Source organism: Neomonachus schauinslandi, chromosome X (assembly GCF_002201575.2).
Source record: "Neomonachus schauinslandi chromosome X, ASM220157v2, whole genome shotgun sequence".
In the NCBI taxonomy this organism is placed as follows: Eukaryota; Metazoa; Chordata; class Mammalia; order Carnivora; family Phocidae; genus Neomonachus; species Neomonachus schauinslandi.
In genome coordinates this window covers 58,702,730-58,774,818 of record NC_058419.1, presented here as the reverse complement: position 1 = coordinate 58,774,818, position 72,089 = coordinate 58,702,730, and the positions used below count along the sequence as shown (strand labels likewise).

At 35.9% G+C, this 72,089-nt stretch overlaps 1 protein-coding gene across 1 annotated transcript; it reads left to right on the top strand.

The window, feature by feature from the left end:
- Positions 1-22,083: 22,083 nt before the first annotated feature.
- CYLC1 (cylicin 1) lies at positions 22,084-43,753 on the top strand. The gene is made up of 7 exons (XM_021683094.1): positions 22,084-22,223; positions 35,448-35,488; positions 36,958-37,076; positions 38,669-39,964; positions 40,058-40,486; positions 41,625-41,674; positions 43,666-43,753. Exons 1-7 carry the CDS (start codon positions 22,084-22,086, stop codon positions 43,751-43,753), a joined length of 2,163 nt encoding a protein of 720 aa, XP_021538769.1.
- Positions 43,754-72,089: the final 28,336 nt, after the last annotated feature.

The following is a 72,089-nucleotide window of genomic DNA, read 5'->3' as shown; positions in this document are numbered from 1 at the left end:
ATTGGTGTTTGTTGTGATTGCTACTTGTTCATTCATGATTTTATTAATTTGGGTTCTTTCTCTATTCTTTTTGATAGGTCTTGCCAGGGGTTTATCAATGTTATTAATTCTTTTAAAAAACCAGCTCTTACTTTTGTTGATCTGTTCTACTGTTCTTCTGGTTTCTATTCCATTGATTTTTTTCTCGAATCTTTATTAATTCTCTTCTACTGCTACGTTTAGGCTTTATTTGCTGTTCTTTCTCTAGCTCTTTTAGGTGTAAGGTTAGCTTCTGTTGTTGAGACCTTTCTTGTTTCTTGAGAAAGGCTTATATTGCTATATACTTTCCTTCCTTCTTAGGATCACCTATGCTGCATCCCAAAGGTTTTGAACAGTTGTGTTTTCATTTTCATTTGCTTCCATTAGGTTTTTTTTTTTTTTTAGTTCTTCTTTAATTTCCTGGTTGACCCATTCATTCTTTAGTAGGATGTCCTTTAACCTCCACGTCTTTAAGTTCTTTCCAAATTTCCTCTTGTGATTAAGTTCACGTTTCAAATCATTGCTGCCTGAAAATATGTGGGGAATAATCCCAATCTTTTGGTATCAGTTGAGACTTGCTTTGTGACCCAGTATGTGATCTATTCTGGGGAATGTTCCATATGCACTTTAGAAGAATGTGCATTCTGTTGCATTAGGGTGAAATGCTCTGAATATATCTGTGAAGTCCATCTGGTCCAGTGTGTCATTCAAAGCCCTTGTTGCCTTGTTGATTTGTCCATTGCAGTGAGTGGGGTGTTAAAGTTCCCTACTATCTTTGCATTATCAGTGTGTTTCTTTAATTTTTTTTATTAATTGGTTTATACAACTGGCTGCTCCCCAGTTAGGGGCATAAATATTTATAATTGTTAGATCATCTTGTTGGATAGGCTCTTTAATTATGATATAGTGTCCATTCTCACCTCTCTGCAGTCTGTGGTTTAATGTCTAATTTGTCTGATATAAGGATTGCTATCCCAGTTTTCTTTTGATAAAAGTCCATTAGCTTGGGGCGCCTGGGTGGCTCAGTCGTTAAGCGTCTGCCTTCGGCTCAGGTCATGATCCCAGGGTCCTGGGATCGAGTCCCACATCGGGTTCCCTGCTCGGCGGGAAGCCTGCTTCTCCCTCTCCCACTCCCCCTGCTGTGTTCCTGCTCTGCTATCTCTCTCTCTGTCAAATAAATAAATAAAATCTTAAAAAAAAAAAGTCCATTAGCTTGATAAATGATTCTCCACCCCCCCCCCACTTTCAATCAGGCGGTATCTTTGTGTCTAAAGTTAGTCTTTTGCAGACAGCATACAATAGGTCTTCCTTTTTTTTTCCCCCCCAATCTGATACCCTGTGTCCTTTGTTTGGGGCATTTAGCCCATTTTCATTCAGAGTAACTATTGAAAATTATGAATTTAGTGTCATTGTATTTCCTGTAAAGTCACTGTTTCTGTATATTTTCTCTGTTCCTTTCCAGTCTGTTGCTTTTGAGCTCTCTCTTCATTTACAGGATCCCTTTTAATATTTCTTACAGGGCTGGTTTAGTGATCACAAATTCTTTTAGTTTCTGTTTTCCCTGGAAGCTTTGTATCTCTCCTTCTTTATTGAATGACAACCTTGCTGGATAAAAGATTCTTGGCTGCATATTTTTCTCATTTAACTCCCTGATTATATCATGCCAGTTCTTTCTGCCTGTCAGGTCTCTGTCATAGGTCTGCTGCCAGTCTAATATTTTTCCCCTTATAGGTTAGGGACCTCGTGCCCCAAGCTTCTTTCAGGATTTTCTCTCTGTCTCTGAGATTTGCAAGCTTCCCTGTTTTATGTCGAGGTGTTGACCTATTTTCATTGATATTTAGAGGGGTTCTCTGAGCCTCCTGAACTTGAATGCCTGTTTTTTTCCCCAGATTAGGGAAGTTCTCAGCTATAATTTCCTCAAATATATATTCTGCCCCCCTCTCTCTTTCCTCTTCCGGGATCCCAATTATTCTAATATTGTTTTGCTTGATAGTATTGCTTATCTCTTAAATTTTCTCCTCGTGATGCAGTAATTGTTTATCTCTCTTTTCCTCAGCTTCTTTATTCTCCCTCATTTTGTGTTCTATATCACTAATTCTCTCTTCTGCCTCATTTATGCTAGCAGTTAGACCCTCATTTTTGTTTGCATGTCATTAATAGCCTTTCTTACTTCAACTTGATTAGATTTTAGTTCTTTTATTTCTCCAGAAAGGGATTTTCTAGTGGTTTCTATGCTTTTTTTCATATCCAGCTAGTGTGTTTATAATCGTTATTCTGTACTATGGTTCTGACATTTTACTTATATCCATAGTGATTAAGTCCTTGGCAGTCAGTACTGCTTCTTGTTCTCTTTTTTGAGACGAGTTTTTCTGTCTTTTTCTTCTGTCCAGAGAATAAATGAATGAGAGAACAAAACACTAAAATGACATCAACAGTCCCAGAGAAATATACACTAAAGAAATCAGAAGAGACCCAAAACTGAAAAAAAAAAAAAAAAACGGAGAATATAATCAGACAGGTGAATGGAACAGAGCAATACAGTGGATCCCATGTGTATTTTGGTTGTTTGTTAGAAAACTTGATTCCAAAATTCTAAAGAATGGAAAACTTATATATGTACATAAATAAAATTAAATACAATGAGAGATAGAATGTAACTGTAAAAATGAAAATTAAAAAATACTTTAAAAAGACTTGATTAAATAAGAAATTGGTTGTAGTGTAAAGAAAAAAGAACTAAAATTGAAAGATTAAAGAATCATGAGAAAAAATTCTATTCTATATACTATTTTCCCCTAGTGCCGCAATTTTGCTGTTCTTTGTGATTGGTAAATTGGTCTTAGCTGGATTATCTTGCTGATTTTCTGGGGGAGGGTCCTGTTGTGCTGATTCTCAGGTGTGTTTGCCTCAGGCGGAACTGCACCACCCTTGACTGGTGGCCAGGCTAAGTAAATATTTTAAGATTGCTCTATGCACCTTTTTATTCCCTGAAGGCCTTCCCTGTCACTTTCGAGGGTGAGGATGAAAATGGTGACCTCCCAATCTTCAGCCCCGGACCCAAAAGCTTGCGCCCCCCCCACTCCTCAGTCACCCTCAGGGAAAAGCAGTCAATCACTCCTGTCTCCCTGGTCTCCAGCCACACTCTGTGATCACCCAACCTGTGACCAAGTGTTCCTATCTCAGGCACGTGACCCCACTTTGAGTCTTTAAACCCTGCAGACTCCTGCGGCATGCACCCACTCCTCTCCTCCTGGGGGAGGGAGGGAGGTTTCGCCACAGTTCTGCCACTTGTTAGGCCTCTGCTCCGAGAGTGGTCGCTTGACTGTGCTGCAGTTTTGTGGTTTATGGCAACACTGAGCTCAAAGCCCACTCCTGGCCTCACTGATTGCAGCCGGCTTCCCTGCTCTGATGCCTGGGAACTCTGCCACACTCAGGCACCCCCATTCTTTCTGTGACCTTAGGAATCTTGAGACCACACTCTCCCATCTAGGATTCCTCCCTGCTTCACCACCTGAGTGCTTTTCAGGCAGGGACGTCCCTCACCAGGGCAGTCTTCTAAAAGTTCTGATTTTGCGCTCCACTGCTGTATCACTTTGCAGTAGCCAGCTTATGGAGATTCCCTCCCCTTGTGATTTATCTTCCAATATATTGCCTCAGATTCACTTCTTTGTACCTCCTACCTTGCAGAAAGTGGTCACTTTTCTATTTGTAGAATTGCAGCAATTCTTTTCTTAGCTCTCCAGTTGAGTTTGCAGGTGTTCAGAATGATTTGATAGCTATCTAATTGAATTCCTAGCACCAGAAAAAACTAAGGTCTCCTACTCCTCCACCATCTTGGGAAGTCCTCAAACTCCAAATTTTAGTGACTCCTGTGGCAGAGGCCCATGCTGTTCCTCGCAGGGGAAGGAGGGGCTCTTACCATGCTTCTGTTCTGCTGGACCCCTCCCAAGAAAGCAATCACATGACCATACAGTGGTTCACAGTTTGTGGCAACATAGAACAAAAAGCCAGGCCCTAGACTCACTGTTCTCAGCTTGCTTCCCTGCTCCTATACCTGGGAACTCTGCCACACTCAGGCACCCCCATTCTTCTTGTTACCTCAGGGATTCTGAGACCAAGCTGTCACACCTGGGATTCTGTCCCACTTAGCCACCTGAGCACCTTCAAGCCAGGGAGGTACCCCACTGTAGCAGACTTCTAAAAGTTCTGATTTTGCACTTCACTGCTTATAATATTTTGTGGTATCTTCCTTAAGCAGGCTCCCTCCCGTCTGCCTTATCCTCAGATATCCACCCCAGATTCAAGTCTCCACACCTCCTATCTTCCAGAATGTGGTTGCTTTTCTACTTGTAGAATTGTAGCATTTATTTTCTCAGATCTCAAGATGATTTCTCAGGTGTTCAGAATGATCTGATAACTATCTAGCTGTATTCAAAGGACCAGACAAACTTAGTGTTCCCTACTCCTCTGCTATCTTCACTCCTCCAATATGTAATTATTTTATTTTTGTTGTTTTATATTTGTTTTTGTATTTTTTCTCTGTTCTTTTCCCTTGTTTGGTGGTTTTCTATAGTAACATGTTTAGATTATTTTCTATTTTTTATATATCTATACAGTTTTTTAATTTGTGATTACTGTTAGCTCATATATAATTTCTCATGCAAATAACCACCTTTATTAAATTGTTGGTCACCTAAGTTGAACCCATTCTAAAAACATTAAATTTTTACTTCCCCCACCCACATTTTATGTATATAATATCATAATTTACATCCTTTTATTTTGTGAATCCCTTGACTGTTTTTTATATATGTAATTGTTTTTATTGGTTTTTCACTTTAACCTCCTTACTGGTTTTATAAGTGATTAATTTACTACTGTTATTATGTTTGTATTTATCTGTGAAATCTTTCCTTTTATAATTTTCTTACTTCTGATTATGGCCTTTTCTTTCCAGTCAAAAAATTCCCTTTAGGGGCACTTGGGTGGCTCAGTTGGTTAAGCATCTGCCTTCAGCTCAGGTCATTCTGGGATCAAGCCTTGCATCAAGCTCCCTGATCTGTGGGGAGTCTGCTTCTCCCTCTGCCTCTCCCCGTGCTTGTATTCTCTCTCTGTCAAATAAATAAACAAAATCTTTTTTAAAAATCCCTTTAAACCTTATTAGTAGTGATGAACTCCATTAACTTGTGTTTGTCAGGGAAACTTTATCTGTCCTTTTATTCTGAATAATAACTTTACTGGATAAAATATTCTTGGTTGCAGGCCCCCCCCCTTAAGTGCTTTGAATTTTTCATGCCCTTCTCTCCTTACAAATTATCTGCTGAAAAATCAGATGTTTCCCTTGTATGTAACTGTTTCCTTTTCTCTTGCTGCTTTTAAAATTCTCTATCATTACTTTTTGCCACTTTAATTATTATATGTCTTGGTGTGGGCATCCATGGGTTGATTTTTTAGGGGACTTTCTGGGCCTTCTGGACATGCATGTCTCTTTCCTTACCCAGATTAGGAAATTTTTCAGTTATTATTTCTTCAAGTACATTTTCTGCCCCCCTTTATCTCTCTTCTCCCTCTGAGATCGCTATAATATAAATATTATTACACTTGATGTTGTCACTGAATTCCTTTAACCTATTCTCAGATTTTCTTTATTATTATTTTTTTCTTTTTGTTATTCAGCTTTGTTGCTTTCCATTACCTTGTCTTCCAGCTCACCAATCCATTCATCTGCCTCTTCTAATCTAGCAATGATCCCTTTAGTGTATTCTTAATTTCAGTAACTGAGTTGTTCATCTTTAACTGTTTCTTTTCTATATTTTTTATCTCTTTGTTGAAGGCCTTACTGAGATTTTCCACTCTTAAATCAAGTTCAGTGAGTATCTTTATGTCCATAACATTACTTTGAACTTTTTATCAAGCATATTATTTATTTCCATTTTATTTAGTTCTCTTGCTATGGTATAGTCCTGGTCTTTCATTTGGGATATATTATTCTGTCTCCTAATTTTGTCAAAATCTCTGTGTTTATTTCTATGTATTAGGAAAGTCAGTTACATCTTCTGATTTTGAAAGTAGTGGCCTTATGAAGAATTCTTATGGTGCTCTGTACTGCAATGTCCCCTGTTCATCACATCCAGGCCCTTTGGGCATGTGTCTTATGTGGGTTTTGTGCACCTTACTGTTGTGTGTGAGCCTCATTTGCCCTTAGTCCACACAGCTGTAATAGCCTGCTTTTCCTGTTGTAGTTTGGGTTTGGTCCCTGTGCTATTATGGAACAAGTTTGTGGCTGCTGTAGGGCTGTAGTTGGGCAGTGTCAATACTCAGACCATATGCCTGCCCTCAGCCCATTTGTCAGTGATAGAACATTCTCCCTGCATTGTCCCCTTAGATTTTGTTGGTGAGTGGGACCTGCAGAGAAACCAAATATCTTCTCTCAGTCCACCTTTTGGGGCTGCTATAGCACACCTATAGGATGCTCAGTCTGCATTGTCCCCTGAGAATCTTGTTGGGTGGGGCTGGCAGTCAGACCAGATGCCTGCCTCCAGTCCATCTGCCTAGACTGCAGTGACCCTGAACAACAGAGCGCTCTTCCTGTGGTGCCCCTGAGAGGAATTAGTTGGTGGGAAGGTTCAGCAGTCATATTAGATGCCTGACCCCGGTCCATTTGCTGAAGCTCCAGATGAACTGACCCACAGGGCACTTTCTCTGCACTACCATTTATAAGGTTTGGCTGCTCGGCTGCAGTCAAACTGGTGTGTATTGTTATCTTCCCCTCTCACCAAGGCCAAAGTCAGTTTGTAGTTGCTCTGGTCCCTGCAGGACCTGGGTGCAGAATGAGATGTGTCAAGAGCTGCTTTGGAGGGACACCTGCTGAGTGGGGTGGTTTGGATGGGGTGGATCCTCAGAAGAACATGGGGCAGTGTGTGTGGTGTTAATAAGTTAGGTTGGGAGTGTTCATGCTGGTTCCCACAAGAGTCCAGCTATCTAGGCTGGGGTAAGGTAGAGAGATGGTCAATACACTGGCTCTTTTTTTTTTTTTTGAAAAGTCTCCTAAAGATTACTGCCCCCCCAAGGCAGGTTCTGAGATTACTAAATAAATCTCCTTCCCTTATACTCCAGGCCTGCTATTTTTGGCCTGCTATTTTTTAAATTATCCAGAGTTAAACCCTACTGGTTGTACAAACTGATGAAGGTATATCCCACTGGCTTTCAAAACCAAATGTTGTGGGCACCTGGGTGGCTCAGTTGGTTAAGCGACTGCCTTCGGCTCAGGTCATGATCCTGGAGTCCCAGGATCAAATCCCGCATCGGGCTCCCTGCTGAGCGGGGAGTCTGCTTCTCCCTCTGACACTCCCCCCTCTCATGCTCTCTCTCTCTATCTCATTCTCTCTGTCTCAAATAAATAAATAAAATCTTAAAAAAATGTTGTGGGGTTTTATCTTCCCAGTACAAGTCCCCCATATCTCATGTGTCTGGTGTGAGGTCTCTTCCTCCCTCTTCTCTGTGCTTGTGGTGTTCCTTTCATTTGTGGCTAGTGTAACAGAGTCTGGTTCATGGCCACGTTTCCACCCTATCGACCTTTTAAGATGTGCCCTCCTGTCTACTATTAACCAGAATGTCTGCTCTGTGAGTGTTTAGATCATTTTCTGGGTTGGTTGTACTAATATGGCTGTTATCTAGGTGTGCCTGTGGATTGAGGTGAGCTTAGGATCTTCCTTCTCTGTCATCTTTCCCTCATCTCTTTAATATTTAAATGTTGAAAAGCCCAAAAACTCAGCCCAAAGACCTCTTCTCTTTCTTAACTGTAACCATTCAGTATACAATATTATCCAGCCCCATGGTTTTATATGCCATATATATGCCAATGAACTCCAAATTTATATTTCTATTCCACCCAGACCCCTTCTCTGTTTTCCATACTTATATGTGCAACAACCATATTAACATCTCCACTTGGACGTCTGATATATCAAAGCTAATATGAAAACAAAAATCTTGCTTTACTCCAAACTTACTCATCTGTAAGTATTCTCCATGTCAAAAATTGACACTGCTGTTCATTCATTGCTCAAACACACACACACACACACACACACACCAACATCCTTTTTTTTTTAACGATTTTATTTATTTGACAGAGAGAGACACAGCGAGAGAGGGCACACAAGCAGGGGGAGAGGGAGAGGGAGAAGCAGGCTTCCCGCGGAGCAGGGACTCCGATGCGGGGCTCTGTCCCAGGACCCTGGGATTATGACCTGAGCCAAAGGCAGACGCTTAACGACTGAGCCACCCAGGCGCCCAGACACCAATATCCTTAATGACTCTTCAGTGTCATCCTTAATGGCTCTCTTTCTCTAGCAAATAACATCCAGTATTTCTGCAAATCCTATAGGGACTACCTTCTAAATATATCTAGAATTCATTCACTTCTCATCACCAATTCTGTCACCAAATCTAAATCATCTTCATCTCTTTCATAGATTATTGTGAAATCCTCTTAATTTGTTACATTGTATATTAGTTTCCAATTGTCTCTGTGAAAAGTATCATACATTTAATGGATTAAAATGACATAAATCCATTCTCTTATAGTTCTGAAGGACAGAAATCCAAACTGAGTTGTTTTGAGTTAAAAATCAAGATATTGGCAGTCATGACTACTTCTGGAGGCTTTGGGGGAGAATCCATTCAGTGCCTCCTGCAGTTTCTGATGGCTACCAGCATATATTGGCTTTGCGACTGCATCATTCCTATCTCTGCTATGCTGTCATATTGCCTTATCTATTTCTTTAGTTTAATTTCCCTTAGCTTCCTTCTTAAAACAACAACAACAACAACAACAACAACAACAACAACAAAACCTCATGATTACATTTAGGACCTACCTGGAAAATCCAAGATAATATCCTCAACTCAGGATTATTTTTTTTTTAAAAAAGATCTTATTTATTTATTAGAGAGAGAGGGAGAGTGAGCATGAGAAAGAGAGAGAGAGCACCAGTAAGGGGAGAATCAGAGGGAGAGGGAGAAGCAGGCACCCCATGGATCAGGGAGCCTGACGTGGTGCTCAATCCCAGGGCCCTGGGATTGTGACTGAGCTGAAGGAAGATATTTAAACAATTGAGCCAACCAGGTGCCCCTCACCTCAAAATTCTCAACCACACCTACAAATTTCATTTTTCCATGTAAGGTAACATTCACAAATTCCAGGGATTAAGAAATGAATATATTGGGCGCCTGGGTGGCTCAGTTGGTTAAGCGACTGCCTTCAGCTCAGGTCATGATCCCAGGGTCCTGGGATCGAGCCCCGCATCGGGCTCCCTGCTCTGCAGGGAGCCTGCTTCTCCCTCTCCCACTCCCCCTGCTTGTGTTCCCTCTCTCGCTGTGTCTCTCTCTGTCAAATAAATAAATAAAATCTTTAAAAAAAAAAAGAAATGAATATATTTGGGTTTATTATTCAACTTACTACAGTCCTCTGGACCCTGAAGATCCATATCCTTCCCATATGCAAAATACGTTTTCCTCATCCCAACGTCCCCAAAAGTATCAGCTTATTCCAGCTTTAACCCAAGACCAAAATCCCATCTAAATATAATCAGCTTAAAAGTCTGAGATCTCACAATATAAATAATCTAAATGAGACCTAGGTTAGATGTTATGGATGATCCATCCTGGGGCAAAATTTCTCTCTATCAGCAAAATTAGGAAACAAATTTTCTCCTTCCAAGATACAATGATTTGATAAGATAAGATAACAGTTTTAGACATCCCATTTCCCAAAGGGAAAAAGTAGAAAGAACAAGAGATTTTGACCCTAAGCAATTTCTAAATCCAACAGGGCAAACTCCATTCAGTTTTCATGCCTGGGAATAATTCACTGTGGCTTGATGCTCCACCCTCTGGGCCTTCAGTTTTGCCCTCAGAGTCATTTTTCCTTTTCCTTGAAAGGTAGCACATGTTTGTAACTAAGTAGCTTTCTCAGCCTGCTTCCGAGCTACAGAATTTTGGCAGTTTAATGGTCTTTCATTTTTCTGTCTCTGTCCCTTTAGGTCCAATTGGGAAACAGTTCTGCTTATATAACATTCTTTAAAAAAATAGGGGCACCTGGGTGGCTCAGTCAGTTAAGCGTCTTCCTTCAGCTCAGGTCATGATCTCAGGGTCCTGGCATCGAGCCCTGCATTGGGCTCCTTGCTCAGTGGGGAGTCTGCTTCTCCCTTTCCCTCTGCCTGCCACTCTACCTATCTGTGCTCTCTCTCTGTCAAATAAATAAATAAAATCTTTAAAAAAATAAAAACAATAAAAAATGTATGGGTTTCTTGTATACATTATGAGAATTTATACCATTAGACAAGATTCTTCACCATATATCCTTCTTGTTTAATCTCATCTCTATTCCTGAAATTTGCTGAGATGGTTAAGTGGATCCATGAGTCACATGTCTAATAACCTCTTCACTAGGAAAATGTTGTATAGCCAACTCTTGATTTTTTCTCCAGAGCACTCTTTCCTACCAGTGAACCTCTTACTTTTATCATCTATTGAAATCTAGACAAGCTGAGATTTTCCCACATTATCAAGTCCTGATTTTCAGGAAAATGATTTTATTGTTTCTTTCCTTTCACCCTCTACTATAAGCAGCACCTTTGAGATTTGCTTGAAAATCTCAGATTAATGTTTGTTTACCACTTGCAACTTCTGCTTCCCACATAACCATAGAATACAATTCACCTAAGTTTTTAGAAATATATAAAGTCTCCTCTTTCCTCCAGTCTTCAATGACATGTTTTTCTACTTCCTCCTGAGCACTCAGTTGCTATATTTTTACCTTTATAATTTTTTTATTTAAATTCAATTTAGTTAACATATATACTATTATGAGTTTCAGGGGTAGAATTTAGAGATTCATCAGTTGTATATAACACCCAGTGCTCATTACATCAATTGTCCTCCTTAATGGCCATCACCCATTTACCCCATGCCCCCAACCTTCTCCCCTCCAGAAACACTTGTTTATTTCCTATAGTTAAGAGTCTCATGGTTTGCCTCCCTCTATTTTTATCTTATTTTGTTTTTTCTTCCCTTCACCTATGTTAATCTGTTTTGTTTCTTAAATTCCTATGGTATTTCTCTTTATCTGACTGACTTATTTTACTTAGCATAATAGCCTGTAGTTCCATCCAAGTCATGGCAAATGGCAAGATTTCATCCTTTTTGATGGCTGAATAATATTCCATTATAGATATATGCATATATAACCCGTTCTTTATCCATTCATCTGTCAATAGACATTTGGGCTTTTTCCATATTTTGGCTATTGTGGACATTGCTGCTATAAACATTGGGGTGCATGTGCCCCTTCAAATCACTACATTTGTATCTTTCAGATAAATACCTAGTAGTGCAATTGCTGGGTCCTATGTAGTTCTATTTTTAACTTTTTGAGGAACCTCCATACTGTTTTCCAGAGTTACTGAACCAGTTTGCATTCCCACCAACAGTGTAAGAGGGTTCTCCGTTTTCCACATCCTCACCAACATTTGTTGTTTCCTGTCTTATTAATTTTAGGCACTCTGACCAACATGAGGTGGTATATCATTGTGGTTTTGATTTGTATTTCCCTGATGCTGAGTAATGTTGAGCACTTTTTCATGTGTCCATTGGCCATTTGGATGTCTTCTTTGGAGAAATGTCTGTCCATGTCTTCTGCCTATTTCTTGACTTGATTATTTGTTTTTTGGGTGTTGAGTTTGATTAGTTCTGTATAGATTTTGGATACTAGCTCTTTATCTGATAAGTCATTTGCAAATATCTTCTCCCATTCATAACTTGCCTTTTAGTTTTGTTGACTATTTCCTTTGCTGGGAAAAGAGCTTTTTATCCTGATGAAGTCCCAGTAGTTCATTTTTGCTTTTGTTCCCCTTGCCTTTGGAGATGTGTCTAGCAAGACTTTGTTGCAGCCAAGGTCAAAGCGGTTGCTGTCTGTGTTCTCCTCTAGGATTTTGATGGATTCCTGTCTCACATTTAGGCCCTTCATCTATTTTGAATTTATTTTCGTGTATGGTAGGAAAATTGGACAGCCAAATGCAGAATAATGAAACTGGACCACTTTCTTGCATAACTTCGTATAATTTCAATGTTCATATTTCAATCAAAATTCTCTTTGTGACTATATAGGTATTCTCTAAGATGATATAGGCTTTCTCTATCATGCTCCTCACTTCCTCCAGAGTCCATCAGAAGGGTCTTTAACATTCATATGTCTACTAGCAGTTTTCTCAAGGCAATCTAGGATTTTTTTTTTCATCATGCTTCTCTAAATCCCTCCAGTCTTTGTCTACTTCCCAGTTCTAATGTCACTTCCACATTGTTAGGTATTTGTTACAGCAGCACCTACTAGTGGTACCAAAGTGTGTATTAATTATTATTGCTGTGGAAAAATACCACAAACTCAGTGGATAAAACAACACAAATTTATTTGCTTACAGTTCTGGGTGTCATAAGTCTGAAATCAGTTTTACTAGCCTAAAATCAAGGTGTCAGAAAAGCTGGTTTCTTCTAAAGCCTCTGAAGAGAAAACCAATTTTCTTTTATAATTATAGTATCTAGTGACCACATGAATTCTTTGGCTTGTGTCCCCTTACCTTTTCTACAAAATGAATCATTCCAATCTCTGTTTTCATCATCAGATTGCCTTATCGTCCTCTGACTTTCTGGTTTTTCTCTTATAAGAACTCTGGAGAATAAATTTAGTGCCCTTCTGGTAAATCTATAATAATTTCCTGATTTCATGATTCTTAACCATATATGTGAAGTTCCTTTCACCATATAAGATAACATTCACAGGTTCCAGGGGCTCAGATATGGATATTTTGTGGGTTCATTTATCACCCTTCCAAAGTACTCAATATTTATTACTTGATTGAATAAATGATTGAAAACCACATCTTAATTTCTTATTCAATTTTAAAGAATTGACTCATTCAATTGTCAGGCAATACAATTTCAAGAAAAGTAATAAATAAATCAGAGAAAAAAACAATAAGAAAAAAAAGTTATGTTTATTAAAAAAAAGATTTGAAGTAGGGGATATATAAATGGAGAAGGAATAAAAAATTTTGAGAGCAGGATTTCACTTCAGAACAAAGAACAGAAAATTCCAGGTCTGGATGTCTTCATTGATCAATTCTTCCAAAAACCCAAGGAAGAAATAGCAATTATTTATAAACTCTTCCAAAATCTAGGAAAAAGGGAACACTTATCAACTTGTTCTATGAGAGCAGAGTAAACTTAATAAAAAAAATCTCACAAGGTGATTAATAAAAAATAAAATTATAGTCTTATATCTTTTATAAACATAGATTCCAAAATGCTTAAACATTTTATCAAGTTCAATACATAGCATATTATATCATAACCAAATGAGCCTTATTTCAATTCAATTTAACATTTGAAATTCACCTTGCTCAGCGTGGAGTCTGCTTCTCTCCCTCTCTTTCTGCCCCTCCCCCACTCTCTCTCTCTAAAAATAAATAAATAAATAAATAAATAAATCTTAAAAAAACACTACAAAAGCACAATAACCGTTAGCTATTATTGTTATTACTGTTCTTATGACTTTATCATTTCTTTCAAAGTATTTTATTATGAGGTTCAAAGAAGAAATATGTCTTTTATACTATTCTATTTTGTTTTCTTTTACATTTTCATTTTTGGAAAAAAAGGAGAGTGCCATAGTTCATCATCACTGGATAACAGAAATCTAACATATTATTCTATTCCATTATGATTATAGATTTTTGTGTCCTGTTTAATAAATATTTACTCCACTAGCATTAAAATATTATCCTATGTTACCTCCTGAAAGTATTTTGTTTTACTTTTCAGCTTTATGTCTATAATACATCTAGGGCTGATTTGGGTTTGTAATGTGAGATAAGGATCAAGAATTACATTTTTTCTTCTTGAAAATACCAAACTGATCAGTACCATTTGTTGAAAATATTCTTTCCCCAATGCATAACAACTTTGGGATAATTCATGTGACCATATCTTTATAGGTCTCTTTTTGTACGTCTTAATCTGTTCCATTGGTTATTGGTTTTTGTGCTAACATTACATTGTCTTAACTGTTTTCACTATATCATAAGTTGATATATTGATATTGGTAATGTATATCTTTCCATTTTTTTTCAAATTGTCTTGGATAGTCTTGGATCTTTCATTTCCATGTAAAATTTAGAATCAAATGTCAGTTTTCAAAAATGTCAAAAACTGTTTTGGGGATTACATTGAATCATTATATCAATGTGGGAAGAATTATTATACATATAATATTGAGTCTTCCAATTCCTGAACATAGTACATACATCCATTTATTTATGTTTTGTTTAACTTAATATTGGTTTCCACCCTTCAGACATTTTGCAGATATATTTTTAGATTTATTCCTAAGAATTCGTCTTTATGATGTTATCATATAAATGGTATTAGTAAAATATTTTCTAATTGTATTGCTGTGTATAGAAATATAACTTATTTTCACAGTCTTTGTATTTAACAATTTCACTAAATTCATTTATTAATTCTGATTGTGTGTCCAAAACATTTTGGATTTTCTTTTTAAATGGTTGTGCTGCCTGCAAATAATAACAATTTTATTTCTTCTTTTACTAACTGATTGAACCATGCTGGTGCCCCTGTAGTGTTTTATAGTGCTTAAAATGCACTTCCAAATAGTATATTTTTAATATAATTTTAATTTATTTTTTCTTGCTTTATTGAATAGACTAGTAGCTCTAGTATAATGTCAAATTGAAGTTGTACTAGTGGACATCCTTCTTATTCCTCAAGTCAACAGGAATGTTTCCATTTCACCATTGAATGTTACATTTGTTCTAGTTTTCTGTAGATTCCTTTTATCAGTCTAAAGTTTCCTTCCATTTCTTGTTTGCTAAAAATTTGACCATAAATGAGTGTTAGATATTTTTAAAGATTTTTTTCTGTGTACTGAAATGATTGTATAACTTTCTATCCTTTATTCTAATGTGTTAATGTGGTGAATTTCAAGTGTTAAACTGACTTGAAATAAGGCTCATTTGGTTGTGAAATAATATGCTTTCTATGTACTGAATTTGATAAAATGCTGAAGCATTTTGGTATCTATGTTTATAAAAGACATAAGACTGTGATTTTATTTTCTATTAATCACCTTGTCAGTTGTGTTTTTTTTTTTTTTTTAAGCTTACACTGTTCTCATAGAACAAGTTGATAAGTGTGCCTTTTTTCCTAGACTTTGGAAGAGTTTGTAAATAATTACTATTTCTCCCTTAGGTTTTTGGGAGAATTGATCAATGAAGACATCCAGACCTGGAAATCTTTATGTTGGTAAGTTTTTTTATCAAGTTCACAGCTTTAGTATACATACAGTAATTCAGATTTTCTATTTCAGCTTTAATATGTGTTCCTCTTAAAGGGATTTTCCCATTTCAACTAAATTTTTAAATTTATATGCATAAAGCTTTTGTTTTCTTTTCATCTCTGTTGTCTTTACTTTTTTTTTTCCTGCATACATTGGCTTCAATTTACTGTTTGGTTTATAGCTCCTTGAGGTAGATACATAAATCATTTATTTTCAGCTTCTCTTATTTTTTTAATATATGATTTTAAAGCTATAAAATTCTTAGTAGTTCTTTGCATCTGTTCATATTGCACCATCATATTTTTCTTTATGATATATAAAAAGTAGTTCAAAATATTTTCTAATTTACATTGTAATTTACTCCATAAATTGTTAATTTCCAAATGTTTAGATTTTTCAAAATTTTCTTTTTGTTGTTGATTTCTAGCTTTATTCAATTGTGGTCAGCAAATATATACCATATAATTTCAGTACTTTGATACTTGTTGAAACTTAATTTGTGATCCAGTCTATGTTCACTTTTGTTAATGTTCCATATGAACTTGAAAAGAATGTGTATTGTGCAATTGTTTGGTGTAGTGTCTTCAAATTGGGTCATTTTGCTAATAATGTTATTCAAATTTTCTATATCTCTACTGATATATTTTATCTAATTGCTCTATTAGTTACTAAGTGTGCTAAAGGTTCCAATTGTAATTGTGAATTTTTATATTGCTTTTAGTTGTATAAATTTTGCTTATATATTTTACAGCTATGAAAGTGAGTACATGCAAATTTAGAACTGCTATATTTTCCTATGGGATTGACCCATTTAATATTATAAAATGTTACATTTATCTTTATTTATGTTAAAGTTAACTTTGTTTGACACTAGTATAGCTCTATGAGCTTATTATCCATTACTGTGTGCACAGTATCTCTTCTCCATTAAAAAAATAATCTTTATGTGTTCTTATGTGACTTTTCTTTTGGAGGGGATTAGTGTTTTCATTTTCTTTGGCAAAATACCCAGTAGTAGATTTACTGGATCACATGGTAATTCTATTCTTAATTTTTGGATGATCCTCCATACTGTCCTCCACAGTGGCTACACCAGTTTGTAGTCCCAAAAACTGTACATTAGTGTTCCTGTTTCTCCACATCTTCACCAACACTTTCTTATTCTTGTGTGAGAGAGAAAGAGAGCAAGCAAGTGGGGAGAGGGGCAGAGGGAGAGAGAGAATCTCAAGCAGACTAACTACTGAGTGCAGAGCTCTATGTGGGGGCTCAATCCCATGACCCTGAAAATCAGAACTGAGCTGAAATCAAGAGTCAGACACCTAATGGACTGAGCCACCCTGGTGCCCCTCATTGTGGTTTTGATTTGCATTTCTCTGATGATGAGTGTTGTTGAATATATTTTCATGTCTGTTGGCCATCTGGATGTGTTCTTGGGAGATACGTCTGTTCATGTTTTCTTACCATTTTTCATTGGATTATTTGGTTTTGGGGGGTGAGTTTTATACGTTTTTATGTATTTTAGATACTAAACCTTTACTGGATATGTCCTTTGCAAATATCTTCTGTTCAATAAGTTGTATTTTAGATTTTTGTTGATTGTTTCCTTTGCTGTGCAGAAGTTTTGTTTTTGTTTTTGTTTTGATGTAGTCCCGATAATTTATTTTTGCCTTTATTTCCCTTGCCTCAGGAGTAATATATAGAAAAATGTTGCTATGGCTAATGTCAGAGAAATTACTGCCTGTGCTCTCATCTAGGAGTTTTATAGCTTCAGGTCTTACATTTATATTTTATTCCAGTTGGATTTCATTTTTGTGTATGGTGTGAAAAATTGGTTTTGTTTCATTTTTTTTCTTTCATTTAGCTACCTCATTTTCCCAACACCATTTGTTGAATAGAATATCTTTTTCCCATTGCATATACTTGCCACATTTGTCATGGATTAATTGACCATATAATCACTGGTTTATTTCTGGGGATTATATTCTGTTCTGTTGATCCATGTGTCTTTTTTTTTTTTTAACCTTACTATACTGTTTTGATTACTGCAGCTTGGCTGCGTATCTTGAAAGCTAGGACTGTAATACATCCTGTTTCATTCTTTTTCAAAATTGCTTTTCATAGTCTTTTTGTTTCCATACTAATGTTAAGATTATTTATTCAAATACTGTGAAAACTGCGGTTGGTATTTTGATAGGGGTTGCATTAAATCTGTAGATTGCTTTGTGTAATATGGTCATTTTAATAATATTTGTTCTTCCAATCTATGAGCATGGAATATTTTTTCATTTGAGTTGTCTTCACTTCCTCTTATCAATGTTTTATAGTTTTCAGAGTACAGGTCTTTCACCTCATTGTTTAAGTTTATTCCTAGATATTTTATTGTTTTTGGTTCAATTGTAAATGGGTTTATTTTCTTCAGTTCATTTTCTGCTACTTTATCATTAGTGTATAGAAATGCAATGGATTTGTGTATATTCATTTTGTATCCTGTGATCTTATGTATTTGTTTAGCAATTCTAAGTATTTTTTTTTTATGGAGTCTTTAGGGTTGTCTATATGTAATATCATGTCATCTGCAAATAGTGAAATGTTTACTTCACCCTTAGCAATTTAGATGTCTTTTATTTTTTTCTCTTTCTGATTGCTGTATTTTTTTTCTCTTTCTGATTGCTGTAGCTAGGACTTCCAATACTGTGTTGAATAAAAATGGTAAGAGTGGACTTGTCTTGTCTTAGGGAAATTCTCCCAGTTTTTCCCCATTAAAAATGATGTTAGCTGTGGGTTTTTCATATATGGCCTTCATTATGTTGAGGTATGTCTCTAAGCCTACTTTGCTGAGGGTTTTTACCATGAATGGTTACAGTGCTTGGTCAAATACTTTTACTGCATCTATTGAAATAATATATGATTTTTAATTTTATTCTCTTCTTATGTGATATATCACATTGATAAATTTGTAAACATTGAACCACCCTTTCACCTCTGGAATAAATGCCACTTGATTGTGGTGATTTCTTAAATGTATTTTTGATTTTGGTTTACTAGTATTTTTGCATCTAAGTTCAAAGTTCATCAGAGATACATTCCTATAGCGCTCTCTCTCTCTCTCTTTCTATGTCTTTATCTGGTTTTGGTATCAGGGTAATGCTGCTCTCATAGAATGGATTTAGAATCTTTCCATCCTCTTTTTTTTATTAGAGTAGTTTGAGAAGAATAGGTATTAACTCTTCTTTACATGTTTGGTGGAATTCACCTGTGAAGCCATCTGGTCCTGGACTTGAGTTTGTTGGGAATTTTTTTATTATTATTACTGATTCAATTTCATTGCTACTAATCAGTCTGTCCAAATTTTCTATTGCTTCCTTGTTCAGTTTTGGGAAGTTATATATTTCTAGGAAGTATCCATTTCTTCTAGGTTTTCCAATTTGTTGACATATAATTTTTCATATTATCTTATACTCCTTTGTATTTCTGTCATGCTGATTGTTATTTCTTCTTTTTTGTTTCTTATTTTGTTTATTTGAATTCTCTGTCTCTCTGTTTTTTAATGAGTCTGGCTAAAATTGTATCAATTTTGTTGATATTTTCAAAGAACCAGGTCCTGGTTTCATTGATTTATACTATTTTTATTGTTATTTTTTAGTTTCTATTTCATTTATTATTGCTCTAATCTTTGTTATTTACTTTCTTCTACTGGTTTGGGGTTTTTTTTCTTCATCTCCTAGCTCTGTTAGATGCAAGGTTAGATAGTTTATTTTAGATTTTTCTTGCTACTTGAGTTAGACTTGTATTGCTGTAAACGTCCTTCTTACAACAGCATTTGCTGCATCTCTAAGATTTTTGATCATTATGTTATCTTTTTCATTTGCCCCCATGGATTTTCTGATATCCTTTTTGATTTCTTGGTTGATCTGTTCATTTTTTTAAGTAGCATGTTATTTAACCTCCATGTATTTTTGTTCTTTCCAGATTATTTTTTGTGGTTGATTTCTAGTGTCAGAGCATTGTGGTCAGAAAAGATGCATGGTGTGACTTCAATCTTTTTTTAATTTCTTGAGACTTATTTTGTGGTTTAATATGTGATCTATTTTGGAGAATGTTCCATGTGCTTTTGAAAAGAATGCATACTCTGCTGATTTAGGATGGAATGTTCTGAATATATCTATTATATCTTTCTGGTCCAGTGTGTCATTCAAAGCCACACTTTCCTTGTTGATTTTCTGTTTGGATAATTTACCCATTGAAGTAAGTGGGGTATTAAAGTCCCCTACTATTATTGTATTACTATTAATTACTTCCTTTATGTGTATTATTAGCTGCTTTATGTATCTGGTGCTTCCATGTTGGGTCCATAAATATTTAAAATTGTGATATCTTCTTGGTGGATTGTTCCTTTTATGATTATGTCATGTCCTTCTTTGTGTCTTATTACAGGTTTGTTTTAAAGTATATTTTGTCTGATATAAGTAATCCTACCCCGGTGTTCCTTTCACTTCCATTTGCATGATAAATATTTTTCCATCTTTTCACCTTCAATCTCCGTGTGTCTTCAGGTCTGAAATGAATTTCTCGTAGGCAGACTATAGATCGGTCTTCTTGTTTTACCCATTCTTCACCCTATATCTTTGGATTGCAGTGTTTAGTCCATTAAGATTCAAATTCATTATTGTTAGTTATGTACTTACTGATATTCTGTTATTTGTTTTATGGTTGTTTTTGTAGTTCTACTTTGTTCCTTTATTCTCTTCCTCTCCTTTCACTGTTTGTTGGCTTTATTGATATATTTGTATTCTTTTTTCTGTATTTTTGCATATCTATTACCTGTTTTTGATTTGCCACTACTGGTAGGTTTATATATAACATCTTATGCACATAGCAGTCTATATTAAGTTGATAGTCACTTAAGTTTTTACCTATTCTTTGCTCTTTCCCCCCTATGTTTTTGGTATATGGTGTCATACTTCACATGCTTTTATTTTTAAATCCCATGACTGATTTTTATAGATATGCTTAATTTTACTGCTTTTGTCCTTCCTACATTTTTACTCCTACTTATGGTCTTTTTTATTGTTTTAATATTTATTGTAGCACTGGTTTAGTTGTCATGAATTCCTTTAACTTTAATTTGTCTGGGAAACTCTTTATCTATCCTTCTATTTTAAATGATAGCCTTGCTGCAATGAGTATTCTTGATTGCAGTTTTTTTTTTTTCTTTCATGATTGTGAATATATCATGCCACTTTCTTCTGGTCTGCAAAGTTTCTGCTGAAACATCTGCTGATAGCCTTATGGGTTCCTTTGAATGCAACTGTTTTCTCTTGCTGCTTTAAAAATTCTCTCTTTGGGCTCCTGGGTGGCTCAGTCAGTTAAGCATCTGTCTTTGTCTCAGGTCAAGATCCCAGGGTCCTGGGATTGAGTCCTGTGTTAAGCTCTTTGCTCAGTGGGCAGCCTGCTTCTCCCTCTCCCTCTGACTGCTGCTCACCTTATTGTGCTCTCTCTCTTGCTATCTCTCTCTTTCTGTGGGTGTCAAATAAATAAATAAAATATTTTACTTTTTTATTAATCTGTACTTTTTTGTAATTTTAATTACTATGAGTCTTTTTGTGGACCCCCCTCAAATAAATTTTCTAACCCTTTCTCCCTTCTCCTTCTGGGATTGCTATAATGCAAATGTTACTACACCTGATGATGTTTCTGAATTCCCTTAATAGTTTTTATTTTTTTCTCTCTCTCTCCTGTTCTGCTTGATTTCTTTGTCATTACTCTTACAGGTCACTGATCCTTCTGCTTCCTTTTATCTACTATGTATTTCATGTTGTGTATTTTTAATTTCAGTTATTGAGTTCTTCATCTCTGATTGATTCTTTTTGTGTTTTCTTTCTCTGTGCTGAGGGTATCATTGAGGTTTTCCATTCTTTACTCAAGTATAGTGAGTATCTTTATGACCATTATTTTAAATTCTTCTATCACTGATATTACTTATCTCTATTTTGTTTGGCTTTCTTGATGTCATTTTGTCCTATTCTTTCATTTGGGACATATTTTTCTGTCTCCTCATTTTGTCTATCTCTCTGGGTCTGAAAATCTGCTACCTCTCTTGTTCTTGAAAGTAGCAGCCTTATTAATGAGAGGTCCTGTAGTGCCCAGCAATTCAATATCCCCTGTGCCAGAACCTAGAGCTTCAGCGGTGTCTCCTGTGTTGCTTAATGTGCCCTACCATTGTGGCTGTGCCATGTTTTCCTTTAGTACAGTCATCAGCAATTACTCTCTTGGCTTGTGGTGGGAAGTTTTGGTGTCTGTGCTGTTAATGAGCCACCGTAGGGCTGCCTTGTGCTTGAGTTGAGTCAGACCATGCATTTGCCAGAGATTTAGTAGCACTGTACTGCAGGGCACTTTTCCTGTATTGTCCCCTGAGAAGCCTTCATTGGTGGGCAGGGCCTGCAGTCAGACCTGATGTCTGCCCTCAGCCCATTTCTTGGGTCACTGTTGGACTGTTATGTGTAGTTATATTCCCCTCTCAAAAGGCCAAGAGCCACTTTGGAGTTGTGCTGGTTCCTATTCAGGCTGCTTGCACACTGCAAGGTCTGTGACACTGCTTTGGATGGGCTGTGGCCAAGGGTATATTGGAGAGAGCAAGCCCACAGGAGAACATGTGGTCAGGAAGCACAGTGCCAGCAAGTTCTGCACACTTCTGCTGCCTGGACCCTGAAGGGGGCCTGCAGCTGCCTGGGAAAACTCCTGCTGAGGTTTGGATGGTGGAGATGTTTCCACAGGAGCACACAGGGCTATGGTAGACTCTTAGCAAGCAAGGGGGAGAATATGTGTACTGTGCTGGTTTCTGCTATTTCCCTTGTATCTAGTTTGGGGTGTGGGGGAAGGAAGTGGTATCTGCCAGCTCTTTTGTTCTTGGAGAAGTTCCCCAAAGGTCCCTGCCCCTCCAGCACATGCTCTGAGATTAGTAAATAAATGTCCTTGTTATACACCCTAGGCATTTTCAAAACTGCTGCTTCTATGCTGTATCTCAGCAGAGTTGTTTGTTGTGCTATATCTTTAAGGGCAGGGACTCTGCCCTCCTAGCTCTCCTAGAGCTAAACCTCCTGACTTTTAAAGTTCCAGTTATTAAGTCCCACTGGTTATTAGGCCTCTCTGGTTTCCAAAGCCAAATGTTATGAAGATTTGTTTTCCCCATGTGGGTCCCTCCATGCCTGGGGTGTCTGGGGTGGAGTCTGGTCCTCTACCCTTTTTGTGCCCAGGACAATCCTGCAGGTCTGTTTGACTGCATCTCTACTCTTTTTACCTTCTTTGATGTGGTTCCTTTTCTATATTTAGTTGTGGAGAGTCTGTTCTTCCCATCTTTGGGACATTTTGTGGTTTATTTACACTGAAGTGGGTGTTACCTAGTTGTATCTGTGGGATGAGGTGAGCTTAGTATCATTCTATTCCACCATCTTCTCTGGAAGTCTGACATTTTTGTCTTTTAAGTGGTGTATTTAGTCCATATACCTTTTTTTTTTTTTTTGGTTGGTACACTTAACATATCTACTCTCTTAACAAATTTTAAAGTGTATAACATAGTATCATTAACTATACATACTATGTTATATAGCAGATATTCAGAACTTTTTATCTTACTCCATTTACATTTAATGTAATTATTTTACATTTGGATTTAAATCTAACATCTCATTTTTATTTATTTGTCCCACATTTGTGCTCTTTATTTTCTCTTCTTGCTATCCTTTGTATTAATCAATCATTTTAATTATATTTCCCCATATTTTATCTTATTAATTATACATTCTTTTATTATTCTTTTTTGGTTTTTCTAGAAATTACAGCATAATCCTTTGATTTATTACAGTTTAGGACAAATTAATATTTTTGCCACTCCCTAGACAATGCAATCACCTTAGACTTTAATTCTACTTATTCAATACACCTTTACAGCTATAAATACTATTTTTCATAAAATTTTTATTTTATTTTAAATTCAACAAATTATTATTTACAAATGCCTAATATTTATATTCTGTACCCACATGTTTGCTATTTTTGATACTCTTTATTTAATTTTGTATTAACTCTATCATCTTGTGTCATTTCCTCCTCCTACCTGAAGAATCTCCACTTTTATTTATTTTAGTTCTTCTGCTGGGAATGAAATTCTCACACTTTTTGTTTGCTGTATTTAACTTCTAAATTGGCAGTAATTTTTTCTTTCAGAAATTTAAAAATATCATTCCACTGTCTTCTGGCTTCTAGCACTCATTCTCTCTTTATGTCACATTATAGGTTAGGACCACCCATGTACCAAAGGAATATACACATAATCATTTATAAAGTAAAAAAATAATAATATGCTATTTATGAAGATAACTACTCAAACATTTTGCTATATTTGAATTTCCAATAATTTGAGATTGAGACCACATCTATATAAAGCAGACATGTTATGACATTTGGCTAAATTGTCCCTTGTTTCACTGTTCCCTGATTACCTCTTCTAGTGTACTCCAAAATGAGATGCTTGTTCAAGGTAATCCATTGAAGTGTGGAAATAAGATTTAGAGATTCAATTTGTTTTATTTCCTCTTTCAATATGTTCTACCTTAATGTATAATTTATAATGTATATTATTACAAAAGAATATGAATTATACACACATATATTGAGTTATTATCAAAGAAGGTTACAAAACAGTACTTTAGGCTGTAGGGGAAAAAAAGTCAAAATCAATGCAGGTGCAAAGCCTTTTTCCTAACTATGAAAGCAGGAATCCAGTCAGCATGCCAAACCTCCAATCTGTTAAATTTCCAAGATCCCAGGCCATAATATCATCTAGCTATTGAATAAATATGGCTTCAACACAGACTAATATATCATTGATCAACTGCTTTCTAGAAAAACAAATAATTCTGAATGAATTATTTCAGAAAGCTATGATTTTTTTTTCAAGATCACTTAGATGGGTGGTTCTTAACCAGAGGTAAGAATCCAAATCACCTAGGAGAGTTTTATTTTTGTTTTAGTTTATTTAAAAGATTTTATTTATTTATTTATTTGAGAGAGAAAGAGAGTGAGCAGGAGGGAGAGGGAGAAAGAATCTGAAGCACACTCCTGCTGAGTGCAACCCTTATCCCCAGGCCTTGAGATCATGATTGTGAGATCGTGACTTGAGCAGAAACCAAGAGTCAGATGCTTAATCAACTGAGCCACCCAGGCACTCCACCTAGGATAGTTTTAAAATACAGACTTCATTAAGCCACACCAAGAGATTCTGTTTCAAGGGTCTAGGAGCATTTGCCAGGCAAGTTCACTTTTTTTTTTTTTGATGTTCACATCTAGTTAAGAACCACTGGATTAGATATTTTTTATTAATCTGTGTATCCAAAATATTTCCTAAGTCAGTAGCAATTTAATGATGAGTATGGACTAGGCTTTATGCTGGATACTAGAGCTTTACTTAGGAAATGAACATAGATTTAACACAAATAAAAATACAGGTCAAATAAGTAGTTACTAATAAGAATAAAATAAAAAGTTATATTTGCTAACTTGATAATTTAAGTCAGTTAAAAAATCAAGCTCTAGGATATATGTGTATATAAGTACAATCTTGGAATTAACAATGGTCATGACTCACTGTCCCTGATAACTAATAATGATGTAAAATTTTTAAAACAAGGGCGCCTGGGTGGCTCAGTTGGCTAAGCGACTGCCTTCAGCCCAGGTCATGATCCTGGAGTCCCGGGATCGAGTCCCACATTGGGCTCCCTGCTCGGCAGGGAGTCTGCTTCTCCTTCTGACCCTCCTCTCTCTCATGCTCTCTGTCTCTCATTCTCTCTCTCTCAAATAAATAAAATCTTAAAAAAAATTTTTAAAACAAATTACACCATATGTGTCCTCAGTAAACACCATGATTATTGTCAAATTCAGTGGGTACTTTTTGAATGGAAAATATTATAGAGCAATTTTTCCTGTGTGTAGAAACAATTCAAAATCCAGATCAATGCTTATCTGTGCCCCGTTCAGATATCATTAGTAGTTTTATTTTAAGTTCTGAGAACATTAAAAAATTGTTGTGTTTTTTTATCCCAAAACTTATTTAGTACACTTAGAAAATAGGTGAGTTTCTACTTGTTTAGACATTTTCACTAAAGGATTGGGGGGGCTGGTTTGATTTATTGTTCTATAAATATTTTATTAATTTAGATTTTGTCAAATTTGTGTTTTTATTTCAGTTTTTGATTCCCTGGTTTATTTTTCTTCAAGTTTCTGGTGAAAAATATACTTTTGTTTTTTATAATTTCATTTAGGGGTGGGAAACTGTGATGTGAATTTTAGGTAGACATTTTTAGAAAATGGAGGTCAGGGAATGCATAAGATTTATCAGAGTGATATTTGCAGTCCAAGGTGGTGATGTAGGAACATCCTGAATTCACCTCCTCCATGGAAAACACTGAATTACACCTATTTATAAAATAATTCTTCCTGAAGAAAAACTAAGGGCTGATTGAGCAGTTTCCACACAAAGATATAGAGAATGGCAAAGAGGACAGCAGAAGAGATGGAGACACAGTAAAAATGGGAACCCTCACCCCTGATGCTGTGAACAACAGTGGGGAAGGATAGTAGTGATGGACCAAGAAGAGATTCCTCTGCCCTTGGGCACAGAAAAAAAAAAAAAAAAGCCATGCTTTAAGAGAGTATCTAGTAGGTTGCCTTTTAGTTTTGTTGATTGTTACCTAAGGAATGGGAGAAGATATTCATAAATGACATATCAGATAAAGGGCTAGTATCCAAAATCTATACAGAACTTATCAAACTCAAAACCCCAAAACCAAAAATCCAGTCAAGAAATCGGCAGAAGACATGAACAGACATTTTTCTCCAAAGAAGACATACAAATGGCTAACAGACACATGAAAAAATGCTCAACATCACTCAGCATCAGGGAAATACAAATCAAAACCACAATGAGATACCACCTCACACTGGTCAGAATGGCTACAATTAGCAACTCAAGAAACAACAGATGTTGGTGAGGATGTAGAGAAAGGGAACCCTCTTACACTGTTGGTGGGAATGCGACCTGGGGCAGCCACTCTGGAAAACAGTATGGAGATTCCTCAAAAAAGTTAAAAGTAGAACTACCATAGGACCCAGTAATTGCACTACCAGGTATTTATCCAAAGGATACAAAAATAGTAATTCAAAGGGGCACTTGCACCCCAATGTTTATAACAGCAATGTCCACAATAGCCAAAATATGAAAAAAAAAAAAAAAACAAACAGATGTCCATTGACAGATGAATGGATAAAGAACAGGTGGTCTGTATATACAATAGAATATTATTCAGCCATCAAAAAGAATGAAATCTTGCCATTTGCAATGACATAGATGGAATCAGAGGGTATTATGCTAAGCAAAATAAATCAGTTATAGTAAGACAAATACTGTATGATTTCAGTCATTTGGAATTTAAGAAACAAAACAGATGAACATAGGAAAGGTGAAGAAAAGATAAAATATGATAAGAGCAGAGAAGGAGGCAAACCATGAGACTCTTCATTATAGGGAACAATCAGGGTTGCTGGAGGGAAGGTGGGTGGGAGGATGGGGTAATTGGGTGATGGGCATTAAGGAGGGCACTTGATATCATGAGCACTGGGTGTTATATGGAACTGATGAATCACTAAATTCTACCTCCGAAACTAATAATACTGTATGTTAACTAAATTGAATTTAAATTTAAAAAAATCAGTAGTACCTAGAACTGCTAAAAAAAAAAAAAAAAAAGAAAAAGAAAAGAGCGACTAGTATATAAAAGAGAGAACACTAGAACTCCACCAAATGGCAAAGGAGCTACAGGAATGTTCTCCAGGTCAGAGGGACTGGAAAACAACACAGCTTATTTTTCCACTCCACCTTAAAAGCCTACACCAGGGAAGGGTCCAGTCACCATAACTAGTTGGTACAGTTGACACAGAAAGTTTGTAACCCCAGTGAGCTCAGGATCCACAAGCCCACTGTACTTTCAGGTGAGCTGGGGCATGGGAAAAAAGCTGCTGTTTAAAATGCCCCACAGATGCTGTGGAAATGCTCTCTCACCCTTCACCTTAAAGTCCCAGACTAGAATAAGTTCCAGTCCCACACAGTGAGATTATAACCTAAGCTAGCTCAAGGTACACAAGCCACACAGCCCTAGTCATGCCGGGGCATGGAAAATAAGCCACATTTTTTGGTCTTGTTTTCTTTTTGTTTTTGTTCTTTTTTGGCTTCTTTAAAAAATTTACTTCTTTTTTCTTTTATTATTATTTTTTCTTTCTTTAAGAAGCTGCAGTTCAAATGAGCAACTGTAATAGAAAAGAGTCAGCCTGAGAACTCTGCCAAATGGTGGAAGAGCTGCTGGAATGCTCTCCGGGTGGTAGGGGTGAACATACGTAGTCTACACTCCCCCTTTACTTTGCAAGCACAGACCAGTGCAGTCTGAACACCCTAACTGGCCTGCCACCTCAATGAGTCCTGGGCCATACCAAGCTGTCCCACAGGGTGGCCCCAAGGTAGTGCATACCAGGACACTGCTGTTTAGTGCTCACCAGAGCCCAAGTATTTGTCTCAAAGTGACACAGGCGCAAAGCAGCCCAGAATAAATACAGATGTTTTGCTATGGCACCCCTGGTGTAGAGTGCTCCAAAACATGTTACCTGACATATGCTTGAGATTCAGCTATCCTCCCAGGGTGCTCCTGACATTAAGCATCCCAGAAACTGCAGGCTCATGTATGCATCAGCTTCAGACACCCCACCAAAGCACATGCTACGTGGAGCACCCCAGAACACTACCATCCATTCCAGCCTTGGCTCCAGCCACCTGGCCAGGGCACCACTGTGCTGAGTACCTTAAGACACCCTCGTTTGCACCCAGTTCAGCATCAGCAATTTTGCCAGATCACCCTCAATGTAGAGAGCCAAGACACCCAGGATTGTACCCGACTTAGGTTCACCTGTCCTGCCAGGACACATTTTTCATGGAGACCCCCAGGATGACAACAACCCATGCCTATTTTAGCTTTAACAGCTCTCCCAAGATACCCTCTGCACAGAGAATCCCAGGACCTCCCACCCTGTACATCTCAACTCCACCCACTCCTCAGGGCACCCTCTGTGCAGAGAATCCAGGGAGAACTTGGTTTACATCCACTTCTGCTTCAGTTATCCTGCCAAGGTGCCCTCTGTGTGTAGAGATCTGAGTGCCCCCAGCTTGTACCCACGTTAGCTTCAGCTATCCTGCCAGGGCACCCTCTGCATGAAGAGATCAGGGACCTCCTGACTGCATACTACATCAGCTTCAGCCACCCTGTCAATGCACCTCTAACATAGAGAGCCCATAAACACTGTGAATTACACACATTTCAGCTTTAGTTGTCCTGCTAGTGTTCCTTCAGTGCATAGAATGCTGTGAAAACCCTGCTTTTCATTGTCCTGACAAGGTGTCCACTACATGGAAAGCCCCAAGACCCCAGCCCATGCCAACCATAGCTCTAGCCAGGCAGGAAAAGTCACCAACCAAATAGTTTACATAGGGGACAACCCATACACAAGACCATTCCTTCAGTATAGAAGAAGTAGCTGTTCCATTTAATCCATAGAAATAAGCACAGAAAGTCAAGCAAAATGGAGAGACAGAGGAATGTTTTCCAAAAAAAGGAAAAAAAAAAAACTCTTAACAACAACTAAATGAAACAGGCATAAGCAATATGCCTGATAAAGATTTTAAAGTAATGATTGTAAAGATAATGGGCAGGAGAAAAGAGTAGAATAACTCAATGAGACCTTCAATAAGGACTAACAAAAAATATAAGAAAGAAGCAATCATATTTAAAGAATATGATAACTGAAATTAAAAAAAAAACACACAAAGACTAGATGGAATCAGCAGCAGATCAGTAGATATACAAGAATGTACCAATGATCTGGAAGATAAGGTAATGTAAAACATTCAAACTGAATGACAAAAAGAGAAAGAAAAAATGAAATTTGAGGATAGGTTAAGGGATCTCTTGGACAACATCAAGGGAACAAATACATTATAGAATCCCCAGAAGAAGAGAGGGAAAGGGATAGAAAAATATTGAAAGAAATATTACTGAAAAATCTCCTAACACAGGGAAGGAAATAAACATCCAAGTCCAAGAAGCATTGAGAATTTCACACAAGATGAACCCAAAGATGTCCACACCATGACAAAAATAATTAAAATGTCAGAAGTTAAAAATACAGAACCTTAAAGGAGTAAGAGAAAAGCAAAAAATTACCTACAAGGGAAAACATATAAGGTTTCAGCAAAATCTTTTCGGGCCAGAAGGGAATGCAATGATATATTCAAAGCACTGAAAAGAAATACCTACAACCAAGAATACTCTACCTGACAAGGTTATTCAGATTTGATGGAGAGATAAAGAATTTCACAAACAAAAAATAAAACAGCTTATCACCACTAAACCAGTTATATAAAAAATGATAAAGGGACTTTTTAAGTGAAAAAAAAATAGTCCTAATTAGAGATAAGAAAATTACTAAAAAAAGTAAAAAAAGACTATATATAATATATAAATGACTATTATATATATATGACTATGTACATATATATAAAATATGGAGGAAGGAGTAAAAAAGAAGAGAAAAAAAGAAAAAGAAATTGGTTTCTTAAAATGTCTTTGAACTTAAATGAAAAAACAATTAATATAGTTATTTACATAGGATATTATATACGAACCTTATAGTAAACACAAACCCAAAACCTATGATAGATGTATAAAAAAACAAAGAGAAGGAAATGTAACACTATAAAAACTAGGAATAAAAAGAAAGAGAACAAGAGAAGAAGAAAGGAACAAAGAAGAATTACAAAGACAACCAGAAAACAATTAACAAAATGACAATAAATACATATCAAGAATTACTTTAAAAGTAAATGGCCTAGGGGAGCCTGGGTGGCTCAGTCGGTTAAGCATCTGCCTTCGGCTCAGGTCATGATCCCAGGGTCCTGGGATCAAGTCCCACATCGGGCTCCCGGTTCAGCGGGGAGCCTGCTTCTCCCTCTGACCCTCTCCCCTCTCATGCTGTTTCTCTCTCGCTCGCTCTCTAAAAAATAAATAAAATCTTAAAAAAAAAAATCTCTATATATTCTGTTGACAAGAGATAGACTTCAGACCTACAGATAAAGAGACTGAAAGTGAAGGGATTAAAGAAAATCATATACTATGCAAATGGAAGCAAAAAAAAAAAAAAACATGACAGCAATACTGAAGTCAGAAAAAATGACTTATTTATTTATTGAAAAGTAGACTTTAAAACAAAGACTGTTAACAAGAGACAAAGAAAGGCATTACATAATGATACATTACATAATGATACTCCAACAGGAGGTTGTAACAATTATAAATATCTACAGATCCAACACTGGACTACCTAAATACATAAATATTAACAGAAATAAAGGGAAAAATTGATGGTAACACAATGATAGTAAGGGACTTTACAACCCATTTACATCAATAGGTAGATCATCTGGGCAGAAAATCAACAAAGAAAATATGTCTTTGAATGACACATTGGACAAGATCAACATAAGAGGTATATACAAAACATTCCATCCAAAAACAATAGAATATTCATTCTTTTCAAGTTTTTTTTTAAAGATTTTATTTATTTATTTGAGAGAGAGAGAATGAGAGACAGAGAGCATGAGAGGGAGGAGGGTCAGAGGGAGAAGCAGACTCCCTGCCAAGCAGGGAGCCCGATGCGGGACTTGATCCTGTGACTCCAGGATTATGACCTGAGCCAAAGGCAGTCGCTTAACCAACTGAGCCACCCAGGCGCCCCATTCTTTTCAAGTTTGCATGGAACATTCTCCAGAACAGGTCACATGTTAGGACACAAAACAAGTCTCAATAAATTTAAGAAATTGAAATCATACCATACATCTTTTCCAATCACAACAGTATGAAACTAGAAATCTATCACAAGAGAAAAGACTAGAATAACCACAAACATGAATACATGGAGACTAAACAACATGACACTAAAGAACCAATGAGTTAATCAAGCAGTCAAAGAAGAACTAAAAAATAAATAAATGGAGGCAAATGAAAATGAAAACACAAAATCTTTGGGACACAGTGCAATCACTTCAAAGTAGGAAATATATTGGGATACAGGCCTATCTGAACAAACAAGAAAAAGCTCACATAAACAACTTAACTTTACATATAAAGGAACTAGAAAAACAACAACAAAAAATCCCAAGGTGAGTAAAAGGAAAGAAATAATAATCGTCAGAGGAAATAAATGGCATAGAAACTAAAAAAAAAAAAAAAAAAAAATCAATGAAACCAAGAGCTAGTTCTTTGAAAAGGTAAACAAAATTGATAAATTCTTAGCCAGACTCATTGAGGAAAAAAAAAGAGAGAAAGGACCCAAATAAATAAAATAAGAATTTGGAGAGAAGTAACAAGCGACACAAGAGAAATACAAAGAATTATAATTGAATACTACAAAAATTTATGTATCAACAAATTAGACAATCTAGAAGACATGGATAAATTCTTAGAAACAATCTTTTAAAACAAAATCAGAAAGAAATAGAAAATCTGAACAGACCAATTTCTAGTAGTGAAATTGAGTCAGTAATAAAAAAAACTACCAAAAAATAAAAGTCCTGGGCTAGATGGCTTCACAGGTGAATTATACCAAACCTTTGAAGAAGATTTAATACCTATTCTCAAAATACTCTAAAAAATAGAAAAAGGAGGAAAACATCCAAATACATTCTACCAGGCTAGAATTATACTGATACCAAAACCAAAGACACTTACAAAAAGAAAACTGCAGGTCTATTTACCTAGTGAACACAGAAGCAAAAATTCCGACCAAAATATTAGCAAATTGCATTAAAAAATGCATAAAAAGATCAGTCACCACAATCAAATGGGTATACCCAAATTTATTTTGGGTATGCAAGGGTGGTCGAATATTTGTAAATCAATCAACATAATATACCACATCAACAAAACAAAGGAAAAAAATCATATGATCATTTCAATAGATGCAAAAAAAAAAGCATTTGACAAAGTACGACATACATTCATGATAAAATCTCTCAACAAGGTGGGTTTAGAGGGAACATATCTCAACATAATAAAAGCCATATGTGAAAAATGCACAGCTAACATACTGAAGGTGAAACATAAATGTCTACCTTCACTACTTTTATTTAGCATAGTTTTGAAGTGTTATCCACAGCAATCAGACAAGAAAAAGAAATAAGAGGCATTCATATTGGTAAAGACGTTAAATTCTCACTATTTGGAAATGACATGAATATAGAATAAAAATCTGAAAGATTCCATCAAAAAACTACTAGAACTGATAAATGTGTTCAGTAAAGTTGCAGAATACAAAATACCCAAAAATCAGTAACATTTCTAAACATTGTAACAAAGTAGTAGGAAGAGATATTAAGAAAAAAAGCAATTACATTTTCACCCAAAATTATAAAATATCTAAAAATAAACTTAATCAAGAAGGTGAAAGACAGTACTCTGAAATCTATAAAACATTGATGAAAGATAATGAAGATGACACAAATGGGAAGATATTTTATGCTAATGGATGGAAGAACCAATATTGTTAAAATGTCCACACTACCCAAAGTAATCTACAGGTTAAGGAAATCCCTATCAAAATGCCAACATTTTTCACAGTACTAGAACAAATTAATACTAAAATTTGTATGGAACTATAAAAGACTCCAAAGAGCCAAAACAATCTTAAGAAAAAAAATAACAAAGCTAGAGATAGTACAATTCCAGATTTCAAGATACACCACAAATCTTTAGTAATCAAAACAATATAGTATTAACACAAAAATAGATATATATCAATGTAAAAAATAAAGAGCCCAGAAATAACAAAAAGGGCAGAAATATACAATAGGCAAAAGAAAGTCTCTTCAATAAACAGTGCCAGAAATACTGGACAGCTAAATGTAAAAGAATGTTACTGGACCACCTATTAACAGCAAACACAAAAATAAACTTGTAATGGATTAAAGACCTAAATGTGAGACCTGAAACCATAAAAATCCTAGAAGAAAACACAGACAATAATTTCTCTGACATCAACCATAGCAAAATTTTTCTAGATATGTCCCCTAAGTCAAGATTAGATCGATAGATAGATGATAGATAGATAGATAGATAGATAGATAGATAGATAGATAGATGATACATGATAGATAAATGATGATGATAGATGATGATAGATAGATAGATGATAGATAGATAGATAGATAGATAGATAGATAGATAGATAGATAGATAGATAGTAGATGATAGATAAATGATGATGATAGATGATGATAGATGATAGATAGATAGATAGATAGATAGATAGATAGATAGATAGATAGATAGATAGATAGATAGATGGTAGATGATAGACGATAGGTGATAGAGATGTTATACACACGCACACACACACACACACACACACACACGGACTGGAATATTATGCAACCATAAGAAAGGATGAGATCTTGCCATTTTAGACAGCATGGGTTATGCTAAGTGAAATAAATCAGGCTGAGAGTTAAATGCCATATAATTTCACTTATATGTGGAATCTCAAAAAATAAATTCACAAACAAAAAGCAGAATCAGACCTATAAATACAGGGAACTGATAGTTGACAGTCATGGGAATAAAAGGCATAGCATAAGGATAATAGTTATATTGTAAAAGTAATGTATTGGAACAGATGAAGGCTACACTTGTGAACATAACATAATGTATAAACTTGTGAAATCACTATGTTGTACAACTGAAACTAATGTAAAATTGCATCAACTACACTAAAAAAATCCTCAAAGTGTTACAATGGAAGTCCTATTAACAATATTATTATTTTTACCCATAGTACAAATTAAAAGTATTTTTTATATGTTTATTAATGTTTATAATACAAACTCTATTTATTATGATATCAAATAATACATGAGAAATATATAGTATTTTGGCATGTTTTAAAATTTATGTTACTTTTTTATTGAAGTATAGTTGACATACAATATTATATTAGTTTCGGATGTAGAACATAGTGATTTAACAATTCTACATATTATGCAGTGCTCACCACAGTAAGTGCAGTTATCATCTGTCAGTATAGTACATTATTAAAATATTATTGACTATATTCCCTGTGCTATACATCTCATCCCTGTTATTTATTTAAAATGGAAATTTTGTACCTCTTAATCCTCTTTACTTATTTTGTTCATCCTGCCACCCTCTTCCCCTCTGGCAACCACCAGCTTGTTCTCTGTACTTAAGAGTCTGTTTCTATTTTTGTTTATTCATTGTTTTTTTTTTCTTGATTCCACATATAAGTAAAATCATATAGCATTTTTTATTTCTTTATCTGACTTATTTTACTTTGCATAATACCTTCTAGGTCCATCCATGTTGCTGCAAATGGCAAGGTTTAATTCTTTTTTATGGTTGAGTAATATTCCATTATATATATACTACATCTTCTTTAGCCATTCATCTATGGATGGACAGTTGGGTTACTTCCATATCTTAGCTATTATAAATAATGCTGCAGTAAACATAATGGTTCATATATCTATTTTAATTAATCTTTTTGTTTTCCTCAAGTAAATATCCAAAAGTGGCATTGCTGCATCTTATGGTACTTCTATTTTTAGTTTTTGAAGGAACCTCTATACTGTTTTCCACAGTAGTTGCGGCAGTTTACATTCCTATCAAAAGTGTTCAAGTGTTTACTTTCTCCACATCCTCACACTTATTTTTTGTCTTTTTGATACCAGGCATTCTCACTTGTATATTATATTGTATCATATTATAAATTATATTATGTTATTATTGACATATTACTATTATTAGTTATTATTAACTAGAAAATTTTAATTGCAACTTTTTTTTAACAGGCAAGAAATAAACATCGGAACAAATGATAAATCCATATCAAGTAAGAATTGAGTCTTTAAAGTTCAATATTATTTAGATTATATTTAAAAGTATTTTAGGGACAAAGGACTAGTATCTTCAGTTCAATGTTATACACCATAAAGTGCCCTGATTTTTTTCTTAATATTTAAAAGAACCTATATGTATGTGTATATGTGTATGTGTGTTGGAATGTGTGTGTGTTTAAAATATTTCTGACCTTGATGTGGGTTTGTACTAGCTATTTTAAAGGAAATAGTTTGTTCTTCCTCATTATAAAAACCGACCTTAATTACATAAGTTTTCCTTTTATTTAAAATCCACAATTATAAAACTCAAAGTAGAGAAAAAATAGTCAAAATGATGAAAGTGGACATTTTATTTTGTTGAACAGCTACAACTTAAGGAAAGTTCTCCTTATATATTGAGCTGATATCTGCCTGCACTGGTACAAATTTTACCCACTGGATCTAGTCCTCCTCTTAGGAAATACATAGAATTCTCTAACATTGTGATTAAGAGCACGGACTCTGAGCCAAACTATCTGTCTTTGAATCTCAGCTCTTTCACTTTATGATTTTTGGCAAGCAATTTAACTTCTCTCAGTGCTTCATTTTTGTACATCTATAAAATGGAAGCAATTGTAAATTATATCTAATTCAAAGGGTTGCTGTGATAATTAAATGTGCTTAAAACAGTCTGAGAAATAGTAAGCACTATATAAGTGTTAGCAGTTGCAGCTATTCTGTTATTACTATTGCTACTACACTTTCATATAACAGTTCTTTAAATATTTGAATGTAGTGATCACTTCTCTCATTAGTCTCCTTATCTCCAGGAGAACTATTCTGAGTTATCTCATCATTTCTTCTTTTGATGTTAGAGCTTCCACATAGTTTGATCACTTTATTCTGGATGTCTTCAAAGGTGTATATGCCATTCTTTAAATAGGGTTCCCTGAACTAAAATCAGGATTTGGGTTTGTAGCCTTAATTTCTGTGGCTTAGATGTCATTGAGGTCAGAGGAGCACTAAAATAAATTATTAGATTTAATCAATAGAGACTTTACTGACTACGCTCTGCATTGTGCTATCATGGGGTTATAGAAGACATATTGTCTGCCACAGAACCAAAATGACATAAAGAAAAACCAAAATAGAGATGTTTGAAAGGAAACATCAAATCTTTCTCTGTTTTCCATTCCTACTGTTTGTATTATTTTAACTACCATGATTTAAGTGAAAATTGTGAAAACTAGTTTAATCTAGAAAATAAAATTACAAATGTTAGTTTACACATAATTTAGCCCTAAATGAAGAAATCAGCCTTTATTTTCCCTAACTGATATGCAAATAAACTATAGACTCGAGAGGGGAAAGCTATATTTTAAGTTATAATTTATCTTAAACAATATATTTCTTACTCAAGAATATTTCAGTGCTGATAAAAGTCTATTAATTGCAAATTGTTCATTGTCCTCACTCATTTTAGTCAATGAATCAAGCAGAAAATTATGGAATCAAGATTATTTTACTTTGACATTTCCCAAACCACTCCAGCCAGGTAGAAAAAAGAGATCAAGACCTTCAGAATCACAAATCTCAGTTCCTGTAAGTATTGAAAATGTCATTTTTAACTAAATCTAAGATTATTAAATATATAAATATAAATTTAAAAATATGTAATTTGAATTTTACTTCCTTTTGGAAGCAGATATTTTTAAATTTATAATTCCCTGTACAACAGATTACCCCCATCTGTTTCAGATAAACTTTTATTTATACATAATTCTCCTTTTCAAAAGCATTATATAGCTATTAGGCTATGTAAGCTACAGAACCTAATGCTGCAACTAGTGGGATCTCTCAGAAAATGTTTACCAGTTGCAAAAACATCTAAACTGAATCTTAGAGTATGAACCAATGTTTATGAGGTTTCAGGGCCTCTCCATTTTCTTTAATCTGGCACTCAGGATACTAGATACTGGGACATTCAAACTTTCTACCTCTTTTATTAAGTGCCATTATCTTATTAATAAGGAAAAGGAAAAACTAGCTTACAAATAGAGAAGATGATGGAGATGTTTGAAAGGAAACATCAAATCTTTCTCTATTTTCCATTCCTACTCTTTGTGTTATTTTAACTACTGTGATTTAAATGAGATCTGATATCACCCATCGTAATATCAAAATGAGTTTTAAAAGCATCACCCAAAGCAGAGTTACAGTCAATGCATTTATTCAAGTGTCATTCATTACATCTGTAGTGATCCAAGTTTCATGCTTCTCTTCATGGTCCTCCTTTAATTCTATATGACCATTTCATTGACTGGTGATGTCCCTAATGAATAAAGGACTATAAAAGATAAGTGCAAAATTAGTATATGTGTCCAGATTTGACAGATTTGGGGTTGAGACTTTAAAAAATTTTACTACCGCTACTCAAATTAATAGGACCAGATATTTGTTTCATTTTATGTCCTTGTTTTGAGAAATAATTCACATCAGGGCTCTCAGGCTCTTGATTTGATCAGAGATGTTGAAAGCAGGAATAAAAATCAGAACAAGGCCTGAAGCCTACAGTTATCACAAGAATCGTCACGACAAACTACAAGGGCATCAGCTTACTTCTGAGCTAACTTGGGGATGAAAGGTGCACAAAATGATTCAAAAGATCTATCCCATATAGGGATTGAAAAGGAATCCACTATCGGGTGCCTGGGTGGCTCAGTCGTTAAGCGTCTGCCTTCGGCTCAGGTCATGATCCCAGAGTCCTGGGATCGAGTCCCACATTGGGCTCCCTGCTCGGCAGGAAGCCTGCTTTTCCCTCTCCCACTCCCCCTGCTTGTGTTCCTGCTCTCGCTATCTCTCTCTCTGTCAAATAAATAAATAAAATCTTACAAAAAAAAAAGAAAAGAAAAGGAATCCACTATCAATGGTGAGGATGGGCCCTTAAATGTCATGGATCATGTGGGCTTGCTCCAATCTCTATATAGGTCATTGAGAAAATCCTAAAGTTTAAAGCCATTTGGTTTCTAATATGGAGTTATCTCACGTACAGAACACACATAGAATGTTGAAACTATTTTTTTTTCCATTTTAAGTAGATGGTTAATGAAAAACTAGACAATTTTCATGTTTCAATATTAAAAAGATATAACTTATTTAAAAACGTTTATCATTATTCTAACTAATCTTTTCAGAGACACGACAAAAAAAAATTAGAAGAAGTTCAGAAGCCAGTTTATATAAGGATAAGGCATTCTTTAAAAAAAATTTCCCAAAGGCCATCTGTTTATTTAACTGTCAGGAGACAGGCTCCATTCAGAAATCCTTATACTCTTAAAGCCCATACAGAAAATGGAGACTCTAAAAAGTCCAAAGATGACAAAAAAGGAAGAACTTTGCAGAGAAATTCCAAGAAAAACAAAGGCCCACATGAAACAACTATAGAATCTAAAATGGTAAATGATGAGAAACTTAAAAGAGGAAATAAAGCAGATAAAACTCCATCAAAATTATCACGTAAAAGTGAACTATCTAAGGATTCAAAGTCCAAATTAGAAATAAACCCAGAATCCAGTGATTTTAAAGCTGTCTCAATGTATCCAAAAAAAGATAAGAGAGATTTGAAGAATTCCAAGGAGACAGATAACGAATTCATATGTGCAAAGAAGGATTCTAAAGACTCAAAGAACAATTCTGATGCCAAATCACAGACTTGTTCAAAAAATAGTTCAAATATGGATTTCATACTGTATTTAGAGGAGTCTGGTGCTGAATCTATGAAATGTGATATGGGGTTAAAGAATTACTCTCAGAATAATTCAAAGAAGCCTTCAAAGAAGGACACAAAAAAGGATGCAAAGAAAAGCTCTGATGCTGAATCTGTAGACTCAAAAGATGCAAAGAAAGATGCAAAGAAAGATAAGAAAGGTCCAAAGAAAGAGAAGAAGAAGGATGCAAAGAAAGACACAGAGTCTACTGATGAAGAATCTGCAGACTCAGAGGATGCAAAGAAAGAGCCAAAGAAGGCTAAGAAAGATTCAAAGAAAAGTGACAAGAAAAAAGATGCAAAAAAAGACACAGAGACTACTGATGCAGAATCTGAAGACTCAAAGGATGCAAAGAAAGATTCAAAGAAGGCTAAGAAAGATTCAAAGAAAAGTGACAAGAAAAAGGATACAAAGAAGGATGCAGTGTCTACTGATGCTGAAACTGAGTCTGAATTGGAGACAAAGAATTGGAAGAAAGATGAAAAGAAGGAAAAGAAAAATTCAAAAAAAGATGACAAGAAAAAGGATGCCAAGAAGGATGTAGTGTCTACTGATGCTGATTCTGAATCTGAATGGGATTCAAAAAAGGATAAAAAAGTTGAAAAAAAGGATAAGAGAAATTCAAAGAAAGATGACAAAAATAAGTTTTCAATGAAGTCTGAAGAGTCTACTGAAACTGAATCTGAATGGGATTCAAAAAAGGACAAGAGAAATTCAAAGAAAGTTGACAAAAATAAGTTTGCAATGAAGTCTGAAGAGTCTACTGAAACTGAATCTGATTGGGAATCAAAGAAGGATAAGTATGATTCAAAGAAGACTAAGAAAGATTCAAAGAAAGATGCCAAGAAACAGGATGCAAAGAAGGGCATAGAGTCTACTGATACAGAATCTGATGAATCTTCCAAGACAGACTCAAAGAAGCCTGAGACATTCGAAAGTTCAGATGCTGAATCTGAAGAGTCACTATATGAATTTGGGGCTAAAAAGAGAGTTGCTGATGAATCAGATGCCACATCTACTGATTCAAAGAAGGAAGCACTGGAACTAAAGAGAGAATTCAAAATGTCATCCAAAAAGACTACATTCAAAGAAAAAGAAAAAAAAACAGGTACAGGTAGAGTCCCTCCATCAAGAGAAAGACCACCACTACCTCCTTGTGAGCCTTTGCTACCATCACCCAAGATCAAACATCTCTGTCAGTGCAAGATGCCTCCTGCACCTCTAAAACCAAGATATGCTCCTTTGGTATGTTTACTGTGTTTTTAGAAAAAAATCGACTAAAAATGAAAAATATTTTAAAAGGTTGAATTTATATTTTCCTTAAGAGTAGTTCAATTTTACTGGAATATTGACAAGTTAGGGACTAACAGATAAGAAAGAATAATTCAAAAGGACTCAAAAGAGTTGAAATAATATTTATACTGAAACAGAGAACAGGCTTGTGACTTAAGAAAACATTTAAAATTATTTGTAAAGAGAATACAATTACAAGAGTGGTTAAATGTTCTTAAGAAGGAATAAAAGAATGAAAATTGACTAAAACTTCTATAGGGGCAGATTTTAATGAGATAGAAAGACATTTCCTAAGAAGTTGCTAAATATAGTAAAAACTCAACCAAAATCCAGACATAGTACAGTAAAAACATAACATACAAGGATTCAAATATGCAAATTAAATTATTTAATCTATAGCTGAACTAAACTTCTTTATAAGTCATCATTCTTACTGATAATCAGGGAAATAATTTAACTTGCCAGGGGTAAGAGATCCCTTCTGGTTTATAACAGTCACTTTCAGGTTAATTTGCTCTCTTTGAGAGTAAATGCTCTGTAAATTTAGTTTCTTTTCTTTTCTCCAGAGGATCTCCTCTTTCATTCCCCTTCCTCCAAAATCTGGCTATAAGGGGAAGCTTAGGAGGACATCTCAATTTGAATGTAGGGGCTCCTGTTCCCCATGTTCTCCACCCTTACTGGCTCTTTCTGATCTTTGGTTGTGACATAATTCATTTGCATGGTTTCTGGGCATCAACCTCTGTGTCCTCTGCTTTCACACAGTGTTTATTGTCAATTCTCAGCATGACAGGGCTGATGCCCTGTGTTCTGCTAAATTCAGAGCTTCTGTAGATATTGCTGAGTCTTAACCTTGAGCTTCTCATGTTAATTAAATTCCTCCCTTCCCCCTCTTCCTCCCTGTTCTTTTAGGCTTATTTCTTCTCAAGGGGCTTCTACTTCCTCTTCTAATCTCATGGGGATCTCCCTTTACTTTTTATTCCAAGTTTTTTCTATCCTTGGTTTATAATAAAATTTTATGTATATATATCCATTTTTCTCTTCATATATTTTTCTATTTTTATTTAGTATCTTTTTTTTTCATTTCTGTCAGAAAGTCTGGACTTTAAGTCCAAAGCTGATTAATGACGTTATTGCTAAATGGTAAGTCTTAGGGGCTGAATCAATGGGTGAGTAGCCATTAGGGCAGCAAGCTTTACAAGAAATGAGAATGTATTGGTGGATAAATTTTAAGGCAAAGGAAAAGAAAGACCCCCAAGTAGCTGGATTATTTTCCATGAGAAGTGTTTATGAAAAAAAATAAGTAAAATATAAGAAAACAGGTTGGGGAAATGGATTGATTTTAATTATAAAAGAGAACCTTTCAGGGTAAGTTATGGGCTTTTTTACATTCAGACAAAGTCTCTTTAATAAGCTTCCATATGCGTAACTACCATATAGTCAGGCTTTTCCTTCTCTATCACTCTACTGAAACTGCTCTTTTCAAGATTTACTAAATACCTTCTTGTGGCCACATCCATTTGTTTCTCCTCTCTCATCTTATTCTACAATGCAACATCATTTAAAATAACCTCTCTCTCCTTCTAAAAATATGTACTTTACTTGATTTCTAGGACTCTACTATCCTGTTTTCTTCCTACTTACTGGTAGTTTCTGCCACCTTTATTGTATCCCCCTCTTCCTCATCTTTGATGTTGCAATGACCTAAGACTTGGTTCCTGACCTTTTCTATCTACAACCCTCTCTTGGTAAATCCATCTAATCCAATGGCTTTAAATATCATCTATGTTTTAATTACTTCAAAATTAATATGCTTAGCTCTGATCTTTCCATTGAAGTGTAAATTCCTTTATCTAACCACGTACTTGAAATTTTCGGTGTGAATTCTACTAGGCATCTCAAAAGTAACATAACAACTCTCAACCCATTCCAAAATCTATACCTCCCCAGTCTTTTCCATCTTAGTAAATACCCACTTGATCTTTTAAAACCTGGATATCATCTGTGATTCTATCCATTTCCTCATCCCCCACATATGATGTATGTGGTAAAGTAAGTAAAGTAAAACTTCTTTACTTTACCTCCAAAATATATCCTGAATCTGTCCACATCTCTGCATCTCAACTACTACTACTTTAACAGTTTCAATCATCATCTTTCTTGAAATACTGCAAGAGTTTCTAATTAGTCTTGCTATCTCTATTCTCTCCTGCTTCAAACACTCCAGTAGTTCCCCATTACTTTCAGAATAAAGCTCAAACTTCTTACCTTGGTTTTCAATGCCTACATTATCTAGACCATACCTATTTTCCACCCTCATTTTGTACCACTTTTCCACTTTTCTTACATAATTTAGCCAAACTAGCATTTTTTGTTTTTTGTTTGTTTCTCATAAGCACCAAGATCGTTTTTTGTTTTGTTTTGTTTTGTTTTGTTTTTCCAAGGCATTATGTATGCTGTTTCTTCTGCTTGGACTGTTCCTCCGCAGATCTTTTCCTGACTAAACATTCTCACCATGTATTATGTCAGGCTAAATTATCTCTTCAGAGAAGCCTTCCCTGGTTACCATATTTTATGTTATCGCCTTCCCCAGCAAGTGTCCAGTCAGTTTCCTAAGCCTGAATCCTATTTATTTCTCTTCATAGAATGCATCTTTATCTTAAACTCCATATTTATTCATTGTTAATTGTATTAATTGTATTCACAATAAGAATTTAGGCTCCATACAGGCAGTGAGCCTTATTTGTTTTTTCACTCCTGTATTCACAGTTCCAAAACCAGCACATAGGATATATTTGATTGGTTAAGAATATGGTTTCTTTAAAGAGCTGCAGATCATATGACACTAATGGACTTTCTGACATGTTTTTCCAAGCATTTCTACTCCTACAAAATGAACAAAAACAAGGCATATTAAAAGGGGGTGAGGAGTCACAAAAGGGAACCATGCATTCTAAGTGGAAGTCTCAAAAGGATATATATATATTTCTCATTCCTGTCTGGGGAATTTATGAGCAAACTGTGTTAATGGGTCTTAGGTCTCTTTTAGTATAGGCTCAAAGAACCATACTCTTACCACTCCTGAATCTTAGTGATTCTCATAACAGAACCATAAGGCTAATGCCATGTTTCAGGGTCACCTCTGTTTATATTCCTGGATTAAAAGAATTCACTTTTGAAATTATGTTGGTAAAGCATGCCATGATTCAGAACCATGAATGAAAAAAAAATTAATTCAAGTATAATTAACATACAGTGTTATATTAGTTCCAGGTATACAATATAATGATTTAAAAATTCTATATTTTCTCAGTACTCATCAAGATAAGTGTACTCTTAATCCCCTTCACTTATTTCACCCATCCCCCCACCTCCCCTCTGAAAACTACCAGTTTATTCTCTATATTTAAGGATCTGTTTTTATCCATTTTTTCTGTTTTTTAAATTCCACATATGAGCGAAACATATGGTATTTGTGTTTCTCTGATTGACTTATTTCATTTAGTGTTATACACTCTAGGTCCATCCATGTTGTTACAAATGGGAAGATTTCATTTCTTTTTTTATGGCTGAGTAATATTCCATTGTATAAATATACCAGTTCTTTTCATTAATCAATCAAAGGACACTTGGGATGGTACCATATCTTGAATAATGTAAACAATGCTGCAATAAACATTGGGGTACATATATCTTTTAAATTAGTGTTTTTGTTTTCTATGGGAAATACCAAGTAGTGGAATTACTGAATCCCATAGTAATTCTATTTTAATTTTTGAGAAATATCCCTATTGTTTTCCACATTAGATGCAACAATTTGCATTCCCATACAGAGTGCACAAGGATTCCTTTTTTTCCACATCTTCACCAAAATTTGTTATTTCTTATCTTTTTGATTTTAGCCATTCTGACAAGTGTGAGGTGATATCTCACTGTTGTTTTGATTTACATTTCCCTGATGATTAGTGATGTTGAGCATCTTTACATGTTTCTTTTCACCATCTGTAAGTCTTCCTTGGAAAATGTCTGTGCATGACTTCTGCCTATTTTTAATCAGATTATTTTTTGATGTTGAGTTGTATAAGTTGTTTACATATTTTGGATATTAACCCTTTATCAGATATATGATTTGCAAATATCTTCCCTCATTTGGTGGGGTATATTTTTTGTTTTGTTGATGTTTCCCTTCATTGTGCAAAAGTTTTGCATTTTGGTACAGTACCAATAATTTAAATTTGAATTTGTTTTCATTGGCAAAGGAAACATATATATTTTATTCCAGGGATTTTATGGTTTCAGGTTTCACATTTAGGTCTTTAGTCTTTTTTGAATTTATTTTTGTATATGGTATAAGAAAGTGGTACAATTTAAATCTTTTTTTGCATGTAGCTGTTTAGTTTTCTCAACACCATTTGTTGAAGAGACTTCTCCCCACTGTATATCCTTGCCTCCTTTGTTCTAGATTAATTGACCATATAATCCTGGGTTTATTTCTGGGCTTTCTATTCTCTTCCACTGATCGGTGTCTATTCTTATGCCAGTATAATACTGTTTTGATAACTGCAGCTTTGTAGTATATCTTGAAATCTGAGATTGTGATACCTCCAGCTTTGTTTCTCTTTCTCATGATTGCTTTGGCTATTTAGGTTTTTTTGTGGTTCAATACACATTTTAGGATTCTTTGTTCTACTTCCGTGAAAAATGCAAGTGGTATTTTGATAGCGATTGAATTAAATCTGTAGATTGCTTTGGGTAGTATGGACTTTTAAACAATATTTGTTCTCCTGATTCATGAACATGGAATATTCTTCCACTTGTTTGTGTCATCTTCAATTTCTTTCATTGATGTTTTATACTTTTTGGAACACAGGTCCTTTACCACTTTGGTTAAGTTTATTCTGAGAAATTTCATTCTTTTTGGTGCAATATAAATGGGATTGTTTTCTTAATTTTTCTACTATTTCATCATTAGTGTCTAGAAATGCAACATATTTCTGGGTATTAATTTTGTATTCTGCAACTTTATTGAATTCATTTCTCAGTTCTAGTAGCTTTGTTGGTGGTGTCGTTAGGATTTTCTATAGGTAGTTTCATGTCATTTGCAAATAGGGAAAGTTCTTCTTCCTTACTGATTTGGATGCCTTTCATTTATTTTTCTTCTCTGATTGTTATGGCTAGGATTTTCAGTACAATGTTGAATAATGGTAGCGAGAGTGGACATCCTTGTCTTGTTCCTGATCTTAAAAGAGAAGTTCTCAGTTTTTCCCCATTGAGTATGATGATAGCTGTGAGATTTTCATACTGGCCTTTATAATGTTGAGGTTTATTTCCTCTAAACCTACTTTTTGAAGAGTTTTTTTTTTTTTTTTCCATGAATGGATGCTGTATTATTTCAAATCCTTTTTTTGCATTTATTGAAATGATTACATGGTTTTTATACTTTATTTTGCTAATGTGGTGTATTACATTGTTCGGTGAATATTGAGCCACCTTTCCATCACAGGAATGAATCCCACGTGATTGTGCTGAGTGATGTTTTCAATGTGTTGTTGGATTTGGTTTGCTAATATTTTGTTGAGGATTATTGCATTTATGTTCTTCAGAGATATTAACCTGCAGTTTTCATTTTTTGTAGTTTCTTTATCTGGTTTTGATATTAAGGCAATGCTGGCCTCCTAGAATGATTTTGGAATCTTTTCATCCTCCCCTGCTTTTTTTTGGAATACTTCAAAAAAATAGGTAATATATCATCTATAAATATTTGGTAGAATTCACCTGTGAAGCCATCTGATCCTGGACTTTAGTTGTTGCTGTTGTTGTTTTTTGATTACTGATTCAATTTCATTGATTGAATTACTCAAACCATTGAGTAATTGGTTTGCTCAAATTTTCTCTTGCTTCCTTGAATCATTCCTCAGAGGTTATATCTTTCTAGGAATTTATCCTTTTTGTTCTCAGTTGTCTAATATGTTGACATAATCTTCCATGATATTCTCTTATAATCTTTGGTATTTCTGTGGTGTCAGTTGTTATTTATACTCATTCATTTGTGATTATAGATATGTAAGTCCTCCTTTTTTTATGAGTTTGGCTGAAGGTTTATCATTCTTTTTACCATTTTAAAGTACCAGCTCCTAGTTTCATTGATCTGATCTATTTTATTTTAGGCTCTATTTCATTTATATTTCCTCTAATCTTTATTATTTCTTTCTACTGGCTTTGGGCTTTGTACCTTTTCTAGTTCCTTTAGGTGTAAGGCTAAGTTTTTTTTTTTTTTTTTTTAAAGATTTTATTTATTTATTTGAGACAGAGAGAATGAGAGAGACAGAGAGCACATGAGAGGGGGGAGGGTCAGAGGGAGAAGCAGGCTCCCTGCCGAGCAGGGAGCCCGATGCGGGACTCGATCCAGGGACTCCAGGATCATGACCTGAGCCGAAGGCAGTCGCTTAACCAACTGAGCCACCCAGGCGCCCAAGGCTAAGTTTTTTATTTGAGATTTTCTTACTTCTTGTGGTAGGCCTGTATTGTTATAATATTCCCTCTTAGAAGAGCTTTTGCTGCATCCCAAAGATTTTGTAACATTATGTTACCATTCTCATTTATCTCCATGAATTTTTTGATTTGCTCTTTTGATTTCCTGGTTGACCCATTCATTGTTCAGTAGCATGTTACTTAACCTCCAAGTATTTGTGTTCTTTCCAAATTTATTCTTTTTGTTGATTTCTAGTTTCACACCCTTGGGGTTGGAAAACATGCATGATACGATTTCAATGGTTTTGAATTTGTTGTGACTTGTTTTATGGCCTAATGTGGTCTATTCTGGGCAGTGTTCCATGTGCACTTGAAAAGAATGGGTATTCCACTGTTTTTAGGTGGTGTTCTTTGAATATATGTTAGATCCAATGTGTCATTCAAAGCTTCTGTTTTCTTGTTGATTTTCTGTCTGGATGATCTATCCACTGATATCAGTGGGGTGTTGAAGTCCCCTACTATAATTGCATTAGCATCCTTTTCTTCCTTTATATATCTTAATAATTGCTTTATTTATTTGGGTGTTTCCATGTTTGGTACATAAATACTTACAATTGTTATTTTTTGTTGAATCAATCATTTTATTCTATAGTGTCCTTCTTTGTCTCTTATTACAGTCATTGTTCTAAAGTTGCTTTTGTCAACTGTAAATATTGCTACCCTAGCTTTCTTTTACCTTCCATTGACACTATGAATAATTTCCCATCCTTTCTTTATAGTTTCCTTTTTTCAATTTTTTATTTAAATTTTAGTTAGTAAACATAAATGTAAAATTGGTTGCAGGTGTAGAATTTAGTGATTTATCTCTTACATATAACACCCAGTGTTCATCATAACAAGTGTCCTCATTAATACCCATCATCTGATTAGCCGATCCCTGCCCAGCTACCCCCCACCAACCCTCAGTTTATTCTCTATAGTTAAGAGTCTCTTATGCTTTTCTCCCCTCTCTCTCTTCTTTTTCCTTCAATTATGTTCATCTGTTTTGTTTCCTAAATTCCACGTGAGTGAAATCATATGGCATTTGTTTTTCTCTTACTAACTTATTTCACTTAGCATGTCATTGCAAATAACAGGATTTCATTCCTTTTAATGGCTGAGTAATATTTCACTATATACCACCTGTTCTTTATCCATTCATATATCCATGGACATCTGGGGTCTTTCCATAATTTGGCTATTGTTGATAATGTTGCTACAAATATCGGGGTTCATATAGCCCTTTGAATCAGCATTTTTGTATCTTTTGCATAAATACCTAATAATGTGATTGCTGGGTAATAGGACAGTTATATTTTTTAAATTTTTGAGGAACCTCTGTACTTTTTTCCAGAGTGGCTGCACCAGTTTACATTCCTGCCAACAGTGTAAGAGGGTTCCCCTTTCTCTGCACCCTTGCCAACATCTGTTGTTTCCCGTGTTGTTAATTTTAGCCATTCTGAACAATGTGAGGTGGTATCTCATCATGGTTTTGATTTGTATTCCCTAATGATGAGTGATGTTGAGCATATTTTCATGTGTCTGTTAGCCATCTGTATGTCTTCATTGGAAAATGTCTGTTTGTATCTTCTGCTAATTTCTTAACTGGATTATTTATTTTCAGGGTATTGAGTTTGAGAAGTTCTTTATAGATTTTGGGTACTAACCCTTTATCAGATAAGTCATTTGCAAGTATCTTCTCCCATTCCTTAGGTTGCCTTTTAGTTTTGTTGACTGTTTCCTTCACTGTGCAGAAATTTTCATCTTGATAAAGTCCCAATAGTTCATTTTTGCTTTTGTTACTTGCTTCCAGAGACATGTCTGATAACAAGCTGCTATGAACAAGGTCAAAGAGATTGCTGCCTGTATTCCCTTCTAGGATTTTGATGGTTTCCTGTCTCATATTTAAGTCTTTCACCAATTTTGAATTTATTTTTGTGTATGGCATAAAAGAGTGGTTCAGTTTCATACTTCTTCAGGTTGCTGTCCAGTTTTCCCAACACCATTTGTTGAAGAGACTTTTTCCCACTGGATATTCTTTCCTGCTTTGTCAAAGATTAATTGGCAATAGAATTGAGAGTCCATTTCTGGGTTCTCTACTCTGTTCCATTTATCCATGTGTCTGTTTTTGTGCCAGTACTCTACTGTCTTGATCACTACACCTTTGTAATACAGCTTGAAGTCTGGAATTGTGATGCTTCCAGCTTTGCTTTTCTTTTTCAAGATTATTTTGGCTATTCAGGGACTTTTGGGGTTCCATACAAATTTTAGGATTGTTTGTTCTAGCTCTATGAAAAATGCTGATGGTATTTTGATAGGGATTGCATTAAATGCATAGATTTTGGACGTTTTAACAGTATTTGCTCTTCTAAGCCATGAGCATGGACTGTTTTTCCATTTCTCTGTGTCCTCTTCAATTTCTTTTGTATGTGTTCTATAGTTTTCAGAGCATTGATCTTTTACATGTTTGGTTATGTTTATTCCTAGGTATATAATCGTTTTTGGTGTGAGTGTAAATGAGATCAATTTCTCTTTCTGCTGCATCTTTATTGGTGTATACATATGAAAAAGGATTCTGTACATAGATTTTATATCCTATGATTTTGCTGAATTTGAGAATCAGCTTCAGTAATTTTTTGGTGGAGTTTTTTGTGTTTTCTATATAGAGTATAATGTCTGTGAATAGTGAAAGTTTGACTTCTTACTTGCCTATTCAGATGCCTTTTATTTATCTTTGTTGTCTGATTATGGAGGGTAAGACTTCCAGTACTGTGTTAAATAGTGGGTGAGAGTGGACACCCTTGTTTTGTTCCTGACCATAAAGGAAAAGTTCTGTTTTTCCCCACTGAGGATGATATTAGCTGTGGGTCTCTCCTATATGGCCTTTATGAAGTTGAGGAATGTTCTCTTTATCCCTATTTTATTGAGAGTTTTTATCAAGAATGGATGCTGTATTTTGTCAAATGATTTTTCTGCATCTATTGAGAGCATTGTGTGTTTTGCACCCTTTCTTTTATTGATGTGGTTTATGACATTGAATGATTTGCCAATACTGAACCACCCTTGCAGACCAGGAATGAATCCCATTTGATCTTGGTGAATAATTCTTTTAATATACTGTTGGATTCACTTTGCTAGTATCTTGTTGAGAATTTTTATATCCATGTTCATCAGGGATATTTGCCTATATTTCTGTTTTTTTATTCAGGTATTTGTGTGGTTTTGGAATCAAGTTATTGCTGGCCTTGTAAAAGGGGGTTGGAAGTTTTCTTCCATTTCCACTTTTTTGGAAGAGTTTGAGAATAATAGGTATTAACTCTTCTTTAAATGACTGGTACAATTCCCCTGGGAAGCCATCTGGCCCTGGAGTTTTGTTTGTTGATAGATTTTTGATTAGTGATTAAATTTCTTTACTGGTAATGGGTCTCTTCAGATTTTCTATTTCTTCCTGTTTCAGTTTTGGTAGTTTGTATGTTTCTTGTAATTTTTCCCTTTTTTCCAGATTGCCTATTTTGTTGGCATATGATTTTTCATAATGTTCTCTTATCTCTTTGTATTTCTGTGGTGTTGGTTGTGATCTCTCATGTTTCATTCATGATTTTATTTATTTAGGCACTTTCTCTTTTCCATTTGATAAGTCTTTCCAGGGGATTATCAGTTTTTTAAAAATTCTTTCAAAGAACCAGCTCTTAGTTTCATTGATTTGTTGTACTGTTTTTATTTGTATATCATTTATTTCTGCTCTAATCTTTATTATTGTCCTTCTTCTACTGGCTTTAGTCTTCAGTTGTCATTTGTATAGCTCCTTTAGGTTTTTAGGTTAGGTTTGCAAAATTGAGATTTTTCTTCTTTTGAGGTAGGTCTGTATTGCTATGTATTTCCCTCTTATGATTGTATTTGCTGCATCCCAATAGTTCTAGACTATTGTGCTTCCATTTTCATTTGCTTCCATGTATTTTTTAAAATTATTTCTTTAGTTTCCTGGTTTACCCATTCATTCTTTAGTAGAATGTTCTTTAACTTCCATGTATTTGTTTTCTTTCCAAATTTTGTCTCGTGTTTTACTTCAAGGTACATTGTGCTGTGGTCAGGATATATGCATGGTATGAGCTCAGTCTTTTTCTACTTGTTGAGTCCTGATTTTTGACCCAGTATGTGATCTATTCTGGAGAATGTTCCATGTGCACTAAAGAATGTGTATGCTGCTGCTTTAGGATGAAATAATTTAAATGTATTTGTTAATTCCATCTGGTCCAGTGTGTCATTCAAAGCCCTTGTTTCCTTGTTGATCTATTTAGATGATCTGACCATTGCTGTGAGTGAGATGATAAAATCCTCTACTTTATTGTATTATTATCAATGAGTTTCTTCATGTTTGTTATTAACTGACTTATATAATTGGATGTTCCGAAGTTGGAGGCATAAATATTTACAACTGTTAGATCTTTGTGTTGGAAAGACCCCTTTATTATTATATAGTGGCCTTCTTAATCTCTTGTTACAGTCTGTTTTAAAATTTAGTTTGTCTGTTTTAAGTATGGCTACTTTGGTTTTCTTTTTTTAAAAAAATTTTTATTGTTATGTTAATCATCATACATTACATCATTAGTTTTAGATGTAGTGTTCCATGATTCATTGTGTGTGCATAACACCCAGTGCTCCATGCAGAACACGCCCTCTTTAATACCCATCACCAGGCTAACCCATCCTCCCACCCCCTTCCCCTCTAGAACCCTGTTTGTTTTTCAAGTCCATCGTCTCTCATGGTTCATCTACCCCTCCGATTTCCCCCCCTTCATTCTTCCCTTCCTGCTATCTTCTTCTTTTTTTTTCTTAACATATATGCATTATTTGTTTCAGAGGTACAGATCTGAGATTCAACAGTCTTGCACAATTCACAGCGCTTACCAGAGCACATACCCTCCCCGGTGTCCATCACCCAGCCACGCCATCCCTCCCACCTCCCACCACTGCAGCAACCCTCAGTTTGTTTCCTGAGATTAAGAATTCCTCATATCAGTGAGGTCATATGATACATGTCTTTCTCTGTTTGACTTATTTCACTCAGCATAATACCCTCCAGTTCCATCCACGTCGTTGCAAATGGCAAGATCTCATTCCTTTTGATGGCTGCATATTATTCCAATGTATATGTATATACCACATCTTCTTTATCCATTCATCTGTTGATGGACATCTTGGCTCTTTCCACAGTTTGGCTATTGTGGACATTGCTGCTATAAACATCGGGGTGCACATACTCTTTCACATCCTTACTTTCGTATCTTTGGGGTAAATACCCAGTAGGGCAATTGCTAGATCATATGGTAGCTCTATTTTCAACTTTTTGAGGAACCTCCATAATGTTTTTCAGAGTGGCTGCACCAGCTTGCATTCCCACCAACAGTGTAGGAGGGTTCCCCTTTCTCCACATCCCCACCAACATCTGTCATTTCCTGACTTGTTAATTTTAGCCATTCTGACTGGTGTGAGGTGGTATCTCACTGAGGTTTTGATTTGGGTTTCCCTGATGCCAAACGATGTTGAGCACTTTTTCATGTGTCTATTGGCCATTTGGATGTCTTCTTTGGAAAAAGGTCTGTTCATGTCTTCTGCCCATTTCTTGATTGGATTCTTTGTTCTTTGGGTGTTGAGTTTGATAAGTTCTTTATAGATTTTGGATACTAGCCCTTTATCTGATATGTCATTTGCAAATATCTTCTCCCATTTTGTCAGTTGTCTTTTAGTTTTGTTGACTGTTTCTTTTGCTTTGCAAAAGCTTTTTATCTTGATGAAGTCCCAATAATTCATTTTTGCCCTTGCTTCCCTTGCCTTTGGCGATGTTTCTAGGAAGAAGTTGCTGCGGCTGAGGTCGAAGAGGTTGCTGCCTGTGTTCTCCTTTAGGATTTTGATGGACTCCTGTCTCACATTGAGGTCTTTCAACCATTTGGAGTCTATTTTTGTGTGTGGTGTAAGGAATTGGTCCAGTTTCATTCTTCTGCATGTGGCTATCCAATTTTCCCAACACCATTTGTTGAAGAGACTTTCTTTTTTCCATTGGACATTCTTTCCTGCTTTGTCAAAGATGAGTTGACCATAGAGTTGAGGGTCCATTTCTGGGCTCTCTATTCTGTTCCATTGATCTATGTGTCTGTTTTTGTGCCAGTACCATACTGTCTTGATGATGACAAGGAAGTCCAGAATTGTGATGCTGCCAGCTTTGCTTTTCTTTTTCAACATTCCTCTGGCTATTCGGGGTCTTTTCTGGTTCCATACAAATTTTAGGATTATTTGTTCCATTCCTTTGAAAAAAGTGGATAGTATTTTGATGGGGATTGCGTTGAATATGTAGATTGCTCTAGGTAGCATTGACATCTTCACAATATTTGTTCTTCCAATCCATGAGCATGGAACGTTTTTCCATTTCTTTGTGTCTTCCTCAATTTCTTTCATATACGAGTATTTTATAGTTTTCTGAGTACAGATCCTTTGCCTCTTTGATTAGATTTATTCCTAGGTATCTTAAGGTTCTGGGTGCAATTGTAAATGGGATCGACTCCTTAATTTCTCTTTCTTCTGTCTTGTTGTTGGTGTATAGGAATGCCACTGACTTCTGTGCATTGATTTTATATCCTGCCACTTTACTGAATTCCTGTATAAGTTCTAGCAGTTTTGGGGTAGAGTCTGTGGGGTTTTCCACATAAAGTATCATATCATCTGCAAAGAGTGACAGTTTGACTTCTTCTTTGCTGATTTGGATGCCTTTGATTTCTTTTTGTTGTCTGATTGCTGTGGCTAGGACTTCTAATACTATGTTGAATAGCAGTGGTGATAGTGGACATCACTGTTGCGTTCCTGACCTTAGGGGGAAAGCTCTCAGTTTTTCCCCATTGAGAATGATATTTGCTGTGGGTTTTTCATACATGGCTTTATGATATTGAGGTATGTACCCTCTATGCCTATACTCTGAAGAGTTTTGATCAGGAAAGGATGCTGTACTTTGCCAAATGCTTTTTCTGCATCTATTGAGAGGATCATATGATTCTTGTTCTTTCTTTTGTTAATGTATTCTATCACGTTGATTGATTTGCGGATGTTGAACCAACCTTGCAGCCCAGGGATAAATCCCACTTGGTCGTGGTGAATAATCCTCTTAATGTACTGTTGGATCCTATTGGCTAGTATTTTGGTGAGAATTTTTGCATCCATGTTCATCAGGGATATTGGTCTGTAGTTCTCCTTTTTGATGGGGGCTTTGTCTGGTTTTGGGATCAAGGTAATGGTGGCCTCATAAAATGAGTTTGGAAGTTTTCCTTCCATTTCTATTTTTTAGAACAGTTTCAGAAGAATAGGTATTAATTCTTCTTGAAATGTTTGGTAGAATTCCCCTGGGAAGTCATCTGGCTCTGGGCTTTTGTTTTTTTGGGAGATTATTGATGACTGCTTCAATTTCTTTAGTGTTTATAGGTCTGTTCAGGTTTTCTATTTCTTCCTGGTTCAGTTTTGGTAGTTGATACATCTCTAGGAATGCATCCATTTCTTCCAGGTTATCTAATTTTCTGGCATAGAGTTGCTCATAATATGTTCTTATAATTGCATTTCTTTAGTGTTGGTTGTGATCTCTCCTCTTTCATTCATGATTTTGTTGATTTGGGTCATTTTTCTTTTCTTTCTGATAAGTCTGGCCAGGGGTTTATCAATCTTGTTAATTCTTTCAAAGAACCAGCTCCTAGTTTCGTTGATCTGTTCTACTGTTCTTTTAGTTTCTATTTCATTGATTTCTGCTCTGATCTTTATTATTTCTCTTCTCCTGCTGGGTTTAGGCTTTATTTGCTGTTCTTTCTCCAGCTCCTTTAGGTGTAGGGTTAGGTTGTGTATTTGAGACCTTTCTTGTTTCTTGAGAAAGGCTTGTATTGCTATATACTTTCCTCTTAGGACTGCCTTTGTTGCATCCAAAGATTTTGAACAATTGTGTTTTCATATTCATTGGTTTCCATGAATTTTTAAAATTCTTCTTTAATTTCCTGGTTGACCTATTCATTCTTTAGTAGGATGCTGTTCAGCCTCCATGTATTTGAGTTCTTTCTGACTTTCCTCTTGGGATTGAGTTCTAGTTTCAAAGCATTGTGGTCTGAAAATAGGCAGGGAATAATCCCAATCTTTTGGTACCGGTTGAGACCTGGTTTATGACCTAGGATGTGATCAATTTTGTAGAATGTTCCAGGGGCACTAGAGAAGAATGTGTATTCTGTTGCTTTGGAATGGAATGTTCTGAATATGTCTGTGGAGTCCATTTGGTCCAGTGTGTCATTGAAAGTCTTTATTTCCTTGTTGATCTTTTGCTTAGATGATCTGTCCATTTCAGTGAGGGGGGTGTTAAAGTCCCCCACTATTATTGTATTGTTGTCAATGTGTTTCTTTGCTTTTGTTATTAATTGCCTTATATAATTGGCTGCTCCCATGTTAGGGGCATAGATATTTACAATTGTTAGATCTTCTTGTTGGATAGACCCTTTAAATAGGATATAGTGTCCTTCCTCATCTCTTATTACAGTCTTTGGTTTAAAATCTAATTTGTCTGATATAAGGATTGCCACCCCAGCTTTCTTTTGGTGTCCATAGGCATGGTAAATGGTTTTCCACCCCCTCACTTTCAATCTGGGGTGTCTTGGGTCTAAAATGAGTCTCTTGCAGACAGCATATTGATGGGTCTTGCTTTTTAATCCATTCTGATATCCTGTGTTTTTTGATTGGGGCATTTAGCCCATTTACATTCAGGGTAACTATTGAAAGATAGGAATTTAGTGCCATTGTATTGCCTGTAAGGTGACTGTTACTGTATATTGTCTGTGTTCCTTTCTGATCTATGTTGCTTTTAGGCTCTCTCTTTCCTTAGAGGACCCCTTTCAATATTTCTTCTAGGGCTGGTTTTGTCTTTGCAAATTCCTTTAGTTTTTGTTTGTCCTGGAAGCTTTCTAACTCTCCTTCTATTTTCAATGACAACCTAGCTGGATATAGTATTCTTGGCTGCATATTTTTCTCATTTAGTGCTCTGAATAGATCCTGCCAGTCCTTTCTGGCCTGCCAGGTCTCTGTGGATAGGTCTGTTGCCAATCTAATGTTTCTACCCTTGTAGGTTACATATCTCTTCTCCCTAGCTGCTTTCAGGATTTTCTCTTTGTCTCTGAGACTCGTAAGTTTTACTATTAGATGTCAGGGTGTTGACCTATTTTTATTGATTTTGAGAGGGGTTCTCTGTGCTTCCTGGATTTTGATGCCTGTTTCCTTCCCCAAATCAGGGAAGTTCTCTGCTATAATTTGCTCCATTATACCTTCTGCCCATCTCTCTTTCTTCTTCTTCTGGGATCCCAATTATTCTAATGTTGTTTCGTCTTATGGTATCACTTATCTCTTGAATTCTGCCCTCGTGATCCAGTAGTTGTTTATCTCTCTTTTTCTCAGCTTCTTTATTTTCCATCATTTGGTTTTCTATATCACTGATTCTCTCTTCTGCCTCATTTATCCTAGCAGTTAGCGCCCCCATAATTGATTGCACCTCATTAATAGCCTTTTTGATTTTGACTTGGTTAGATTTTAGTTCTTTTACTTCTCCAAAAAGGGTTTCTCTAATAACTTCCATGCTTTTTTCAAGCCCAGCTAGTATCTTTAAAGTGATGATTCTGAACTCTAGATCCGACATCATACTAATGTCCATATTGAGTAGGTCCCTGGCAGTCGGTACTACCTCTTGTTCTTTTTGTTGAGGTGATTTTTTCCATCTTGTCATTTTGTCCAGATGAGAACAAATTAATGAGAGAACAAAATGCTAACAGGGTAACCACATCCCCAGAAAATATACTCTAAACAAATCAGAAAAGACCTGAAGCAGGAGGAAAAGAAAGGGAAAGAGAGAAAAAAGAAAAAAAAAAGAAAAAGATAAAGATAAAGATAAAAACAAACAAATCAGAACAAAACAAACAAACAAAAAAATTATGATCAAATATGATCAGGCTGGTACATAGATCAGTGCCACACACTAGATTTGGGGTGTATATTTGTCTGTTAGAAGAAAGTGCCTCCCAAAATTTTAAAGAAAGAAAAACTTATATATGTACAAAAATAAGGGTTGATATGATGAAGGGATGGAATATGACTGTAAAGATGAAAATTATAAAAAATTTTATAGAAGGAATTGATAAGAAGTTGTTTGAAAAAAGAAAGAAGAGCATTTAAAAAAAAAAGAAAAAAAAAGGGAGAGAACGTGATCAGGCAGGGGAGTAGAAAAAAACCATACACTAGAGATTTAGGGTACATTTTGATCTGTTAGAAGAAACTATCTCAAAATTTTAAAGAGAGAACAATTTATATATATATATATATGCCAAAAACAAGGGGAACTACTATGATGGGATAGAATTGACTCTAAAAATGAAAAATAAATATGTTTTTTAAAAAAGGGATTGATAAGATGTTGGTTGAAAAAGGGAAAAGGAAAAACTCAAAAAAAAAAAGAGTAAAAAAAAAAATTAACTTTGAAAGACTACAGAATCATGGTAAAAAAGCCATGGATTCTATGTGCAGTATTCCCCTAGCACTGGAGTTCTGCCGTTCTCATTGATGGGTAAACTTGGTCTTGGCTGGCTGTCCTCGCTGATCTTCTGGGGAGGGGACTGTTGCCGTGGTTCCCAAATGTCTTTGCTGGAGGCGGAATTGCCCTGCCCTTGCCCAATCTGGGCTAAGTAATCTGCTTCGGTTTGCTCTCTGGAGCTTTTGTTCCCTGCAAGCTTTCTGTATAGCTTTGGAGGATGAGAGTGAAAATGGCGGCCTCCCAATCTCTGCCCTGAGGAGCCGACAGCTCAGGGCCCTGCTCCTCAGTGAGCCCCCAGAGAAAAGCAGTCAGTCACTCCCAGCTCCCCGGTCTCCGGCCGCACTCCGTGCTCACCTGGCCTGTGATCGCATGTTTCTATCTCTGGCACCTGACTCAGTGTGGAGTCTCCAAACCCAGCAGATCCCTGTGGGGCGCTCCCGCACCTCTCCTCCCGGGGGAAGAAGGTAAGTCTCCCCAGATCTGCCGCTTGTTGGGTCCCTGCTGGAGGAGCAGTGGCCCAACTGTGCCCCTCATCGCGGTTTATGACAACCCCGAGCTGAGAGCCTGCGCCTCGGCTCCGTCTCTGCAGCCGGCTTCCCTGCTCTGATACCTGGGAGCTCTGCTGCACTCAGGCACTCCCAGTCTTTCTGTGACCCCGAGGGTCCTGAGACCACACTGTCCCGCGAGGTTTCCACCCCCCGCTTAGCCACCGGAGTGACATCTCTCAGCGGAGCCGACTTCTAAAAGTTCCAATTTTGTGCTCCGTGGTTCTATCACTTGCCAGAAGCGGCCGACAGAGGCCCCCTCCCCCGCCATCTATCCTCCCGAATATCGCCTCGGGTTCACTTCTCCGCACGTCCTACCTTCCAGAAAGTGGTCTCTTTTCTGTTCAGAGAGTTGTTGCTATTCTTTTCTTTGATCTCCTGTTGAGTTTGTAGGTGTTCAGAATGGTTTGATCCCTATCCAGCTGAATTCCTGAGACCAGACGAAATCCAGGTCTCCTACTCCTCCGCCATCTTGCTCCACCCCACTTTGGCTTTCTTTTGATGGCCATTAGCATAATAGATGGTTCTTCATCCCCTTATATTTAATCTGGAGGTGATTTTAGGTCTCAAATGAGTCTCTTAGCATATAGATGTGTCCTATTTTTTTTTTTTATCCATTCTTATACACTATGTCTTTTGATTGGAGCATTTAGTCCACTTACATTTAGAGTGATTATTGATAGATAAGAATTTAGTGCCATTTTGTTTATTACAGCAACTGTAGTGTCCCTGATTCTGGAGACTTTCCCTGTTCCTTTCTAGTTTTTGTTGCTTTTGGTCTTCCTTTCCCACTCAAAGGGTCCCTTTCAATATTTAATGCAGAGCTGGCTTAGTATTTAAGAACTCCTTTAGTTTTTCTTTGTCTCAGAAACTTTCTCTCCTTGTATTCTGAATGATAGTCTTGCTGGATAAAGTATTCTTGGCTGCATATTTTTCCCATTCAGCACATTGAATATGTCATGCCTCTCTCTTCTGGCTTTTTTGGTCAGGTTTTGTGGAAAGACCTGCTGTAATCCTGATTTGTCTTCCTTTGTAGGTTAGGGATTTTTGTCAGGTTTTTGTGGAAAGATCTGCTGTAAACCTGATTTGTCTTCCTTTGTAGGTTAGGGATTTCTTTTCCCTTGCTGCTTCAGGATCCTTTCCTTATCTCTATAGTTCCAAATTTTACTACAATATATCTTGGTGTTGGCCTGCTTTTGTTGCATTTGATGGGAGTTCTCTGTGCCTTCTGGATGTGGATGTCTGTTTCTTTCCCCAGACTAGGGAAGTTTTTAGCTATTGTTTCCTTAAATAAAACTACTGCCCCCTTTCCCCTCTCGTCTGAGTCTCCTATAATATGAATGTTATTATACTTTATGCTGTTGCTGAGTTCCCTAAGTCTACCTTCTTTATCCAATACTTTTCTTTCCCTCTTCTTTTCAGCTACATTATTTTCAATAATTTTATCTTCTATATCACTGATTCTTTCCTCTGTTTCATTCATCTTCATTGTTATTGTATCCAGTCAGTTTTGCATCTTGATTAAGCATTTTTAATTTCAGTCTGACTAGTTTTTTTTTATTAAGATTTTATTTATTTATTTGAGAGAGAGAGAATGAGAGAGAGCACATGAGAGGGGGGAGGGTCAGAGGGAGAAGCAGACTCCCCGCCAAGCAGGGAGCCCGATGCGGGACTCAATCCCGGGACTCCAGGATCATGACCTGAGCTGAAGGCAGTCGCTTAACCAACTGAGCCACCCAGGCACCCGGTCTGACTAGTTTTTTGTTCTTTTATCCCTGGAGGAAGGGATTCTCTCATGTTTTCTGTCCTTTTCTCAAGCCCAGCCTGTATCCTTAAGATTGTTTAAAATCTGGTTTAGGCATATTACTTATATCTGTTTTGATTAGATCACTGGCCATGACCTCTTCATGTTTTCATTTGGGGCAAATTCCTCCATCTTGGCATTTTGTCTAGGTCAGTTTTTATTTTGTGTGTGTGTATGTTAGGAAAGCCTGTTAAATTTCCTACTCCTGAGAATAATGGCTATGTTTAGAAGAGATCCTATAGTGTCCAGGGCCTGGCACTTCAGGAGGTCATTCAGAGTGTGCACTCTGTTGTTTTGTTTTGGCTTCTCTTTCCCTCATTCAGTCCTGTGCAGAGTTTCTCCTTGATAACAGTGGGGAGTATTTGGACCTTGTCCAGTGTGTGTGGTGTTTTAAATAGTTTTTTTTTTTGTCTGCTTGTTAAAATAAGCCTGACCCTATTTCCACTAGAGCTGAAGTTTGCAGCACTCTATGATCAGTAGGTTTGGTGCATGTGGGGGTTTGTGCTGGTCTTCTGGGGGAGGGGCCTACTGCTCTTATCAGGCTGACTTGCCCTAGTAAAGATGCACCTTGCAGGGAGCAGTGAGGTGGGGGTTAGTTAAATGGCTCCAGCCTCCACTGAGGGGCACAGTGTTGAACACTGAAGTCTGTCGGTGCTGATGGGTGGGGCAGGGGGAATTGCGTCACACTGTTGTCTTGTCCCCAGACAAGAGAGTTTAAGCCTGCAGCTGTTCAGGAAGCCCTCACAGAAGAGCATACAATCTCCCCTTCTTGTGTCCCTGACTTCCATCAGAACCCTGCTTTCACCCTGTGTCTGTGCCATCTGCCTGCCTGGTGGTGCAAAGCTCCTGTGTTTTATCTCAGGTGCACAGCTGGGTTTCAAAAACTCCAAATTTTAGGGACCTAGAGTTGTGTAGACCCATGCTGATCTTCTGGGGGAGGTTTCCCCATGCTGTTGCTGGTGCAGGTTTGTCCCAGATAAGCAATCTCATGATCATGCAGGGCCTGGGAGCTTATGGTAAAACACAGCCAAAAGCTAGCTTCCAGGTTAGCTTCCTTCAGCAGGTGCCTCTGCTGTTATGATAATTAACGTGGTCACTCAATTGTGCCCACCTGTCTCTTTTGATCCCTGAGAGGCAGTGCCACCTCTCCCAAATGCACTTTAAGAAGGGGAACTATTTCTTCTGGTGCATGAGAGAGATCCCATGAGATCCTCAGACCATGCTTTCTGATTTGGGCCTCTGACCTCCTTCCCCACATAAGAAGCACTAAGCCCACCACACATGACCCGGGTGATGGCCTTAACTTTTAAAACTTCAGACTTTGAGCTCCCCTGCTTGTAAAAACTTGTGATAATCAACCCCTCCTCTTTTCCCAGTCAATGGTTTCAAGGAAGAGTTTTTCTTGTGCAATCCACTGCATGCTGCTTTCTTTCTTTATCTCTCTCTCTTTCTCTCTGTCTTCTCTCTCCATGATCAGAGATCCTTCCCCCAACAGCACCTGCAAATCTTTTCTCCCCAAAATCAACTCCCTGCAGCTTCTACCCTCTGCAATTTGGCCTTTTCTCTCCCTTTATATGTACAGTTTGTTCTCAGGCCTCTGATCAATTTCTTGGGTGTTCAGAATGATTTGATAATTATCTAGCTATTTTCAAGGGACAAGGCAAGCATAGGATCCCCCTACCACTCCAACATCTTAACTCCCATCCTTTCTATTTAAATCTGAATGTATCTTTCAGTCTGAAGTAAATCTCTTGTAGGCAGCATAGAATATGGATTGATCTTGCTTTTTCATCCATTCAGTCACCCTATGGGTTTACATTGGAGCATTTAGTCAATTTACATTTAAATTAATTATTGATAGGTATGTACTTATTGCCATTTTGTTACTTCCTTCAGGACTGTTTTTGTAGTTCTTTTCTGTTCCTTCCTGCTTTAGCTTTCTTCCCTTGTGGTTTGCTGGTTTTCTTTAGTGATATGCTTGGATTCTCTCTCTCTTTTTTTTTCATATCTCTAACAGGTTTTTAATTTGTGGTTACCATTAGGTTGATATATAACATCCTATGAATATAGCAGTTTATATTAAATTGATGGTTGCTTAAATTTGAACCCATTCTAAAAGCACTAAATTTTTACTTCCCCTCATGTTTTATGTATATGATGTGACACTTTACTTTTTTGTTGTTGTTGTTGAAAAAATTTATATTTAGATTTAGCCAGCTGGACTCAGTTTAGATGATTCCAATTTTGTTGGCAACATCCAAAGCATCATAGTCAGGAGCCAGTCGAACATATGCCTTCTTCTTTCCATCAGGCCTGACCAAGGTGTTGACCTTGGCCACATCAATGTTGTAGAGTTTCTTCACAGCCTGTTTGATCTGGTGCTTATTGGCCTTTACATCCACAATGAACACATGTGTGTTGTTGTCTTCTGTTTTCTTCATGGCTGACTCAGTAATCAGGGGGAACTTGATGATGGCATAGTGATCAAGCTTGTTTTTCCTGGGGGTGCTCTTTCGAGGATATTTGGGCTGCCTCAGCAGGCACAGTGTCTTGGGTCATCAGAATGTAGGTGACATGTGGATCTTCTTTTTTTTTGTGACTGCAGATGCCTTTCAGCACTGCTTTCTTGGCCTTCAAAGCCTTTGCTTTGGCTTTGGCTTTGGGAGGGGCAGGGGCTTCCTTCTTAGACTTTGGTGCCATCTTCATAAAAGGCTACATTCTTTTATGAATCGTATGACAAATTTTATACATAAAATTGATTTTACTGCTTTGTGCTTTAACCTCCATATTGGTTTTATAAGTCTTATCTACTGCCTTTATTATGTTTGTATTTACCTATGAATTTTTTTTCTTTTGTATTTTTCTTACTCTTCATATGACCTTTTCTTTCTAGTCAAAGATTTGCTTTAACATTTCTTGTAAAGCTGGTTTAGTGGTGATGAATTTATTTAACTTCTGTTTGTTTGAGAAACTCTTTATCTCTTCTTCTATTCTGAATGACAGCCTGTTAGATAGAGTATTCTTGCCTGTAGGTTTTCTCCTGTCAGCACTTTGAATATATCATACCATTCTCAAGGTTTGCGAAGTTTCTGCTGAAAAATCAGCTGATAGATTTATGGGATTTTCCTTGTATGTAACTTTTTTTTTTTCTCTCGTTCCTTTTAAAATTCTCTCTTATCCCTGCTTTTTATGATTTTAATCATTCTGTGCCTTGGTGTGGGCCACTGTGGGTTGATTTTGTTGGGGGCTGTCTGTGTTTCTGGATCTGGATTTCTGTTTCCTTCCCCAGATTCAGGAATTTTTCAGCTGTTAGTTCTTTAAGTACATTTGCTGCCCTTTTATATCTCTCCTCTCCTTTTGGGATTTCTATAATGCAGATATTATTAAGCTTGATGATTTCACTGAGCTTTCTTACCCTGTGCCCATTTATTTTTTTATTTTTTTCTGCTTCCTCTGGACTACTTTTTTTCCCTCTAGTGTATTTTTTAATTTCAGGTATTGAGTTCTTCACCTCTGATTGGTTCCTTTTTATATTTTCTTTTTGTTTAAAGTTTCACTGAGATCCTCCACTCTTTTCTGAAATCCAGTATCTTTGGGATCATTACCTTGAATTCTCTGTCAAACTTCACTGAGATCCTCCACTCTTTTCTGAAATCCAGTGACTTTATGATCATTACCTTGAATTCCCTGTCAAGCATATTGCTTATCCCCATTTCATTTAGCTGTTTTGCTCTGATTTTGTCCTGGTATTTCATTTCAGATATATTTTTGTTTCCTAGTTTTGTCTAACTCTCTGTGTTTGTTTCTATGTATTAGGAAAGTCAGCTGTATCTCCTGACTTTCAAAGTAGTGATGTTATGAAGAAAATGTCCTGTTGTGCCCTGTAGTGCAAAGTCCCCTTTTCACCAGAACCAAGCCCTTCAGGGATGTCTCTAAAGTGTGTTGTGTGCACCCTACTGTTGTGGTTGAGCCATGTTTGCTTTTAGCTTGTAATTGGATCAGACTCTGTACCTGCCCTCAGCCCATTTGCCAGGCAGGGCTATGGTCACACTGAACTGCAGGTAGTTCTTCCTGCATTTTCCCCTGAGAGACTTTTGTTGGTACCTATATTCAGACCAGATTTTTGCCCCCAGTGTGACTGTGGGGATTGCAGTGACCTCAAACTACAGGGTTCTCTCCTTAAGCTTCCCCTGTGAGGTTTTCTTGGTGGCCTAGCAATCAGATCAGGGCTAGCAATCAGATCAGATGTTTGCCCCAGCCCATTGTGGAGGCTGCAATAGAACTAGTGTGTGTGGTTACTTTCCCCATCCTTAAGATAAGAGTCACTTTGGAATGGTGCTGGTCACTGTTGGGGCCTCTTCCAGAATGAGACACAATAAGCACCACTTTGTAGGGACTCCTGCCAAGTGGGATGGGTTGGATAGGGTAAGTCTCCAGGACGATGCTGGGGTAGGGGGTATGATCTTAGCAGCTAGGTGCCTTTCCCTACCAGGGCTGATTGCAGGATGAGACCTGGCTAGAGCCACTTTGTAGGGACTCTAGCTGAATTGGGGGGTTAAATGGGGAAGATCTACAGGAGAACACAGGAGTGGGGTGTGCAGTGTTAGCAAGCTTCGTGGGGATTGTTTGCACTGGTTCCTGCAGGTGTCTGGGCATCTATGCTGGGGGTACAGGGGAAAATGGTGCCTGCCACCTCTTTTGTTCTCGGAGAAGTTTCTTAGTATTCTTGCCCCTCTAGTGCATGTTCTGAAATTAATAAATAAGTTTCCTTCCCCTATGCCTCAGGCACATTTCAAACTGCTGCTTCTATGCTGTATCTCAGTAGGGTTGTTTTTATGCTGTTTCTCTACAGGCAGTGACTCAGTTTCCTATTGTCTTCAGGCTCTCCCAGAACTGAGCCAGCTTATTTTTAAAGTACCCAGGGTTAAGCCCCATTGATTGTAACAACTTCTGACCTTAAACCCCACTGGTTTTAAAAGTCAAATGTTTGGGGAACTCATACTCCCAGTGAAGGTTTCCCATGTCTGGAGTGCCTGATGTGGGGTCTGTTCATCTCCCCTTTTTGTGCTTGTATTGTCCCTTTCATTTGTGGTTAGACTCACTGAGTTTTGTTCTCAACCCGGTCTCTGTCTCTCTTACCATTTTCTATGTGGCCTCCTCTCTCTGATTAACAGTGGAGAGTCTGTTCTGCCAGTCTTCAGGTCACTTTCTGGGTTGATTGCACTGATGTGACTGTTATCTAGGTGTATCAGTGGGACAAAGCTAGCTTAGGTTCCTCCTACCCTGCCATATCCCCAGGCTTCTCCTGAAAAGTTCTTTATACTCCACTTACTGAGGTAGAAAACTAATGCTATGTTTAGAGAATTTGTTTCCCATTCTTTTTTCTTTTTACTTAGATATAATTGACCTATAACATTATAATAGTTTCAGATATACAACATAATGATTCAATATTTGTATCTATTGAGAAATGATCATCACAATAAATCTAGTTAACATCCATCACCATATATAATACAAAATTTTTCTTAAGATGAAAAATTTTAAGATCTACTCTCTTAGCATTGTCAAAAATACTATACAATATAATGAACTATAGTCACCATGATGTACATTACATCCTGATGATTTAATTGTTTTATAACTTGATATTTCTAATTGTTAACTGTTTTCACCTACTTCATCCATTCCCCAGGCTCCACACATTTACAACCACCAATCTGTCCTCTGTATCCATCCTCTTGTTGTTGTTGTTGCTTTTTAATTTTCCACATATAAGTGAAATCATACAGTATTTGTCTCTCTCTGACTTACTTCACTTAGCATGATTCCTTCAAGTTTCATACACAGTACAAGATTTTCTTCTTTTTTTTTTTAAGATTTTATTTATTTATTTGACAGAGAGAGACACAGCAAGAGAGGAGACACAGGCAAGGGGAGTGGGAGAGGGAGAAGCAGGCTTCCCGCGGAGCAGAGAGCCCGATGCGGGGCTCGATCCCCAGACCCTGGGATCATGACCCAAGCCGAAGGCAGATGCCCGACTGAGCCACCCAGGTGCCCCAAGATTTTCTTCTTTTTATGGCTGAATTACACTGAATTGTGTGTGTGTGTGTGTGTGTGTGTGTGAGATTTTACTTTCTTTGAATATAATCAACACACAATGTTATATCAGTTTCAGATGGACAACATAGTGATTTAACAATTTTGTACATTATGCTATGTTCACCACTAGCGTAGCTACCATCTGTTGCTATACATCACTACTACAGTATAATTGACTGTATTCCTTATGCTGTGCCTTTTATTCCTGTGACTTATTACTCCATAACTTTTGGAGTCAAATCCAAAAAAAAAAAACTCACCAAGACTAATGTCAAGGAGTTTATTGTCTATATTTTCTTCTAAAAGTTTTATGGTTTCGTGTCTTACATTTAAATCTTTAATCATTTTTGAGTTAATCTTTGTGTATGATGTAAGATAGTGGTCCAGTTTCACTCTTCTGAATGTGACTGTCTAGTTTTCCCAACACCATTTATTGAAGACACTGCCATTTCCTCATTTAATATTCTTGGCTCCTTTGTCATAACTAAATTGACTGTATGTGTCTGGGTTTATTTCTGATCTCTCTATCCTGCTCCATTGATCTTGTTGTCTGTTTTGGGGCCATAGTACCATACTATTACAATTACTATAGTTTTTTTTAGATTTTTTTTTTAATTTATTTGACAGAGAGAGACACAGCGAGAGAGGGAACACGAGCAGGGGGAGTGGGAGAGGGAGAAGCAGGCTTCCTGCGGAGCAGGGAGCCCGATGCGGGGCTCGATCCCAGGACCCTGGAATCATGACCTGAGCCGAAGGCAGATGCTTAACAACTGAGCCACCCAGGTGCCCCCAATTACTGTAGTTTTATAGTATAGTCTGAAATCAGGTAGCATGAGACTTGCAGCTTTATTCCTTTTTCTCAAGATTACTTTTTAACTTTTCAGGGTCTTTTATAGTTTCATGCAAGTTTTAAGATTGTTCTATTTCTGTGAAAAATACCATTGGAATTTTGATAAGGATTGTGTTAAATCTGTAGATTGCTTTGGGTAGCATGGACAAATTAACAGTATTAATTCTTCCAATCCATTAGCATGGAATATCTATTTATAATTTGTCTTTTTCAATTTCTTTCATCAATGTCTTACAGTTTTCCAAATCCATGTCTTTCACCACCTTGGTTAAATTTATACCTGAATATTTTATTATTTTTGATGCAACTATAAGTGGAATTGTTTTCTTCATTTTTGTTTCTGCTAGTTCATTATTATTGTGTAGAAACACAACAAGTTTTTGTATATGGATTTTGTATCCTGCAACTTTATTGAATGCTTTTTGTTAGTTCTAGCAGATTTGGGGGTAGTTAATGTTTTTAATGTATTATATCATTTTATCTGCAAGTAGATACAGTTTTACTTCTTCTTCTCCAATTTGGGGGACTTTTTTATTTGGATGAATATTTAATTGAATTATAATTAACATACGGTGTTATATTAGTTTCAAATATACAATATAATGCTTCTGCAATTTTATACATTACTCAGTGCTCATCATGACAAGTGTACTATCTGTCTCCAAATATTTTTACTATCTTGACAATATTTCCTATGGTGCACTTTTATCTCTGTGATTTATTTATTTTGTAAATGGAAGTTTGTACCTCTTAATCCCCCTTCTCTTTGTCTGATTTGGATGACTTTTATTTCCTGTTCATACCTAAATGCTCTGGCTAGGACTTCCAATGCTGTGTTGAATAAAAATGATGAGAATGGTCATTCTTGTCTTATACCTAATCTTAGAGGGAAAATGTCCAGTTTTTCACCATTGGGTATGATATTAGTTGTGGGTTTTGTCTTATATGGCCTTACTTACATTGAGGTACACTCCCTCTATACCCAGAGTGTTGAGTTATTGTAAGTGAATGTTGAATTTTTTCACATGTGTTTTCTGCATCTATTGAGATGATTTTCATCCTCTGTTTCATTAATGTAGTGTGTAATATTGATTTGCAGGTGTTGACCCATCCTTGCATCCCTGGAGTAAATCCCTTTTGGTCATGTTGTATGATCCTTTTAATATATTGTTGATTTCAGTTTTCCTAATATTTTATTGAGGACTTTTTATCTATATTTATCAGAGATATTGGCCCTTAATTTTCTTTTCTTGTGGTATCTTTGTGTGGTTTTAGTATCAGGTTATGTTGACCTTATTAAATGAGTTCAGTAATGTTACTTATTCTTCTGCATGTTTGGAAGAGTTTGAGAAAGATTGATATTAGTTCTTCTTTAAATGTTTGGTAAAATTCTCCAGGGAAGACCTCTGATCCTGAACTTTTGTTCATTGGGAGGTTTTTGATTACTCATTCAATATCCTCACTAGTAATGAGTCTGCTCAGATATTTTATTTCTTTCTGATTCAGTCTTATAATGTTGTATGTTGCTAGGATTTATCAATTTCTTCCTCATAGTAGTCTCTTAAAATCCTTTGCATTTGTGTTGTAACAGTGTGCTGCCTTTTTTTACTCTGATTTTATTTATTTGACACTTTTCTATATTTTTCTTGGTGAGTCTAGTTATAGGTTTATCAATTTTGTTTATCTTTTCAAAACACTAGCTCTTAGTGTCACTGATTTTTTTCTAGTATCTTTTTAGTCTCTATTTCATTTATTTCTGCTTTGATAATTGCTATTGCCTTCATTCTAGTAAATTTGGGCTTTAGTTTTTCTTTTTTAATTTCAGTTCAATTTAGTTAATGTACAGTGTATTATTAGTTTTAGGGATAGAATTTAATGATTCATCAGTTGCATATAACACCCAGTGCTCATGATATCAAGTGCCCTCCTTAATGCCTATCACCCAATTACCCCATCCTCTGACCCATCTCCCCTCCAGCAACCCTCAGTTTGTTTCCTATAGTTAAGAGTCTCTTATGGTTTGCCTCACTCTCTGTTTTTATCTTCTTTTATTCTCCCTTCCCTTCCCCTATGTTCATCTGTTTTGTTTCTTAAATTCCACATATGAGTGAAATCATATGGTATTTTTCTTTCTCTGACTGACTTATTTCACTCAGCCTAATACCCTCTAGTTCCATCTACAACACTGTAAATGGCAAGATTTCATTTTTTTTTGATGGCTGAGCAACCCGTTCTTTATCCATTCATCTGTTGATGGACATCTGGGGTCTTTCTATATTTTGTATATTATTTTTAATTTGTCAAGTTATATTTTAATTTCTCTATTGATTTCTTCTTTGACACATTGGTTATCTAGTAGCATGTTTTTATATCTCCACATAATGTAAATTTTCCACTTGTCTTCTTGTATTTTATTTATAATACAATTATGGTCAGAAAAGATGCTTAATATGATTTCAATCTTTCTAATTTTTTAAGACTGTTTTATGACTTAACATATGATTTATCCTGGAGTATTTTTCATGTGCAAATGAAAATAATATATATTTTGTTGCTTTTGTTTACAATGGTTTATATATATCTGTTAAGTTTATTTTGTATAATGTGTTGTTTAAGACTGATGTTTCCTTATTGATTTTTTCTTATGATCAATTTTTTTCTTTGTATAATTTTTTACTGACAAAAGTAATACAAATTTATTATAACAATTAAAATAATACAAAATATGTTAAAAATTAATAATACCCTGTGCTCACTCTTGTATGTCTAACTTCTTCACACATCCATCCCTAGCCTTGTGTTCATTTTCTCTTTTATACAATCTCCTTGTACATACAAGTACATGTAAGCAGATAGATAATTTTTTTGACTAAACTAAAATCATAAATATGCAGTACTTTATAACTTACTCCTATGCTTGACAATATCCTGGTTATCCCTATAAGTCAGTTGATATATATCTAATGGTATTGCCTTTAGTTCCAACTTATTTATGAAAGCACACACATAATTTTACAGTCCAAGATGCCATACATTCTGGATTTGCCTTACATCAGTTTTATTTTTTTTAATTTTTTTTTGTTCTCCCACTCCCCATTTCTACCCTCATTCATTTCTACTTCTTTTCTTTTCTCCAGATAACATTTAACAACATCCTATGTATCATTCCTTATTTTTCTCTAAGATTCACTTTATCATATCAAACCTTGAAATACACACACATACATACACACACACGGGGGAGAGGAGCGTTGCAGAGAGCAGAAGAAAGAGTGATGTTTTGTTAGTTTTATTTAAAGGCAATAAAATAATACATACTTCTCTGTAGCTAAGTTAGCAATAGATGTTACAGCTCTTCCTCTGCCATTATAATGGATGCATAATACTTCACTGATACTTTAACTTACATTTCCCTGACTACTAGTGAATTTGAATATATTTGGAATGTACTTTGTCCACTTTTGTTTGATCATTTGAGAATCATGCCTTTGTAGCCTCTATTTTTCTCATGAGTTATTTATATCATTTGCCAGTTTATAACTTCTTCATTATAGATGTTATATTATTATAGATATTATAGATATTAATCTTCATTTTTCTTCTTTGTTGTATTTTCCCCAACTCTCATATATCTATTGCTTTTTGTTTGTTTGTTTTTTGCAATGCAAAAATTTATAAATCTTTATATGGCCAAATATATGTAATAATTCTTTTTTTGTTGTTCTTGGCTTTCTACATTGGTGAAAATTATCTTCTTCATAAGGTAGTTTCAACAGGAGATAAAAGAAAAAGGTAATCCTATAATAAATAATAAGCTTTCATCAAATCCCAAACTCTGAGCATTGTGATAATCAAGGTTCTTGTGTCCTAAAATGTGTTAGCAAAAATTTCCTGATCTACCTCAAAATACCTAAATAAGTTGAAAATGGAGAGCATCATAAATGTTGTATAATGTAGTTGCTACTTCCTACAGTTTTGGACTCAGACAGCTTTGATTTTAATTCTTACTCTATCACATAGTTGCAGAATACGTCTGCATAACTTTCTTAATCCCTTGGAATATCATTTTCCTCAAGTGTAAAAAGGGACATTAATAAGACCTTCCTTATAGGAAAATGAAGCATGTAAATTGCTTAGTAATATATCTAGGTTTGTATTATACATATTCATAGAGTCTTACTCATATGAAGATTTCTCCAATAATGATGTGTATAGATTTTTAATTTCCTTTTGGCAATATGAACACAAGGTAAAAGAAACCAATTCAGTACAAAATGTTAAGTCAAAAAATAAATCAATATGTTAAGTGTCACCCTCTTATCAATAGAAACAGTCAACTGATAGCTTATTTTATTTTCCAGAAGATATTTTCCTTTATGGAGCACCCAGAAATTATATGATATTATACACAATACTAGCATTTGATTAAATAGCTTATATTGTCAATTACTACAGTTAATTAGGAGTCAAATGAAGGCAAATCAAATAACCAGAAAAAACAAAGAAGGAGGCTGCAAAATTATTCATTGTTTCTATTCAATGAAAGATGTTGTTTGTAAAACTGGAATCCACCTCAGAGTACTTACTCTATACAAAATTAGCTAATACACAAATTGAAGTTAAATACATAGGAACTATAGAACTGTGGGGACTCTATAATTTCCCCCCTAAAACACATGTTTCATGATAAAGTAAAACAAGTAAATCCTTTTCCTATTCTTGGCTTGTTTCTTCATCTCCAAAATGAGGAATTTAGCTAAATAAGCTATAAATTGAATTTGAAGTGAATAGCACAGAGGCAAGTGTTTTGTGTTTTCTAATGGAGTCTAAGAGAGGTAGGCCATATGTCTGCCCATAGTTTGGATGGAAGAGGAATAAAGTACCCCTGATGAGGTAGTATAGGTGGCTAAACTACTAGAATACAAGACAAAATAATGGCATCAAATGAAAATTATTCTCATGAAATCTTTCTTAAGAAAGGATAATGGAATTCTTAAGTACTACTATGATTTCTAGAGTTTAAAATACAATTTTAGAGTTGTATTTACAATATATACTTATGGGGGCACCGGGGTAGCACAGTTGCTTAAGCATCTGACTCTTGATTTTGGCTCAGGTCATGATCTCATGGTCATGAGATCAAGCCCCATGTCTGGCTC

Coding starts and splice junctions, on each gene's coding strand:
- CYLC1 (XM_021683094.1), top strand. CDS start 22,084: ATGTGGTCAGGAAGCACAGTGCCAGCAAGTTCTGCACACTTCTGCTGC. Junction 37,077..38,668: donor AATCACAAATCTCAGTTCCT/GTAAGTATTGAA, acceptor TAATCTTTTCAG/AGACACGACAAAAAAAAATT. Junction 41,675..43,665: donor AATGACGTTATTGCTAAATG/GTAAGTCTTAGG, acceptor GCCATGTTTCAG/GGTCACCTCTGTTTATATTC.